Below are 56,975 nucleotides of genomic sequence, written 5' to 3'. Positions count from 1 at the left end.
TGGAGGGGTCGATTTCCGCATGGCCAAATGTAAAAAAAAATAAACTATTGCCGGTTTTTATGGCGGTTTTTTCATAGCGGTTGGCGGAGGCGGTTTGTGATTTTCGGTAACCGCCTAGGCGGTTACGGTTAGCGGTTTTGGCCAATAACCGCTAACCGCCACCGCCTTTTCACCCCTATTTTCAACAACCCATATTTAATTCTAATTTTTTTTACAACACCAAATCCATTCCACCCCTATGCTTATGATATTACTCAACAAAGTCCTTAGAAATATTCAACAACGAAAGCCCATTCTTTTTAGGAGAAGTGTCTAGAGCTTTTAGACACAATTATGTGCTTGAGAATCAAACTGCACTCATTCTAAAAGTTTTTCATATGAAAATCCTACAAATTATTCTGCAGTTTATTTGTTGTACATATCTTTATACAATTTTTTCACAAATTAACCATTAAATGTTAAAAAAATAGACTACATATAAACAACAGAATAATGTAAAACATATTTCTTCTCATTTATAGTACCATCCAAGAGATTGACACCCGGCCACCTCGATCTATTGGTCTAACCATGTCACAGAACTTATAAATAGCCATTGGAACTCTGGAAAAAGAGCTGGCATTATATATATAGCACTGACGACCACTGGCTTTCCAGCTGTTAGTTTGCCCGTCTTATCAAAGACCTCTGTGTTCACCTGCAGGATTAATAGAAAGATATTTAAAGGTAAAAGAAGAAAACGAATCTGCTAAAAAATCCAGTCACATGCAAGGAAAGTATTGTGGCATAAAGCAGATAGGACTACACCCATGTTATGAAAGCTGCAGCAATCACAACCTGATATATATGGAGCAAAAAAATTAATTCGAACAACTTGATTTTCCAACATTGAAATAGGATGATGGAAATGAAGAAACTCACGGCCGGTAGGAACAGAGAATTTGCAAACTGGGTCAGCTACTTTTTGAAGCTCAGCTGCTCGGGCAAGCTGAGCTAGCTAGTAGCTACGTCGATATGCATGATTGTTTTTGCGACAAACATTTTTGGTCTAGGACCACTTAATTTGTTGTTTCTGAAAGCCATGCATGTGCGGTGTACAACAGAAGAAGGGTAACATCACTTCTAATTTCCATTCACATGCATATCTAGTCTTTTATACTCCGTTTTTTTTTTTTTTTTTTTTTTTAGATATCTTTTATACTTCGTTTGATTTGGTGGAAACAAGTTTTCATTGTAAAATATTTTTGAGAAAATCATTTTTTCAGAAAAATATTTTCTGTTGAAATTATTTTCTTGTGTTTGGCGCGTACGGAAAATTACAAATATTTTTTATATTTTATTCAGTCATTAATTTATAAAAATCAAATTTTATTCACAACATAAAAAATATTAATGTAAAATAATATATATATATATATATTTTTATATTTGGTGCATACGGATTCCAGCAAAAGTGGCTGGGGATCCAGCCGTTCTAGCCAGATTCCGGCCAGTCTAACCGGAATTTGGCACAGTACTGCCGGAATCCAGCGACGGTAGCCAAACGTCACCGGATTCCGACATAATTTTTCAAATTCTGGCACCGATTGGTGCCGGAATCTGGCGATAGTTGACTGCTTGAACGTAAAGGTCGATATCGTCGTTTAAAAGAGGGTCGACTGCATTTGCTATCTAAGGAAAATGATTTACCCTTTTAAAAAGTGTAAATCATTTTCCAAAATTTATTAAGCATTTTTTATCAAACAAAAATCATTTTCCGGTTGACCATTATTTTTCGTCCCTACCGAACACCGGAAAATGCCGAAATCATTTTCTAACAACCATTTTACACTGAAACAAACGGAACATTAGTTGCAATTTTTTATTTGGGATTAAAGTATGAAATGAGGCCTAACCTAATTTTCAAGCCTATATGTAAATCATTTAGGAAAATGTTATTTAATAGACTGCTATATGTCTGCGATATAACTGGAATAACATAGCAGTGAAAATCTACTTCATTCCAAGAGTTTATTAAAGGGATAATTGCATCACTGGTCCCTGTGATTTGCCTAAATTACAAATCACTCCCTATGGTATCAACATGAATTCAAAGATCCATGTGATTGGCTTAATTTACAAATCGATTCCTGGAGTCAAATTCTGTTAAAATTTTTGAAAGATTCTGTTAAAACGCCACGTAAGCGACAAGTCAATACCAATAAGATGGCAACACGTGTCCATATTAATAAAAAATATAAATATATTAAAAAATAAATAAATAAAATTTATTTTTAAAAAAAAAAAAAATTAAAAAAAAAAAAAAAACACCCTGAAATGCATTTCGGGCAGGCCCAAAGGCCACCCCCAAGGGGTTGGCAGCCACCCCTTTGCTTTTTTTTTTTCGTTCTTTTTTTTTTTTTAAAAAAAAAAAAATGTTTTATATATATATATATATTATTAAAATGGACACGTGTCACAATCTTATTGGTTGACATGGCGTTTAACAGAATATGTCAAATTTTTTAACAGAATTTGACTGCAGTGATCGATTTGTAAATTAAGTCAACCACATGGATCTCTGAATTCATGTTGATACCATAGAGAGTGATTTGTAATGTAGGTCAACCACAATGACCAATAGTGCAATTATCATTTTATTAAATAGTATTGCTTTATAGTACTGCAATCCTCACTAGTTCTGCTGTCAATGATGGCACACCATGTTAGGGTTAATTTTAACCACATAACTAATTTCATAGACTGCGTGAAAAGCTTAGAAAAAAATTGTTATGTGCTGTGAAAAAAAAAAAACAGTTTTTGAAACTATTCGCACAATAAAAAAGTATCTAAAAAAATCTGATTTCCCTCTATATATCTACCTTTTAAAGTATTTTCAAAGCCCAATGATGTCAACAACTTCCGGATCCAGCCGAATCCGAATCAAGCCGGGTCGATTTCCCTTTGCTACCTTGTACTCTCTCAAACTCTCAGTGACAGTGCACCACTAGGGTTTATCTCCTTCTTCCAAAGCTCCATTCTCAAAACCTTAGACCCCAAAATTCCCCAAATCCAAATGCTCTTCTGCTTCGAATAAGGCTTTACAATTTGGAAAGGAAATTGAGGATAGTGCTTTGAGCGGGTGTTTGGTATAGTAGTATAAGTGGAAATCAAGAAAAATTTTGGGTCGGGAAGAATTTGTCTGAGATTGTGTGAGAATACGAGGACGATCATGCAAATGTTGATGTGAGTGAGATGTAGACTGGAGGGGTTGTTGGATTGTAGTAGGCGGATGGGGTGGCGGGTCTTGAGAAATTTGGCAAAGTTGTTGATCTGGAGAATGTTGCTGGAGTTGTATTTCTGGATGGCTGGAGTGGGTTTCTATGACGACCCTTTTTCTTTTTTAATTTTTTTATATACAAAATGGAATCATCACCGTGGCATGACTATTTGTCACTAAGCCAACACATAGACATGTCCCCATAACTTGTACCCGATATGTCAAAGATAAACGTCTATCCAGCGGAAATTAAATCTCATAAACGGACTAGTCTAGATTACAATAATATGGCCATTACATTGTCTATTTGTTTAAAACTTAATTAAAATATTAATTACACAAAAGAATGGCTGTACAAAATAAGTGTCACAAACGACACAAGCCATATATATAAAAATGTCTAAAAAAAATGCTGATCATCTCCGAGTCCAACACCTATAACTGTTGCGATGTGCTTCAAGTATCCCAAGTATTTTGTCATAGGGTCATCGTCGACTTATGCGGTATCTACAGTCATAACATTAACATCTACATGGCTGTGGAGTTAGCCACGTCCGAATAGGTAAAAGCATGAGTCCACCAACTCAGAAATATAGTACACACTGGTTTTCGTAATGAATCATAAGCATATAAACAATTCTAAGCATACTAACAATCATTATCAATTGAATCATCATGTACATATCATACATTATCACTTTGCTATTCATTCTCAACATCATTTTCATCACACTACCTCACATGCTTAACATTCATTTTCATCTCATTACACATCATCACTTGCTATACATTCTCAACTTACAATTTCATTTCATTTTAGTGCCAAAGGGGTCGCAGCTCAATGATATTTCTTTTCATCATTTTACATATCATCATTACACTTATCATTTTTTTCATTTACTTTCATTTTGTTGTGCCAAAGGGGACGCAGTCTAGTGATCTTTCTTTTCGTGGTGCCAAAGGGGACGCAGCTCAGTGGTTTTTCACATCACATTGCCGAAGGGGGTGCGGCCCTGTGGTTAATTTTACTTTCTTCCTCTTTCATTTCACAAAGCCTCTTTTCATTTTACATTTTCTCTTTTAAAATCACATTGCCAAAGGAAACGCAGCCCAATGGTTTGTCATTTCACTTTATCTCTTTTTATGTACATACTCATGTTATCACACATGTATCACTTCTCATGTTCTTTACACAACTTTCATCATCTCATCATCATATCTTAAACATCATATCAAATTTACAATTCAAACATCATTCTATTATCACAACTTAATCATCATCTCATCATTATATCTTAATCATCATATCAAATTTACATCTCAAACATCATTCTATTATCACGACTCAATCATCATCTCATCATTATATCTTAATTATCGAATCAAATTCACAACACAAACATCATTCTATATTCACAACTCAATCATCACTTTATGTTCTCATCTCATACACCATTTCATGTTCACATATCAAACATTATATTATTCTCACATTTCATATTCATACTCATTCACTATCTCATATTCACTTTACAAGCCTCGTATCAATTTCACATCACAGTTATTGCATTTCATCACCGTATGCATATAATCAGGGGCGGAACGACGTTCATCACATTAGTCCCCCAAAAAGTTTTGAAATTTGCTTAAAAATATGAAAATTTATAAATTTGTCCCCCCTAATTTTTTTTATATATATTTTGACCCCCAAAAATAACTTTTTTGTCCCCCCTAATTTTTTTTTTTTATATTTTGACCCCTCATTCATTTTGAAAGATCAAAAATATTCTTGTTTCTACTATTATTTTTTAACCAAATGCCCAAAATTAGCTTCTTCTTTTTTTCTCCTTGATACTTGAATCAATTACCAAGCCATATCACAAGCTAGCTAGACTGCAGCAGTGCAACACGTCTGCATTTAATACAAAGTTGAAAGGTTACTCTTCCAAAGTCCTTCATGGCGCCTTCATCCCTCTCTCTCTCTCTCTCTCTCTCTCTTTGACTCTCTGTGACTCTTAGTCTCTATGACTCTATTTGTTGTTTATTGGACTAATCACTAATGGTAAACTAATGGACTAACAGTAGCATGCAAAACACGTTCCTGTCATTCTGCACTTCCGAGTTCCGATCCGCCCCTATAAGAATCCTTCTTCTTCTTCATTTTTCTTCATTTTTTTTTTAGTACTCAGCTTTTCTTTTTCCTTTTTATTTTCTTGGTTTGAAGTTTGAACCCAGTCACCTAGAAAAGAGAGAAGCAGAGAGAAGCTTTTCTTTCTTCACTTTTTCCTTCTTTTTTTTTTTTTTTTTTTTTTTTTCTTTTTTCCTTTTTAGTTTTTATCTTTATTAAGTCGATGGATCATGGATGGTACTGGCTTTCAGTTAAAAATTAAAATTATCTGTATATACTACATATACTAAGTTATAATTTTAGAGCTCTTTACTCTTTTGAATTTTCTGTATGTAGAATGTAATTATGATTTATGTGGCCATGTGGGCCTTTCACCTTTGTATCTGTGTATATTGAATTACTAATCTCACTGTTGTGCAATGCGAGATGGTGGGCCTTGGTGGTGTGTATTGTTTGATGCTCAAGTCGTCCATTTGTTGCTTTGCTTTTTGAAGTCTCTGTACACATTACACATTAAGCAATGGTTCAAATAAATCTCTTTTCAAATATGTTTTGACTTTTAAATGGGTTTATCTTTTAAACTTTGGACGCTGCAATATTGTTATGACTTGACTCTCATCATTGTTGTTGTTAGGGGTTTTGAGAGATTTTGTAAAGAGAGAGAGAGTCTACGCTCAAAGAAACAATTTTTCTTGGACCCTATAAATTGTGCTTAGTTTATTTTAGGGAAAAGTACACATATCCCCCTCAAACTACCACTCAATTGTCAATGTACCTCCCAAACTACCAATTGTGTCAATTACCCCCCTCAAACTACCAAAAAATGTCAATGTCCCCCCTAATACCAACAAAAAGACAAAAATAACCCTAAATTTTTTTGAATAAGACAAAAATGTCCTTATAAATTCGAAAAAAAAAACTAAACTAAAATATTATTTTTTAAAAAACAAATTAATAAAAAACAAAATAAAAAATAAAAAAACGAAAAAGAAAGTTTTTTTTTTTTTTAAAAAAAAAACAAACGAAAAAGAAAAAGGAAAAACCGGCTTTTTTATTAAATTTTTTTTTTAAAAAAAAAAAATCATTTTTTTTTTAAAAAAAAAACAAAACAAAAAAAATAACTGAAACTTACAAAAATAATTTGTTTTAACAAAAAAAAAACGAAAAAAAAAAAACAGTTTTTAATTTTTTTTTTTGTATAAATTTTTGTTATTTTATATTTTTTAAAATATTTTTTTAGTTTTTATTTTATTTTAATAATTTTATGAAGGGTATTTTTGTCATTATGGAGAAATTGATAGTTTTTTGTAGTTTAGGGGGGGACATTGACACAATTGGTAGTTTTGGGGAGACATTGACAATGAGGTGGTAGTTTGAGAGGGTTATGTGTACTTTTTCCAAAACTAGTAGTTTATACTATTGTGTATTTTTGTGTTTTTTTTATTGTTAGTGGTAATAAAAACTATAGTAAGTATTACTTGTTAGTAGTAATAAGAACTATGATAAAATTCTAATAAAAATCTTAACGTCTAGAATTTTTCAGGTTAATTATTGATCCATAAATTTTTCTTAAAGTTAAGAAAAATATGGGCAAGCTAAAAACACTTGATTCGTTCTTTAAGAGAAAAGATGGTAATCACTCAAAAGTCAATACTGATACGTCTTTAGCAATGGAAATTGAAGCTTTAGTGACTGATGAGCGCCCCTCCAAATGTCCAAGTTTAATTCAGCCTGAAGAAATGGATGCTACCATTTTCCAACGTGATCCAAGATTACGTCCGCAAATATGAGAATTTCCCGTAAATTTACAAGATGAAATGCAACGTGCTTATATTAACGCCGGTTCATGTCAACCCATTCTTTCGAAATATCCATTTTCAAGAGAGGGTAATAATCGTCGCCGATTTCAAACTTATTGGTTCAACACATTCTCAACTTGTTTGGAGTACTCGGAATCAAAGAATGTCATATTTTGTCTTCAATGCTACGTTTTTGCTAAGAAATCAACAGGCTGTCCAGAATCAAATGCATTTGTTGTGAAATGCTTTAACAATTGGAAAAAGGCAAGCGACAAAATGAATAGTTCTTTAATGGGACACATGGGGAAAGATCCAAATTCACCACATAAAAATGCTGTGAAATGTTGTGAGGATCTGATGAATCGGCCACGGCATATTAACAAGTTAGTTGAAAAACAAACATCACAAGAAACAGAGAATAATTGGTTACGGCTCAAAGCCTCAATAGATAGTGTTCAATGGCTAGCATTCCAAGCATGTGCCTTTAGAGGTCATGATGAAAGGCTTGACTCAAAAAATCAAGGTAACTTCATTGAATTGATAAAGCTCCTAGCAACTAATAATGATGGTGTTTCTGGACTAGTCTTGGAAAATGCTCCAAGGAATGCGAAATATACATTACCCAAAATTCAAAAGGAAATTCTACATATCATTGCAAATAAAGTGCAGGATATGATTCGAAAAGAAATTGGGAATGCCAAATTTTACATTCTTGTTGATGAAGCTCGGGATGAGTAAAAAATGGAGCAAATGGCTATTAATCTGAGGTTTGTTGATAAAGATGGTTTTATAAGAGAGCGATCCATTCATGGTATGCATGTCAATGATACTACTGCAGCAACTTTGAAAAAGAATATATGTGTTGTTCTTTCTCGTTACAAACTTCAAATTGAGAATATTCGAGGTCAGTGATATGATGGAGGTAGTAATATGCGTGATGAATGGAATGGGTTACAAGCTTTATTTCTGAGGGATTGTCCCTCTGCATATTATGTGCATTGCATGGCTCATAAACTACAATTAGCTTTAGTTGCAGCATTTAAAGAAGCCAAGCATATTCATCAGTTCTTTATTCAGTTGGCTTCTATTATCAATATTGTTGGTGGTTCTTCAAAATGCCATGATGAATTACAAGCTGCTCAAGCTGTTGAAATTGAAAGTTTGATTGTTTCTAATAAAATTGAGACTGGAAAGGGGGCAAACCAAATTGGTACTTTGCAACGACCTGGAGATACTCGATGGTCATCTCATTGTCAATCTATTTGCAGCTTGATAAAAATGTTTGGTTCAACTTGTTCAGTTTTCAACAATATCTCCAAGGAATGAGCTAATTATTCTTAACACGGTGATGCTGAAGCGGCTTACATGGTATTAACATCATTTGAATTTATTTTGATATTGCATTTGATGAAAGATCTTATGGGACTCACTAATATGTTGTGTCAAACTTTGCAACAAAAATCTCTAGACATTTTAAATGCCATGACTCAAGTTTCAACTACACAATCACTCATTCAAGAGAGGAGAGAAGATGGGTGGGAACCTTTGCTTGCTACTGTTAAATCATTTTGTGAAGAAAATGATATTGATATTCCCGATATGAATGCTCATTACAGTAGAGCTCGAGGTCGATCTTGTTGTCAAGATGAAGGGTCTCCAACAACAATTGAGCATCATTTTAAAGTTGATATATTTACTACTGCAATAGACTTTCAATTATAAGAATTGAAAAGTAGATTTGGTGAGCAAGTTGTAGAACTCCTCACTCTTAGCTCTGCTTCAAGCCCTAAAGATGCATACAAATCATTTGAGATTGATGATATATGCAAATTAGCTGAGAAGTTTTATTCTAAAGATTTCAACGTGCAATAAAGATTCTATTTGAAGTTTCAATTGGAACATTATAAGCTTGATGTGCTAAAGCATTCAGATTTTCAAAATATGTCTACATTATCTCAGTTATGCATAGGATTGGCAAATTCGGGAAAGTCAAAGATCTATTATTTGATTGACAGGTTGATTCGTCTAGTGTTGACTCTCACTGTTTCTACTGCGACTACAGAACGAGCTTTTTCTACGATGAAACTTATAAAAACTAGATTGTGTAGTAGAATGGAAGATGAATTTCTTGCAGACCATATGGTAGTTTATATTGATAAAGAAATTGTTAAGAATTTCACTTTAGAGATGATAATTGATGAATTTTATTCTATCAGCGATCGTCGTCGAGCATAATTTGAAGGAGAAGCTATGTTCTTTTTTGGGATCTTTTTTTTGTACATGTTTATAGAAAAATAGGAAACTTGTGTATTCCAAAGGAAAGTTCTCTTGATGTTTTCTAAGATGATTTTGAAATAGACATGTAACTTTTGCATGACTTACAATTTAATATGGAATTAAATTTAAGGCTTTTATATTTTTTATTTTACATAAACAAGTACAAACACACACAGAGCGAAAAACTACATGTATCTATATACTTATGTACGTAGTTACATATTTATATAAATTCGTTCCCCCTTACCAAAAATCTTGGTTCCACCCTGCATATAATCAACATAAATAACAATAGTTCAATTATAAATACATAACATAAAACTCCTTAAGTTCTCAGTGAGTAAAATATTCACTTTGGCTGCTTGGTTTATGGCTTAAAGAAGAATCATCCACCAAATGAGACTCAAGGCTTGGAAATTACTTAGGAAGCTCCAAAACACTCAAAACCTCAAATCGATTGGTGAAAACGTAAATCTCACTTCGTAGATTACGTTTTTGGATTCGGATTTGAGTTTGGAGGCCTAGATCTTCAAGAATCAATGGTTTTAGATGAAACCCTAAGGAAATGGCGCAAGGGGGTGAAGAAATTCGGGAAAACAAAAATGGCTCAAAAATCGCCAATTAGCGTTTTAAATTGAAGCCTGTCCGAACACGAAAGTGGCCTATCCAGACACAGTGTGTGCCTTGTCCGGACACAACCCACGAAGAGTCATTATCGACTCTCTGATCAACCCGTCCGGACACGGGTTCTAGCTTGTCCGGACCCAACACCCATAAACTCAATTTTAAAAGTTGGATGACTTAGTTAAAAATAAAAATAAATAAATAAATAATGGATGACTTGAGTTTGGAAGTGGATGAAAGCTGGCGCACGTTTGGTTAGATGAAGTGAATAATTGAGAAATAAGTAGCTCCTGTAGCCTTAGCCTAGGTTTTGCAACTTCTAACCAGTGCCCAGCACGTCACCTGCATGTTATTAGCCTATGCTACCTATCAAAGTAGTCTTGAGTACTCTTTACTAACTTGAGTCTTCACAAATCACAAGGGATTGAAGTCGTGGCTTTATGTGAAAAAAGTCAAATGAATTTAATGAACTGCTTACCAAACTTCAAGCCTACAACTCTACAGCTACAGCCTACAAGGCACATGACATCTTGTGGCTCAGGAAAAAAAAAAAAAAAAAAAATCCCAGTTAGTTTGCGACGTGTGTGTGTGTGTGTGATGTTGTGTCATCTCGGGTCAGTGTGCGACATGCGTCTTGACTTGAGCCAGTTGAGTGAGTTTAGAGCCGCTTGCGAGTCATTTAATCAAAATGTCAAATCTCAGTCAGAATTTTTTAGACTTTGAGGCTTTGAGCGTAAGAGCTTTGGGTTAAACTTAACACACACGAGTGTTATTTTTACAAATCATGGAAAAGCATGAAATCAGATAGTAGAAAAATTTGCTCTGTAGAATTTGTTAGGTATTTCTTTCAAGTTCCAACTCAAACATTCAACCATTCAACTAAACCTTCAAAGTTCAACCATTCAAATCAATTTCTAAACAAAATCCAGCCTTTCAGTATCAGCCTATCAGGTATGTAATAAACTTTTATTTTGCTTAAGATTTAAGCTTTTATATTTGAATTGTTTTTTCAATTTATTGTTCTTTTATATTTAGATTGCTTTTTTTTTTTTATATAATTTTTTTTATATTTAATTGTTTACGAATATATATAGTTTTTGTTTCATATATTAATTGTATAAAATATATAATTGTAGTTACCTAAGATTATGGAGAACAATGATTCAACTGAGCTACAATCAAATATTAAACGAGCTCGTATTGAGGTAGTTTTAGCAAATTTGCCGACCGATCCTGGCTTGAGAAAAACAAATTCTTGACCCTCCACCCAAAATCCTGGCTCCGCCACTATTTGCAGTAGTGCAAAGTTAGTAGCAAGAATAGAAGAATCAGGTGGAAATAGAGAGAGACATGGTGATGTTGAAGAAACAAAACCAACTGAATCATCCCTTGTTGGCCAAGTGTCAGGGGAAAATGTTGTTGTTGGAAAGGCTGTTTCATAAAAAATAACATGTCTTGATATACACAAACAATTGGTTTGGGGATCTAAGCACCTATTACCCTTTTTAATTAGAACTATAGCTTAAGAAAATGTTTTTTTTGCTTCTATAGGCAAATTTATGATAATTATAGGCCTAAACAAAGGGAAACAAGCACATCCGAAGGTTTTGAGAAAAGCATAATTAGGATGATGTTGAAATAATTTGAAGAAAGGAGATTGACGTTATAATACAAGAGTAGGCATACGATTGATTAAGTAAACAGCTGTGAGGAAAGCATCAACACAATAAATAGATGGAAGTTTTGGTTGTGCTAAGAGAGTGATCAAGGCCAGTTTCAGTAATGCGGCGGTATTTTCTTTCAGAAATTCCGTTTTGCTCAAACGTATAAGGACATGTAAATTTATGATGAATGCCATGCTAGTTAGTGAATTGTTTAAATGCAGCAGAAACATATTCTCCGTCATTGTCAGTTTGAAGTTGTTTGATTTTATAGGAGAATAAATTTTCTACGAGACATTTGAATTTAATAAAGCATACAAGCACGTCTGACTTTTGTTTTAATGGGAACAACCAAACAAATCTTGAAAAATCATCAATAAAAAACAATGTAAAACTTACAACCACCAACTGATACGACTGGTGAAGTCCATACATCCGAATGAATTAATTCAAGAGGATATGTAGATCTTCCTATGGAATCAGAAAAAGGCAATTTCCTACTCTTAGCAACATGACATGCTTCACACACCTTATTAAACTTAATCGAACCAGACATAGGTAACAAAGACTCCTTAATTAGTTTCTGAATGATGGACTCTGACGGGTGACCAAGCCTAGAATGTCAGACATGAACAGGTGTTGTGACATCTAGGAAAGCAATAAAGGATGAACTGAAAGCAGCCTTAGCCGAATGTTTTCTCTGTAGAGGTTGTTTGAGGTAGATGGGGTATAACCCCTCTTCACTCGACCCTTGCAGGATGATTTTCGTGGTCAGCAAATCCTTAAATCACAAAGCAGGTAGAAGTAAGAATAAAATAACAATTATCATCCTTACAAAACTTTTGAATTGAAAGTAAATTTCAAGAGGCATTAGGACAATGTAATATATTATGCAAATGGAATAGAGTTTTAGGAGTAGAAATAAGAGTAGAATTAGTGTTGGCAATCTGCAATCCTCCTCCATTTCCCACTGTTACACTGTCAGTTCTCTGGTAAGGCTGCTACAAAGTCAGATTCTCAAGTTCTGCAGTTACGTGAATGTTTGCACCACTATCCAAGTACCATGGTTGTTCATTGTCTTGAATATCATGTGTACGTGCTGCCATGGTTGCTAGTTGGGAAGGTGGATGCCTACCTTGGTATGAGAAATTCATACGAAGGTAGTAATCAAGTGCCTGTTGATCTGACAGGGAGTCCGATTAGTAGTAAAAAATTGAGAACTTGAGAAGCATTTACCATTATGCTGCATGGGTCCTACAGTTTTGGAGATTGGCAGAGACCGATTTGGCTGATTTGGATACTGTTGAGAAGGTTGATATCGCTGATTGAAAGCTTTCGGTGGCTGAAACTTGTGCTTCCTATTGTAGTGTTGCTGTTTTGGCTTTTGTGTGAAGAAAGCCACCTGATTAGCTTCAGGTGGGACTGTCTTCACATGAGCATTCAATAAGTGCTCAAAATTGAGCAATTGCATTGAAAAATTGTCGAATTAAATTGAGGCTTCTCTTGTAGCAAAGCTCAAGGAGGTGATAAATGAGGTGATATGAAGGGTTGAGACCTCCTACAACGTAAGATATCAGGTCCTCATCATCTACAGTCTTACCAACTGCAGCAAGTTGGTCAGCCCAACTCTTTGCAACAAAGCATGTAATTTGAGCAATTTTTGGATCCCTAATTTTAACGTATGGAGTTGATGCTTGAGCCTTGAGGTGTGAGATTCTTGAATGAGAATTAGAAGCAAATTTCTTAGCCAAGTGAGTCCAAACTTGGCATGCAGTATTCTGTCTATAAATAGTCTCTGCATATTCTTTGCTTCGTAACTGCGCGCTCTTTACTTTATTGTATGCCATGAGTCTCTTCATCTTCAGCAGATGGGCAACAACTCTTCTGTGAGTCTCTTGCTCTCCTTTAATTACTCTACATGTGTTATCAGTGTTGATTCTGGACATACTTCTAACACGCATCCGAATTCTTTTTCAATCCGGCAATCGCTCTTGTGTCAATAACGATGCCGCAAAACGATGACGTACGGTTCACTTCGTCCTCTCTCAAAGTCCCTCTCCCTCCACAACCCTCACCCTTCAAATTCCCGTTCTGTTCCCAAACCTTAGCTTCGCAAATGGCGAAGACTAGGAACTCGCTTGCTCAGCTCATCGACTCTGTCAAGACTCGCTCGGATTTCAAGCGATTCCGCCCGGGATTCTCTCATTTCTGGAATCGGTCCACTGAGACGAGAAAATCTTCTCTTCTTTGTTCGGCGTCGTTGTCTCTGATTCGGTCGGACGAGTCGACTCAAGCAGAGTCGTTTGGAACTCAGAAATCGGGCTCGAGAAGTCGATACGGGAAGGAGGAGGAGCAGAGGCTGTTGGTACCGAAATCTTCGCTTCTCTGTTCGGCTTCGTTGGCGCTGAATCGGCCCGACGAGCCGGCGACTCAGGGAGACTCTTCGGGGAGGGAGGCTCAGCCAAAGGGACACTCCACGAGTCGAGTGTACGACGAGGAGAGGGTGCTGATCAGCGAAGTGCTGGTGAGGAACAGGGACGGCGAGGAGCTCGAGAGGAAAGACCTGGAAATGGAGGCCTTGCAGGCGCTTAAGGCGTGCCGAGCCAACTCCGCGCTCACGGTGCTCGAGGTTCAGGAGGATGTGCATCGAATCATCCACAGCGGGTACTTCTCCTCGTGCATACCCGTCGCGGTCGACACGCGGGACGGCATCAGATTGGTGTTTCAGGTATAATTGTTGGTTGAGCATTGTGTAAATTGATACGCATTTGCAAGGTGTTGGTTTTTAAGATTGTAAATTAGTAGTTGTTTCCCATGGACATTCTGAACTTTCCTCCGAATCTATATCTTGTTAACTACAAAGTGGTTAAGAATAGTATGGCATTTTGTGGGTAATCTTTTGTGCAAAATGCACACTCGTGTCCTAAGAATTTTTGGGAACATGTTTCTTATTTGGTTTGGCATGGAATAGAACTTAATATTGGTTTTATTGTGGCATAAGGTAGAACCAAACCAGGAGTTCCAAGGGTTGGTTTGTGAAGGAGCTAATGTTCTTCCAGCAAAATTTCTAGAGGATTCTTTCCGTGATGGATATGGTAGGTCTTTTTATACCTTCTTATATGTGTACTCCTGTGTATATGCATGCATTTATATGATACTATTTGGTTTTTAGCCTGCCAGTTTTGGAATGTGCTCATAAGAGACCTTTATTGTTTTTGAATTTTGGTGTCAAGCTGTGCAGGAAAAGTGATTAATCTCAGGCGTTTAAATGAAGCTATATCTTCTATCAATGGATGGTACATGGAGCGGGGGTTTGTTGCCATGGTTAGTGCTTGATCTCTGAAAATTAATTATGTTTACTGTGCAGAAATGCAGATTTTTTTTTTTGGTCTGGTAGGAATGCTGAGATGATTTATTATATACTCAAGGTTTGTGAAGACAACTGTTCATATTAATGGATAATTGATTTTTATAATTCTCAAAGGTTTCAGCTGTTGAGATTCTCTCTGGGGGTATTCTTAGGTTACAAGTTTCTGAAGCCGTGGTCAATAAGATATCCATAAGTTTCCTGGACAGAAAAACGTAAGAGTTGCCTATTTGATTCACATGCATAGGATTTCATGACTAATTTATGCTTTATTGTTATATCTTCAGCGGTGAGCCCACTACAGGGAAGACAAAGCCAGAAACAATACTTCGACAACTTACAACCAAGAAGGGTCAGGTATATCATCTGCCTAGCTTTTAGCACTTAAATACACAATGGTACTCAAGACAATCTCTTTAGGAACAGGTGTTCTACTTTATAAAGAACCAGTGATGGAAAGAGTTTCAGCTAAAAAAAAAAAAATAGTATTTCTATATTTATGCATACAAAAGTTGCTCTTGCTTGTGTCTTTCTTGTTTTGTTTGCCATCATAATTTATTGGGAGGAAAATATATTCTTGTTTGTTATTCATTATCACAATGATGTATTCAGAGATGCTAGTTGTTAACATTGATTGAATTGGAACCTGAAGAGTAATGATTTCCTTTTTCTGTGCCATAAATGGGTCTTCCTTATGGAAATGCACAGTATTTAGTTGTTAAATACTGACTGTAAGGATATTTTCACTTTGGATGATCCTTGTTCAGGTGTACAGTATGCTTCAAGGAAAAAGAGATGAGGAGACCGTATCAACCATGGGAATCATGGAAAATGTTAGCATTATTGCCCAGCATGCAGGTGGTGAGTAAAATCTTTTCCTTCTGAATCATTCCCTGTTGAGATTTATTTGCTTTGCAATAATATTTTATAAGACACGCTAAGCTAACTAGAAATTATTCTTTGAAATGCTAAGCTAGTTATTAAAAAAGTTATGGAGCTCTTGAAAAATGTTGCTGATGTGGAAAATCCTTCTGTACATTTGAAGAGTAGTTTTTAATAAGAAACTGATCTGATTTGAATTAGAGGCAGAATGTAATTTCAGGAAACCGCTTCAAATCCTACTCAGAATTGCAAATATGATGATCATTATAATAAACTCCTACGGCAAATCTATTGTATGATACTCCCAATGTACTAAGGGGTACCTTACGCTTATAATGAGTTTGGCTTATCAAAATGAGATTGACTTATTACCTATGAAAAAATAAAATCTATTGTATGGCATTCACATAAAGTGGATCAGAGAGCTCATGGGTGACTTGGAACAGAGAATTGGCATGAGGATCCCGTGAAAGATCATCGTCTCCCAATAATTCTGATCCATTATTGGAATATGATTGTTCTTGGTTACTGGCCTTTTATGTTGATGTTTGCATAATAAAATCTAGAATTAGTTTCCAACTGCTGGTCACTAGTTGAAAACCGTGAGAATAATTCTGTGGATTTGGACTGTTGAGGTTCAAGCATGGCTTGTCTTTCTCCTCCATGAGGTTGGTTTATTGACAATTTTTTGTTGATTGCACTCTTGTTTCTTTTGGGGTATATTTTTCATTGTAATGATCTTATGTGTATTATTGAGTGGAGATGCTTCTACGCATGTTTATGAGCTTCTACATGTTTTCCTTAATCTTTGATTTTCCCCATCCTATTTTTTTATTTGTTGTCACATTTTATTTGCAACATGGTAGATACTGGTAAGGTTGATATGGTAATGAATGTTGTTGAGCGTCCAAGTGGAGGTTTTTCTGCTGGTGGTGGAATATCAAGTGGGTAAGTCATAAGTGTGTTTGTTTGAAGGGCACTATCATGCAAGCAATCTTACCTAAAAAATTTACTTTTGTTTCAAAGCTTAAGTTTAGATTAACTTGCGCTGTATAATATTTACTCGGTGATATTTCAATTTATAGGATTACAAGTGGCCCAGCAGGACTCATTGGAAGGTAAGCTTATGAACTACATTATTTGGTTGGTGCCTTTTTTCAATTCTAATTCTTCCTTTTTCATTACATGATATCCATGCACGGTAATGAAAATTTTATCTCAAGGAACCTTTCTATGTACAATGGAGCAATGAGGCATTTTTTATGATGCAGTTGGTTGTTTTGATGCATCCATAACTCAGGACAGAAATGACCAGTTTAGTTTATCTATTCTTTTTTTTAAAAATAAAAATAAAAAAATCCAGAAGTGATTCAGAGGCTACAAATTGATTTGAGTCAAAGCATGTTACCTTGCTTGTGCTTTTGTCTCATTCTGAAGTGCTTATCTTGAGACAATATTACATGTTGGATTCAATTTTTTTAACTTGTACACACAATGAGACCTGTATGTGAGTTCATATAACATAGGAGTCGACACAATTTGAAGTTCGCTGGGTTATGCCTCCTCTTCATTTAAGAGCTTATACCCAACTCATCAACTTGTTCATCTTGGTTTTATTATACGGTAATGACATATCCATACAAACCATAGCATTTTGGCTTTGGGAATTTATTATCGCAAATTGCTATTGCAATTTTTGAGAAGGGCGTGTAATGACTTAAATATGTGCTATCACTCCAAAAGGACTAATCAAGTTGCAATTGGAGCTACTTAGAATCAATTATAAAGCCCAATCTCACATAGTAATCAACAAATATGTAACTTAGCACCCATGAGCTCCTTTATAATTCACACACTCTATGTGAGCTAATCATCTTTCCAATGTAGGACTCAGGGGTCACAATCTTCCATCTTTAAATACCTGACGTCCTCCTTATGGCCACATTATTTAGTGCTTCAATATCACATGACGTTACTAGGTTGCTTTGATATCATTTGTAACGACTCAAAGAAAGTGTTAGCCATATCTGAGCTATCAATCTAAAAAGACTAGTCGAGTTGCAATTGGAACTGTCTATAATCGCTTATAAAGTCCAGTCTTACCTAGTAAGGAACTAATGTGGGACTTTATAATTCACCCACTTTATGTGGGCTAATAATCTTTCTAATGTACGATTGGGGTGTTACAGGGCATGGGTTTCATTTTTCTGTAGAAGCTATCTTCTGCCTTTCTACCACACATTGTAACATTAAATATTCTTTTTCTTATTTGATATAATTTTCGTTGTTTAGTTACATATTATCTTATCTTATGAAGAACTCCATCGTTTGATTATTTCCTTAATGAAAACTGTTACATTAGTTTTACAAGTATTATTACAGAATAGAACCTCTCTGACCTACTTCCCAGTTGTAAGTAAAAAGTTTTGATGTATCCAAATGTTATTGTGATGTGAAGGAATACTTGTTTGGGAAGTAACACAATTTGTGCCCATAGCATCTAGTGTTGCACTAGATTCTTGTTACTTCGCATGATTTTGCTGTTTAGCTTATTTATATTTTTATTTCAATTGCAGCTTTGCATACTCTCATAGGAATGTTTTTGGAAGAAACCAGAAACTCAATATCTCTCTAGAGAGGGGCCAGATTGACTCAATATTCCGCATAAATTATACCGACCCATGGATTGAAGGAGATGACAAGCGGACATCCAGAACAATAATGGTTCAGGTAATCTAATTTGTTGCTCTTTTTTTTTCCTTGTACTATGTTTCTCTTGATGACGACAAGCTGATTATTGCGTAATTTATTTTAAAAATTTTTTACTTTAGAATTCAAGAACCCCTGGAACACTTGTTCATGGTGACCAATCGGATGGAAGTTGCCTGACCATTGGCCGTTTCACAGCTGGTATAGAATTCAGCCAACCAATCAGGCCTAAGTGGAGTGGAACAGCGGGTCTTTTTTTTCAGGTACTTAGACTAAAATTGCCATCTCCAATGCCTGGTTTTGATGCCAAATAGGATGACTTTTTACACTGGTGATACTGGCAAGCTTTTGAAAACCTTTATGGTGCTCATAAATTACAGATTTTCTCCCCTTACCTGTGGTGGTTCATTATTTATAAATCGGGAGAAATGTATTAGTGGGTTCCATTTCCTTTGGCCAGTGCTCCATATATTATGGAGAAATTATATATCTTGATATTGTGCTGGGATTGCAGTCCTTATGCTGTCTCCTGGAATCAGTAGTGTAAAGGTTGTAGATTATATTGCATAATTGTCTGTATGCATCACCAGTGAAAAGATTGTAGTTTATATTAAATATTTGCCTGTATATTTATATTCCTGGTGTTGCTTCCATTAATTAATCTGCATTGTTCTAGCATGCTGGCGTTCGTGATGAAAAAGGAGATCCTGTTATCAAGGATTTTTTCAGCAGTCCGCTTACTGCAAGGTATACATGTTTACCAGTGGATATTACCAACTTTTTTTTTGATAAGTAGATATTACCAGTTTTTGTAAGTTTGATTGCCAAGTGTGAGCTGTTAATTATACATGAGAGGTCCAGTATACTTGCTTCTGATCTTATGTTCTCAATTTTCTCTTTGTCTGTGCAGTGGCAAAGTCCATGATGATATGCTACTTGCTAAATTTGAGAGTGTCTACACTGGATCTGGTGACCAGGGCTCTTCAATGGTTAGACATTTACAGTCGTTGTAAAGTTATAATTTTTCACTCTATCCATAACACTCCTTTCTGTTTATCTTGCAGTTTGTAGTCAATATGGAACAGGGACTTCCTGTTTTGCCTGAGTGGTTGTCTTTCAACAGAGTGAATGCTCGTGCCAGGAAGGGTATAGAAATTGGTCCTTCTCGCTTTCTTTTAAGGTATGGTGCCTAAATGGTAACTTGGAGGGCTTTATTGTGAGAACATTCGGCTGGGTGACATCTTTTTTCTCTTAGTTCCCTGTTATTGTTGTTATTCATTGCCAGTGAAGCAAATGATGATCTGATTTATTTTTTATTGGTAGTTTGTCTGGTGGCCATGTCGTGGGTAATTTCCCTCCACATGAAGCATTTGCTATTGGTGGAACCAACAGTGTGAGAGGTTACGAAGAAGGTGCTGTTGCCTCTGGTCGATCTTATGCTGTTGGTTCTGGAGAAATCTCTTTCCCCATGGTAAGTGGTACTTCCTTTTTTTTATTATTAATTTTTTTTTTTTTTTTTGGAGGGGTGGGGGGGAGTGTTCTTTTAAGCATCTTGTGATTTGCATATTGCTGTTCCAAGTTGAGAGCATAAAAGGGATAGTGGATATGGAAGTGTAGGAGCATATGCAAAAGTGATCGTCTTCATTGTCTTAGATAAGTTATCTTTGAGGAGAAATTGAAGAGTAAGACCCGTCAGGGTGCAGCCTAGTGGTTAAAGAGTGGGCTTGAGATGAGCCGTAGACTCAGACAGGGTTCCATTGCACACTAGAAATTCCCGTGGATTACATGATACACGATTCTGGCGGGTGGGGTTTACTCCCCAGGTGTGGGTCCGAAGGCTAATGATCGCTAAGGATATGGCCCTTGATAGAGCTGAATGGTAAAAAAGGAATTTGCTCATTTGATTTTCAGTTGTTGGAATATGTTAGTGAGCATTAACTTGGGAAAAAAATTTATATGATAATGTAAAGCTTATGATAGCATGAAAATGAGATTTTAGAAGGGGTTGATATACTAGAAGATTTTCAGAATGTCAATGAGACGAGCAACTTATGACCATTTGGTCATTCCTGTAGGCTGTAAGGAAGGATTAAAACCAAGATTTTGAAAATGGCCAAATTACTTAACTTCAAGAAATAAATTATGAAACAAACTAGCAAATTTTCCAGAGAGATTAATGACTTAATAATCAAACTTCTTTTAATCTCAAAAGATAATAATTTGGTCAATTTCTTTTAATCAAACTTCTTTTAATTTCAATTCTATGGCCATCGCATTTGTCATTATGCACTGCATAAAGTTCAACAAGAAGGCAACGCCTCTTCACTTTGACCAGCACCTCTCTGCTAACGCCATATCATCTTGTAAATCCACCATTTTGACTTCCCCACTTTTTTTGCAGTTGGGCCCGGTAGGGGGAGTTATTTTCGCTGACTATGGAACTGATCTTGGATCAGGCCACACTGTGCTTGGTAGGTATCTTTTTGGTTGTTTCATTTACACTTGTAGTTTCTTTTTTTCTTTTTTGCCTGTTTGTTTCTTTTTGTTTTTGTTATGTATAGTCATTATTTGGGTTATATTTGCTAACATGACGGCAATGATCATGAGATGACCTGACTGACTGGGTTTGAAAAGGACAGTATCTATGAAAATTTGTTGGCGTCTACTGTCTCTGCTTGACTAGAAAGCTTGGTCTGTAAAGCTGAATTATTATCTTTGATGGGGAGAACTTTGAAAATATGTTGGCAATGGAACCCTGACTTTCAGGCAGGTCGTTTTCTCACCTTTTATCCAGAAAAGGAATATTGGCAGCAATTTAGAACCAGCATCAGTTGCTGGATCGGTTAAAATCAAATATTCGTGCTTTGTTTATTCTTTCTTCTTTGTTAGGTGATCCCGCCGGAGCAAGGCTGAAGCCTGGAAGTGGATATGGATATGGGTTTGGCATCCGAGTTGAGTCACCACTGGGTCCCCTGCGGCTCGAATACGCATTCAGTGACAGGCATGACAAGAGGTTTCACTTCGGGGTTGGTTATCGGACCTGAGGTCCTCTTTAGACTCTGGTTTCTTCTCCTTTGGATGCTAGTCGCCACTGTGCTTTTTTGTAACTAATTTTTGTTCTTGATGTAGAGTCCTACTATTGCTAGAGTTTTTTTGTTTTTTGGTTATATTACCTTTGTCATTACTTGATTCATTGATGCAGACTGGATTGAGTCCCATCTCGGCAATTATATCAACCCATACTCAATCACCTTTTTTCTCCTTACTTAAGTCAAAATTTAAAATAATGATTTTCGTCACACCCATTTATCACTTTTATGTCATGCTGTCTGACATGATGTCTTTTAGGTGGTTTACAATGCTAACCACTTGAAAAGAAAAAAATTGTAAACTGCTAAATGACTTGTTGTTTAGAGGCCTTACCTGGCGTTTCAAAACTGTAGCCCATCAAAATTAATTCTCAAGAAGTAGATCGTATTTATATGAGTCTCTCTCTCTCTTCTTCCTTTTTTTTTTTTTTTTTTTTTTTTTTTTTTTTTAAAAAAATTTATTTTATAAAGTAAATTTCAGAAATGACATTAACAATTATAGAGAAGCAAATATCGGCTTGAGAAACCCAATATCCAAATATATTTTCAGCTTCAAAGAGCTAGCATTTTTTCAACAGCACTATTGGAAAGCATTTAACTAAATTCAAAGCATAATGAGTTAAGATCACCTATGCTATGAAAAACGAAAACACTCTTGTTCTCTCTCATACCTAGATATTTTTCTCCCTAACTTTTCAGCCGCGGGAGGGAAACCCCCTTTTTGGCGGTTTTTTTTTTTTTTTTTTTTTTTTGTTTTTTTTTTGTTTTTTTTTTCTTCGCTTATATACTGTTTTGCTAGAGGTTTCTCTAGCTCTCATCATTTCTCATGAGGTTTTATTCGTTGTCCCGTACAACTTATCCCGCCTGGAACTGCTACCTTGGTGTCTTGGCTTCTCCACCGAGCCGGTGGCTTTCTCCTTTTTTTTTTTTTTTTTTTTTTTTTTTTTTTTAAAAAAATTATGTTATTTTATGTTGCTTGGGTTATAGTAGAGGGAAATGAATCTTATTTATTTATTTTTAGGCAATATAAAAGAAAACCTATAGACAAAGTACTTGTTTTTAGTAGTTTTGTTTCTTAAACCAAAGGTGGAAAACAATTTGAGAAATTTTTTTCTTCATATTTTTGAAAAATAGTTCATTTTCTTTTATTATTGTTTTTTTTGTATAGGATAGATGCATGTATCTGAAATGCAAATCGCTCTCGAGAATGAATATGATAGAAGTATACAGGCGGACATGGTGAAATTACTCTCAAACAACAAACAAATACAAGTTTTTGAAAGAAACTTTGAGGGTTCACATTTGATGAATAAGCAGCAGTAAGAAAATGACAAACCCTTTAGATCTGAGAAAACCCTGAGAAAGAGAGAGAATGAGAGAGTTAAAAAATTTGTGAAGTGACATCAAGACCTTACGTGATTAGTGAATATAAATTTAATCATTATACTAAACTGCAGTTATAGCACTGCTTTTACCATGCATTTTTCCTCTTAAATTCCACTACATGCCGATCTCAGATGTGCCCACAAAAAGTCCCGCATGTTTCGTCATGCATGCAAATTATGGTCCTCTATGGGTTCACATTAACTTATCCTGCTTTAATTAATATTTTAACGCTGCTCAAAAAATAAGATCCAGCACGTAAAATGTCTGATTATAATAAAAATAAACTAGTCACTATTTTTCCCGGTTGCTAAATCTTATTGCAAGGGATTGCCCATAAACTAGATTCATAGATTTGCTCTCCTAATTAATTTGGAGATTGACCACATTAGTTCATAAGAAAAAGAGTGGGTGGAGTTGAAAGCAAAAGATATATATATATATACCAACTTGCTTTGCCTGATTTAAACGTCTAGCCCAGAAATAAGGGATTTTACCGGTTACGGGCCGGTTATACACCCGTACTTCCGGATCCAGCCGAATCCGATTCAAACCGGGTCGATTTCCCTTTGCTACCCCGTACTCTCTCAAACTCTCAGTCACAGTGCACCACTGGGGTTTATCTCCTCCTTCCAAAGCTCCCTTCTCAAAACCCTAGACCCCAAAATTCCCCAAATCCAAATGCTCTTCTGCTTCGAATAGGCCTTTACAATTTCGCATCCGAATTCTTTTTCAATCCGGCAATCCCTCTTGTGTCAATCACGATGCCGCAAAACGATGACGTACGGTTCACTTCGTCCTCTCTCAAAGTCCCTCTCCCTCCACAACCCTCACCCTTCAAATTCCCGTTCTGTTCCCAAACCTTCGTTTCGCAAATGGTGAAGACTAGAAACTCGCTTGCTCAGCTCATCGACTCGGCCAAGACTCGCTCGGATTTCAAGCGATTCCGCCCGGGATTCTCTCATTTCTGGAATCGGTCCACTGAGTTGAGTCATTTTGAGTCGAGAAAATCTTCTCTTCTTTGTTCAGCGTCGTTGTCTCTGATTCGGTCGGACGAGTCGACTCAAGCAGAGTCGTTTGGAACTCAGAAATCGGGCTCGAGAAGTCGATACGGGAAGGAGGAGGAGCAGAGGCTGTTGGTACCGAAATCTTCGCTTCTCTGTTCGGCTTCGATGGCGCTGACTCGGCCCGACGAGCCGGCGACTCAGGGAGACTCTTCGGGGAGGGAGGCTCAGCCAAAGGGACACTCCACGAGTCGAGTGCACGACGAGGAGAGGGTGCTGATCAGCGAAGTGCTGGTGAGGAACAAGGACGGCGAGGAGCTCGAGAGGAAGGACCTGGAAATGGAGGCCTTGCAGGCGCTGAAGGCGTGCCGAGCCAACTCTGCGCACACAGTGCTCGAGATTCAGGAGGATGTGCATCGAATCATCCACAGTGGGTACTTCTCCTCGTGCATGCCCGTCGCGGTCGACACACGGGACGGCATCAAATTGGTGTTTCAGGTATAATTGTTGGTTGAGCATTGTGTAAATTGATGCGCATTTGCAAGGTGTTGGTTTTGAAGATTGTAAATTAATAGTTGTTTCCCATGGACATTCTGAACATTCCTCCGAATCTCTATCTTGTTAACTACAAAGTGGTTAAGAATATTATGACATTTTGTGGGTAATCTTTTGCGCAAAATGCTCACTAGTGTCCTAAGAATTTTTGGGAACATGTTTCTTATTTGGTTTGGCATAGAATAGAACTTAATATTGGTTTTATTGTGGCATAAGGTAGAACCAAACCAGGAGTTCCAAGGGTTGGTTTGTGAAGGAGCTAATGTTCTTCCAGCAAAATTTCTAGAGGATTCTCTCCGTGATGGATATGGTAGGTCCTTTTATACCTTCTTATATGTGTATGCCTGTGTATATGCATGCATTTATATGATACTATTTGGTTCTTAGTCTGCCAGTTTTGGAATGTGCTCATAAGAGACCTTTATTGTTTTTGAATTTTGGTGTCAAGCTGTGCAGGAAAAGTGATTAATCTCAGGCGTTTAGATGAAGCTATATCTTCTATCAATGGATGGTACATGGAGCGGGGTCTTTTTGCCTTGGTTAGTGCTTGATCTCTGAAAATTAATTATGTTTACTGTGTAGAAATGCAGATTTTTTTTTTGGTCTGGTAGGAATGCTTAGTTGATTTATTATATACTCAAGATTTGTGAAGACAACTGTTCATATTAATGAATAATTGATTTGTATAATTCTCAAAGGTTTCAGCTGTTGAGATTCTCTCTGGGGGTATTCTTAGGTTACAAGTTTCTGAAGCTGAGGTCAATAAGATATCCATACATTTCCTGGACAGAAAGACGTAAGAGTTGCCTATTTGATTCACATGCATCAATACATACATGCATAGGTACCACACACACAAATATACAAAAGTTTTGTATTAACAGATGTAGTGGTAGGATTTCATGACTAATTTATGCTTTATTGTTATATCTTCAGCGGTGAGCCCACTACAGGGAAGACAAAGCCAGAAACAATACTTCGACAACTTACAACCAAGAAGGGTCAGGTACTTCATCTGCCTAGCTTTTAGCAATTAAGTACACAATGGTACTCAAGACTAGTGATGGAACAGGTTTTTTACTTCATAAAGAACCAGTGATGGAAGGAGTTTCAGCTAAAAAAAATAGTATTTCTATATTTATGCATATAAAAGTTTCTCTTGCTTCTGTCTTTCTTGTTTTGTTTACCATCATAATTTATTGGGAGGAAAAGATATTCTTGTTTGTTATTCATTATCACAATGATGTTTTAAGAGATGCTAGTTGTTAACATTGACTGAATTGGAAAATACAATGTGGTGGAAGAAAGGAGGAGGAGCTTTTCAAGGTTAGTTTTTTTCTTAGCTGTAAGACTTTACTCCGAGGTTTAAGGAATTAAGGTTTTAAACTATGGAGCGTTGGTGCTGCGTGGAGGCCAAGACTTTCGTCTTCACGGTAGTAGAAGGAGCTTCGGTAGTGAGATTGGTAGAAAGGAGGAAGTCTTACTCTGGGCTGGTTATTCTTAGTTATCAAAGCTTAGGGTGGTTGGCGTCGACAATGGAGAGTTTGCAGTGGTGTCAGGCGGAGAAGGAATTTATCAAGTCATTCAGGGAGGGGTTGAAGGTTCTTATAGCCAGACGAGGTGGCAACGCAGCAGGAAGGTTCCTTGAAGTGGCAGTCTATGGTGTGGGTGGTCGGAGAGGAATTATATACATCCCAGAAGGTCGTGACGGGAGGGGTTGGAGGACTTTTGTCTCTGTTTTGGACAAGATCAGTGCTTTTCTAAAAGAACAGACTAGGCTTGGAGTAGCTCTTCCTGTTACAGTTCTAGAGAAGCCAAGGAGAAATGGTGAAGGCGCCATTGGAGGACATGACATGGCTGGTTCTTCTAGAGCTCTCAGCAATGATGTTACGCCCTCCTTCGCAGATGTTCTACGCTCAGGCCCCGGTAGCATGGAGGTGGAGAGGGTGTTGTCTCAACCAGCGAGACCCTTGGCTAAGGATTGTGGTGAACGCCCGGAGGAGCAGAAGCTACCGGCTCCGAACGGGTCAGCAAATCCTCTGGGTATGGACCAATGTTACCGGTGCGGTTCTGAACTTGCGAAGGTCAAGGCGGCTCCTGCTGTTCGTGACAAGACAGAGTATGCCGTTGGTGCTACTTCTGCAGGAATTCAGCTGACAGGAGAGTTGAACACGTTTTCCTCTCTTTTGAATTGGAAGTGCCACCTGGAGAAGCTGAAGGCTGAGGTGGACAAGGCCTTTAGTAGGGTTTGTGAAGGGCTCCTTGAGTTTGGGCCTGGTGTAAAGCCCAGCGTTAATGGGCGGAAGAGAAAGAACAAGCTGAAGAAGAAAAGAAGGTTACGGTGGGTTCGGAAAGAACCGAAGCCCAACGTCTTAGTCCAGAAAGTGCGCGATGTGTGTCCTGGGGAGGGCTCGCCGCCGGTGAAGGACTTAACGGGTTCAGATAAGTCTCCAGAAGTTTTAGTGTTCCCCGGTTTTGTTTCGGGGGATCTGATTGTCGGGAGCTCGGCAGTTTCAGAGATCTCCTTTAGTTCTGAACGGGGTCCTCAACCAGAAGACAACGAAGATTCCTTGAAGGGTGATATGGGTCCGATTGTGGAGATGGGTTGGTCTTCTAAGCTCCCAGAGGTCGCCGGAGGTCCTTCTTCCTCCCTGGAAATACGGGTGCCAGTAAGTGCTTCTGCTCCTTCGGTTTTGGGTACTGGGACGTTAGTGCCTATTGCTATTTCGGGGGATTCTCACATTGAACCGGCTGTTGGTGCCAATGTTTTAAGGGCTTCAGATGATGTGCTGTCTCTATGGGTTGAGTCGGGTCCTCCAGACCCCCTGTTCTCTTCCGGATTTACCTCTTCTGTCCCTATGCTGACCCACAGTTCAGGCTTGGGAGAAAGGAATGGGCTGGAAGTGGCTTTACTCCCAGTGGAAGAGCTTGTACCTTTGTCTTTTATTGACAAGGTCAGGGAGTGCTCTGGTGAGAAGACCCCAGAGGGCTTTTTGAAAGCAATTCTAGCATATAGCCATCGGGTGGGGATTACTTGCGATGGCTTTGAAAGTAAGCTTTCGGCTGTGTTTGAGGCTATAATCGATAGTAATGTTAAGAAGGCAGCGGGTCCTAGCTCGAGTTTGAGCATCAAAGGTACGAGGAAATTAAACAGATTATCTTGTTCGGTTAATTATGATGCACATAGTGGAAGCACCTCTCGTGGTAGGTGTAAAGGCAGGGCTTTTGGTAGTTTTTAATGAAGCCAAAAATTCTTTCTTGGAATGTTAGAGGGTTAAACGAGGGTTATAAGAGGTTGAAAGTCAGAAACTTATTAAGGCAGTGGAAGGCTGATATTATTTGCTTGCAAGAAACTAAATTGGATTTTGTTTCCAATAGTCTAGTGAGAAGTCTATGGGGTTGTCACTTTGTTGATTGGTGTTATTTAGCTTCTCGCGGAGCCTCCAGTGGTATTTTGATCATGTGGGATAGAAGGATCGTAGAGAAGATTGATGTGTATGTGGGCGAGTTCGTTGTTGCTTGTTCTTTCAGAAGTGTTGCTGACAACTTCTCTTGGGCGTTTGTTGGGGTCTACGGCCCTAATTTGGACTCTCTTAGAAGTTCTCTCTGGGATGAGTTGGCTGGCCTTTCTTCTTGGTGGGAGCTACCTTGGTGCATCGGGGGTGACTTCAATGTCACTCGCTTTCCTGCCGAAAGATCTAGAGACGTTCGGATTAATGCGGCTATGATGGAGTTTTCAGATTTTATTTTTGAGCTGGATCTTATGGATTTACCTCTTTCAGGAGGGCCATTTACGTGGTCTAATAATCAGGAGACTCCCTCTTGGTCTCGCCTCGATAGATTTCTTGTTTCTCCAGAATGGGAAGTCAAGTTTCCAAGTTCTCTCCAGAAAAGGCTTCCTAGATTGTGCTCTGATCATTTCCCTATTCTTCTCGATTGTGGTGGGGTTCATTGGGGTCCCAGACCATTCAGGTTTGAGAATATGTGGTTGAAGGTAGAAGGGTTTGTGGATAGGGTGCGCCTTTGGTGGGAGTCTTATAGCTTCCAAGGCTCGCCCAGTTTCATCTTCTCTCAAAAGCTTAAGGCTTTGAAGATTGATCTCAAAAGATGGAATGATCAGGAGTTTGGTAATGTGGAGTTCCGAAAGAAAATGCATTTGGATGAATTGTGTGCTCTTGATAGATTGGAGGAACAACGGGGTTTAACTCCTGATGAAAAGGCGAGGAAATGCGGGGTTATCAGAAATTTGGAGAACTCTATTTTACAGGAGGAGATTAGCTGGAGACAGAAGTCTAGGGCTCTTTGGCTTAAAGAGGGTGATAAATGCACTAAATTCTTTCATCGGATATCCAATTCGAACAGGAGATCCAATTCCATTGAGTCTCTCTCTATCAATGGCTCTATTTCTTCAGATCAGCAGGTTATTAAGGATCATGTTGCTCAATTTTACAAATCCCTTTTTACAGAATCTTGCTGTTGGAGGCCTAGGATGGATAACATGATTTTTGACAATTTGGATGCGGGTGAAGCCGATTCCTTAGAACTTCCTTTTGAGGAAAGGGAGGTCTTTGAGGTGGTTAAAGGTATGAATCGTGATAAGGCTCCAGGTCCGGATGGGTTCACTCTTGCGTTTTTTCAAGATTGTTGGGAGGTGATCAAGACAGACCTTATGGGAGTTTTCCAGGACTTTTACACTCATAGTAAGTTTGTTAAAAGCATTAATGCCACTTTCTTAGCCTTAATCCCAAAGAAGTGCGGGGCTGTGGATCTTAAAGATTTTCGGCCTATTAGTCTTGTTAGTGGTGTATACAAGATCATTGCCAAAGTTCTTGCTAATAGGCTCAAAAAGGTTGTGGAGAAGATTATTTTGAATCCCCAAAATGCTTTTGTGAAAGGAAGGCAAATTCTTGATTCTGTCCTTATAGCTAATGAGTGCTTGGATAGTCGCATCAAATCAGGTGAACCAGGGTTGCTCTGCAAACTGGATATTGAGAAGGCTTATGATCATGTTAATTGGGATTTCTTATTGTATATGTTGAGAAGATGTGGTTTCGGGGAGAGATGGTGTTCTTGGATAGCGCATTGTATTTCTTCGGTGCGCTTCTCGGTTTTGGTGAATGGTTCCCCTACTGGTTTTTTTGGCAGCTCTCGTGGTCTTAGACAGGGTGATCCTCTGTCGCCTCTTTTGTTTGTCATTGTGATGGAGGCCTTCAGCAAGTTGTTCTCTATTACTGTTCAAAGGGGATTTCTCTCTGGGTTCTCTGTGGGCTCTAGTAGCAATGGTGTGATTAATGTTTCTCATTTGCTTTTTGCAGATGATACTTTAGTTTTTTGCGAGGCTAGTCCTGAACACCTTCTCTATCTTCGTATGTTATTACTGTCTTTTGAAGCTGTTTCAGGATTGAAGATTAATTTGGATAAGTGTTTTGATTCCTGTGGGTTTTGTGGATAACATGGATGATCTTGCTGGCATTTTGGGCTGTGGTGTTTCTTCTCTTCCGTTAAAGTACCTTGGTCTTCCGTTGGGGGCTCCTTTTAAGAATAAGTCTAGTTGGGATGAGGTAGTTGGCAAGATTGAGAGGCGGTTGGCTAGCTGGAAGCGGTTGTATTTGTCGAAGGGTGGAAGAGTAACCCTTATTAAAAGCACTCTCTCTAATCTTCCTACTTATTTTCTATCCCTTTTCCCTATTCCTTCAAGTGTTGCTAATCGTATTGAGAAGTTGCAACGGGATTTCTTGTGGGGTGGCATAGGCGAAGAATTTAAGTTTCATTTGGTTAATTGGGCCAAGGTCTGCTCTCCTATTTCTAGTGGTGGCCTGGGCATCAGAAACTTGAGGATTTTCAATATGGCTTTGTTAGGGAAGTGGCTATGGCGCTATGCCTTTGAGAGAGAGGCTTGGTGGAAATCTGTTGTGGATGCAAAGTTCGGATCTACTTGGGATGGTTGGTGTTCTTTAGACCTCCCTGGGTCTCATGGAGTGGGGTTATGGAAGAATATTAGGAAGGGGTGGAGGTTGTTTTGCAGCTATACTAGACTTATTCTGGGAAATGGATCTAGGGTCCGTTTTTGGGATGATGTATGGTGTGGTGAGGTACCTCTCAAGGAAGCTTTCCCAGTTTTGTATGACATTGCGTGTGACAAGGACGCACATGTTGCAGACCATTTGGTTGTGGTAAGTGGGTCCTATCAGTGGGATATTAGCTTCTGAGCGGCCCACGATTGGGAGGTGGATGTTTTGGCTTCTTTTTTCTCTTTGCTGTATTCAACTAGAGTGAATTGTGATGGGGAAGATCAGCTCCGGTGGTATCCTTCTCACAAAGGGAAATTTGATGTTAGATCTTTCTACAAGGCTCTTGTTTGCAAAGAGGCTATCCATTTTCCTTGGAAAAGTATTTGGCGGACCAAGGTTCCCTTGAAAGTGGCTTTCTTTGCTTGGACGGCAGCGCAAGGGAAGATCCTCACCTTGGACAACCTCAGGAAGAAGCGTGTCATAGTGATTGATAGATGTTGCATGTGCAAAACGAATGGGGAATCGGTGGATCACCTTCTTCTCCATTGCGAGGTTGCACGCGCTCTCTGGAATGCCTTTTTTAGTCGCTTCAGTTTGTCTTGGGTTATGTCTCTGCGAGTGGTAGATTTATTCGCTTGTTGGTGGACAGGCGGTCGTTCTCAGAGTGCAGCTGCGTGGAAGATGGTCCCTTGTTGCATTCTGTGGTGCTTGTGGAGGGATCGCAATGACAGGCAGTTTGAGGACAAAGAAAGATCTATTGAGGAACTCATTTCCTTTTTCTTTCATTCCTTGTATTCTTGGGTGGCGGCGTTCCTCGCACCTTTACCTCTTAGTTTTAATGATTTCCTTGTTCTGTTTTCTTTTTCTTCCTAGTTGCTTTTCTTGTATACTTCCTGTGTACTTGATTGCGCTTTGCGCTTTTTAATGATATCTCTCGTACTTATCAAAAAAAAAAAATTGACTGAATTGGAACATGAAGTGTAATGATTTCCTTTTTCTTTGCCATAAATGGGTCTTCCTTATGGAAATGCACAAGCTTTAGTTGTTAAATACTGACTGTAAGGATATTTTCACTTTGGATGATCCTTGTTCAGGTTTACAGTATGCTTCAAGGAAAAAGAGATGTGGATACTGTATTAACCATGGGAATCATGGAAGATGTTAGCATTATTCCCCAGCCTGCAGGTGGTGAGTGAAATCTTTTCCTTCTGAATCATCCCTTGTTGAGATTTATTTGTTTTGCAATAATATTTTATAAGACATGCTAAGCTAACAAGAAATTATTCTTTGAAATGCTAAGCTAGTTAATAAAATAGTTATGGAGCTCTTGAAAAATGTTGCTGATGTGGAAAATCCTTCTGTGCATTTGAAGAGTAGTTTTTTAAGAAGAAACTGATCTGATTTGAATTAGAGGCAAAATGTAATTTCTGGAAACCGCTTGAAATCCTACTCAGGATTGCAAATATGATGATCATTATAATAAACTCCTACGACAAATCTATTGTATGATACTCCCAATGTACTAAGGGTTGCCTTACGCTTTTAATGAGATTGGCTTATCAAAATGAGATTGGCTTATTACCTATAAAAAAAAATCTATTGTATGGCATTCACATAAAGTGGATCAGAGAGTTTATGGGTAACTTGGAACAGAGAATTGGCATGAGGATCCCGTGAAAGATCATCATCTCCCAATAATTCTGATCCATTGCATGAATATGATTGTTCTCGGTTACTGGCCTTCTATGTTGATGTGCTCATAATACAATCTAGAATTAGATTCCAACTGTTAGTCACTAGTTGAAAATCATTCTGTGGATTTGGACTGTTGAGGTTTAAGCATGGCTTGTCTTTCACCTCCATGAGGTTGGTTATTGACAATTTTTTGTTGTTTGCACTCTTGTTTCTTTTGGGGTATATTTTTCATTGTAATGATCTAATGTGTGTTATTGAGTGGAGATGCTTCTACGCATGCTTATGAGCTTCTACATTTTTTTTTCTTAATCTTTGATTTTCTGCATCCTATTTATTTATTTGATGTCACATTTTTTTTGCAACATGGTAGATACTGGTAAGGTTGATATGGTAATGAATGTTGTTGAGCGTCCAAATGGAGGTTTTTCTGCTGGTGGTGGAATATCTAGTGGGTAAGTCATAAGTGTGTTAGTTTGAAGGGCACTATCATGCAAGCAATCTTACCTAAAAAATTTGCTTTTGTTTCAAAGCTTTAGTTTGGATTAACTTGCGCTGTATAATATTTACTCGGTGATATTTTAATTTATAGGATTACAAGTGGCCCTCTATCAGGACTCATTGGAAGGTAAGCTGATGAACTACATTATTTGGTTGGTGTCTTCCTTTCTTTCTTTCTTTCTTTCTTTCTTTTTTTTTTTTTTTTTTTTTTTTTTTTTTTTCTTTTTTTTTTGTTGTTAAAAATAAAATAAAATTCAGAAGTGATTCAGAGGCTACAAATTGATTTGAGTCAAAGCATGTTACCTTTCTTGTGTTTTTGCTTCATTCTGAATGCTTATCTCGAGACAATATTACATGTTGGATTCAATTTTTTTAACTTGTACACACCCAATGAGACTTGTATGTGAGTTCATATAACATAGGAGTCGGCACAAGTTGAAGTTTGCTGGGTTATGCCTCCTCTTCATTTAAGAGCTTATAGCCAACTCATCAACTTGTTCATTTTGGTTTTATTATACGGTAATCACATATCCGTACAAACCGTAGCATTTTGGCTTTGGGAATTTAGTGTCGCAAATTGATATTGCAATTTTTGAGAAGAGCATTTAATAACTTACATCTGCGCTATCACTCCAAAAGGACTAATCAAGTTGCAATTGGAGCTACCTAGAATCGCTTATAAAGCCCAATCTCACCTAGTAATCAACCAATATGTGACGTAACACCCATGAGCTCCTTTATAATTTACACACTCTATGTAGGCTAATCATCTTCCCAATGTAGGACTGAGGTGATACAATCTTCCCCCTTTAAATATCTGACATCCTCGTCAATGCCACGTTATTTAGTACTTCATTATCACATAACGTTAATAGGTTTTGATATCATTTGTAACGACTCAAAGAAAGTGTTAGCCAGCTATCAATTCCAAATGACTAGTTGCAGTTGGAACTGTCTAGAATCGCTTATAAAGCTCAATCTTACCTAGTAAGGAACTAATGTGGAATTTTAATTCACCCACTTTATGTGGGCTAATCATCTTTCTAATGTACGATTGGGGTGTTACAAGGCATGGGTTTCATTTTTCTGTAGAAGCTATAGAAGCCTTTCTACCACACATTGTAACATTAAATATTCTTTTTCTTATATAGTGAAATTTTCGTTCTTTAGTTACATATTATCTTATCTTATGAAGAACTCCATTGTTTGATTATTTCTCTAATGAAAACTGTTGCATTAGTTTTACAAATATTATTACAGAATAAAACCTCTCTGACCTACTTCCCAGTTGTAGGTAAAAGGTTCTGAATTGTCATGTGAAGGAATACTTGTTTGGGGAGTAACACAATTTGTGCCTGTAGCATCTAGTGTTGCACTAGATTCTTGTTACTTCGCATGATTTTGCTGTTTCGCTTATTTATATTTTTATTTTGATTGCAGCTTTGCATACTCTCATAGGAATGTTTTTGGAAGAAACCAGAAACTCAATATCTCTCTAGAGAGGGGCCAGATTGACTCAATATTCCGCATAAATTATACTGACCCATGGATTGAAGGAGATGACAAGCGGACGTCCAGAACAATAATGGTTCAGGTAATCTAATTTGTTGCTTCTTTTTTTTTTCCTTGTACTATGTCTCTCTTGATGTTAACAAGCTGATTATTGCGTAATTTATTTTAAATATTTTTACTTTAGAATTCAAGAACCCCTGGAACACTTGTTCATGGTGACCAATCGGATGGAAGTTGCCTGACCATTGGCCGTGTCACAGCTGGTATAGAATTCAGCCAACCAATCAGGCCTAAGTGGAGTGGAACAGCGGGTCTTTTTTTTCAGGTACTTAGACTAAAATTGCCATCTCCAATGCCTGGTTTTGATGCCAAATAGGATGAATTTTTACACTGGTGATACTGGCAAGCTTTTGAAAACCTTTATGGTGCTCATAAATTGCAGATTTTCTCCCCTTACCTGTGGTGGTTCATTATTTATAAATCGGGAGAAATGTATTAGTGGGTTCCATTTCCTTTGGCCAGTGCTCAATATATTTTGGAGAAATTATATATCTTGCCATTGTGCTGGGATTGCAGTCCTTATGCTGTCTCCTGGAATCAGTAGTGTAAAGATTGTAGATTATAGTGCATAATTGTCTGTATGTATCACCAGTGAAAAGATTGTAGTTTATATTAGATATTTGTCTGTATATTTATATTCTTGGTGTTGCTTCCATTAATTAATCTGCATTGTTCTAGCATGCTGGTGTTCGTAATGAAAAAGGAGATCCTGTTATCAAGGATTTTTTCAGCAGTCCGCTTACTGCAAGGTATACATGTTTAGCAGTAGATATTACCAACTTTTTTTTTTTTGTAAGTAGATATTACCAGCTTTTGTAAGTTTGATTGCCAAGTGTGAGCTGTTAATTATACATGAGAGGTCCAGTATACTTGCTTCTGATCTTATGTTGTCAATTTCCTCTTTGTCTGTGCAGTGGCAAAGTCCATGATGATATGCTACTTGCTAAATTTGAGAGTGTCTACACTGGATCTGGTGACCAGGGCTCTTCAATGGTTAGACTTTACAGTCGTTGTGAAGTTATAGTTTTCACTCTATCCATAACACTCCTTTCTGTTTATTTTGCAGTTTGTAGTCAATATGGAACAGGGACTTCCTGTTTTGCCTGAGTGGTTGTCTTTCAACAGAGTGAATGCTCGTGCCAGGAAGGGTGTAGAAATTGGTCCCTCTCGCTTTCTTTTGAGGTATGGTGCCTAAATGGTAACTTGGAGGGCTTTATTGTGAGAACATTCGGCTGGGTGACATCTTTTTTCTCTTAGTTCCCTGTTGTTATTCATTGCCAGTGAAGCAAATGATAATCTGGTTTATTTTGCTGGCTGACTTTGTTTTTTATTGGTAGTTTGTCTGGTGGTCATGTCGTGGGTAATTTCCCTCCACATGAAGCATTTGCTATTGGTGGAACCAACAGTGTGAGAGGTTACGAAGAAGGTGCTGTTGCCACTGGTCGATCTTATGCTGTTGGTTCTGGAGAAATCTCTTTCCCCATGGTAAGCAGTACTTCCTTTTCTTTTCTTCTTTTCTTTTTTTCCTTCTTTTTTTTTTTTGGGGGGGGGGGGGGGGGGGGGGGGGTGGGGTTAAGTATCTTGTGATTTGCATATTGCTGTTCCAAGTTAAGAGCATAAAAGGGATAGTGGATATGGAAGTGTACGGGCATATGCAAAAGTGATCGTCTTCATTGTCTTAGATAAGTTATCTTTGAGGAGAAATTGAAGTGTAAGACCAGTCAGGGTGCAGCCTAGTGGTTAATAGGTGGGCTTGGGATGTGCCGTAGACTCGGAGAAGGTTCCATTGCGCACTAGAAATTCCCGTGGATTACATGATACGCGATTCTGGCGGGTGGGGTCGTGTATACGGGGGTTGTAAGAGTACATGCATAACTATCAAGTTTTGAGAACATTTTCACGAGTTGTCTATAAGACTACCCATAATTTGTGGATTGAGGTGTGGTGAGGTCAACAATTACGTTTGCAATGCGAGTGTGAGTGTTTTTGAGATGAGGACACTGAGATAACATGAAGCATCTGCCTGTGTGTTTGTTTGTGTCAAACACATTTTATGAGGTGACATAATTTGAAAACACGGTGAGAAAAAGATATTGTTTTATTTTGTGCAATGACTGTCATGATTCAATGGGCAAGTAGTGATTTATATAAATTAGAGGCACTCCTTACGATGGAAGGTGAATAAGGGTTATCTTGGCTGTGAGTATTAAGTTGAAGGCTAATAATCGCTAAGGATATGGCCCTTGATAGAGCTGAATGGTAAAAAAGGAATTTGTTCATTTGATTTTCAGTTGTTGGAATATGTTAGTGAGCATTAACTTGGGAAAAAAATTATATGATAATGTAAAGTTTATGATAGCATGAAAATGAGATTTTAGAAGGGGTTGATATACTAGAAGATTTTCAGAATGTCAATGAGACGAGCAACTTATGACCATTTGGTCATTCCTGTAGGCTGTAAGGAAGGATTAAAACCAAGATTTTGAAAATGGCCAAATTACTAACTTCAAGAAATAAATTATGAAACAAACTAGCAAATTTTCCAGAGAGATTAATGACTTAATATCAAACTTCTTTTAATCTCAAAAGATAATAATTTGGTCAATTTCTTTTAATCAAACTTCTTTTAATTTCAATTCTATGGCCATTGCATTTGTCATTATGCACTGCATAAAGTTCAACAAGAAGGCAACGCCTCTTCACTTTGACCAGCACCTCTCTGCTAACGCCATATCATCTTGTAAATCCACCATTTTGACTTCCCCACTTTTTTTGCAGTTGGGCCCGGTAGGGGGAGTTATTTTCGCTGACTATGGAACTGATCTTGGATCAGGCCCCACTGTGCTTGGTAGGTATCTTTTTGGTTGTTTCATTTTCACTTGTAGTTTCTTTTTTTCTTTTTTGCCTGTTTGTTTCTTTTTGTTTTTGTTATGTATAGTCATTATTTGGGTTATATTTGCTAACATGACGGCAATGATTATGAGATGACCTGACTGACTGGGTTGGAAAAGGACAGTATGTATGAAAATTTGTTGGCGTCTACTGTCTGCTTGACTAGAAAGCTTGGTCGGTAAAGCTGAATTATTATCTTTGATGTGGAGAACTTTGAAAATATGTTGGCAATGGAATTCTGACTTTCAGGCTGGTGGTTTTCTCACCTTTTATCCAGAAAGGAATATTGGCAGCAATTTAGAACCAGCATCAGTTGCTGGATCGGTTAAAATCAAATATTCGTGCTTTGTTTATTCTTTCTTCTTTGTTAGGTGATCCCGCCGGAGCAAGGCTGAAGCCTGGAAGTGGATATGGATATGGGTTTGGCATCCGAGTCGAGTCACCACTGGGTCCTCTGCGGCTCGAATACGCATTCAGTGACAGGCATGACAAGAGGTTTCACTTCGGGGTTGGTTATCGGACCTGAGGTCCTCTTTAGACTCTGGTTTCTTCTCCTTTGGATGCTAGTTGCCACTCTGCTTTTTTGTAACTAATTTTTGCTCTTGATGTAGAGTCCTACTGTTGCTAGAGTGTTTTTTTTGGTTATATTACCTTTGTCATTGCTAGATTCATTGAGGCAGACTGGATTGAGTTCCCATCTCGGCAATTACATGGATTACATTTGCTTCTTATAGAATTCTAATTGTTTCCTTTTCAATTTATATCACCCCACACTCTTATCACCTTTTTTTCTCTTTGCCCAAGTGAAAATTTAGAATAATGTTATTCATCCAAAAAAAAAAAAAAAAAATAAAAATTTAGAGTAATGTTACTCTTTACACTTATGTCACATCGACTTATATGATGTGTTTTAGTGGTTTACAACGCCAATTACCTCAAAAAAAAAAAAAGTGTAAACTAATTAATACTCTTGGTTAGCTAGTGTGACATGGGTGCGAAGTATTACTCAGAAAAGTTATCTCCAGTTGGTCAGGTTTTTTTTTGTTTTAATTTTTTTTTTTTAAAAAAAAGGTCATTCTTCTTAGCTGTTCCATGAAGCTTGGGTCAAACGATACTTTTAGCCACCGAAAAATAGGGTGATGGGTGAGTCAATGCAGTTATACAGGGCTGAAGTGTTTCTTCGAACATTTGACCGAGTTGGGCTTAACTCAACCTTGAAGGAATTCCAGTTCGATCATTTCGGTTGGTTCATGTTTTAAAAAGCTCCATTATTATTGTAACTAGCATTTTATTTATTATAATGTAATTTCAAAAATAAAAAGGATCACACTTGAATACCGAGCATCATTTTTTTTTTTTTTTTTTTTTAATCTTTTAAATTTATTTATCTGCTGCTAAATGACTTGTCGTTTAGAGGCCTTACCTGAAGTTTCAAAACTGTAGCCCATCAAAACTAATTCTCAGAAAGCAGATCGTATTTCCGGGAATATTGTTGAATGATTAAAAATACTATGTTATACTTTAAATGACAAACACTGTTTCCAAATTTGAAATTAGAACTACCACATTTTATAGAGAATACAGAACTTTCAGAGCAAATAGCGATTTCAGGGACCCAATACCCAAATATATTTTCAGCATCAAAGAGCTAGTATTTTTTCAATAGCACTATTGGAAAGCATTTAAGTACCCTTTTTATTTATTTATTTATTTTTTTAAATACTTGCTACTTTCAAAGCAAATAGCGCCAGGTCTCTTGCTGTCCTCCGCTCCACCAGATACTAAATTTTTATTTATTTATTTTTTAGCTTTTTTGTTGTTTATTTGTTTATGTTATTTTATGTTGCTTGGGTTATAATAGAGGGGAAATAATCTTATTTATTTAATTTTAGGCAATATAAAAGAAAACCTATAGACAAAGTACTTATTTTTAGTAGTTTTATTTCTTAAACCGAAAGTAGAAAACAATTTGAGGAATTTTTTTTCTTCATATGTTTGAAAAATAGTTCGTTTTCTTTTATCAATTATTATTATTATTATTATTTTTTTAAAAAGAATAGATGCATGTATCTGAAATGCAAATCCCTATGAGGGATGCATACGATCGACATAGACAGACAGACATGGTTGAATTACTCTCAAGCAACATACAAACACAAGTTTCAGAAAGAAACTCTAAGGGTTCACATTTGATAAAGAAGCAGCAGCGAAAAAATGACAAACCCTTCAGAATTGAGAAAACCTTGACAAAGAGAGAGCTACAAAATTTGTGAAGTGATGCCAAGACTTTATGTGAATAATGAATATAAATTTAATCATCGCACTGAACTGTAGTTATAGCACTGTTTTTACCATACCTTTTTTCTCTTAAATTCCCCTTAAGTGTCGATTTCAAATGTGCCCATAAAGCATTCCACATGTTTCATCATGCATGCAAATTATGCTCTTCTATGGGTGTACATTAATTTTTTCTACTTTAATTAATATTTTATCGCTCAACATGTGAAATATTTAATTAAAATAAAATAAACAAGTCTCCATTTTTCCCGGTTGCTAAATCTTATAGCAAGGGATTGCCCGTAAATAAGCTCATTGCAATTAGCATTAATCCCAAAGCAAATGAAAGTACGTACAAATATGGAAGGTAAAGAAAATTTGTAGTAATAATATAATATATTATTATGGTGTACGGAAATAGAGGCATATGTTTGAAAATCTCAGAACAGAACATGGACAGGGAGACAGACTCGAAGATCTCACAGAAGACACGTACACTCGTGCTCTCTCGGAAACATCGATCTAATTAATTAACAAGGAATAATTGCATGAGTGGTGATCAAGTTCATATTTTTTATATTTAAATTAATATATAGACTTTTATGTAGGACATATATATACCGTCTACATTAAGTATATATTCTTACACGTTTTGTTTTTTATATATATATATATATATATATATATACCGAATTATTAGAAGAAATACCAGATACCTTTAAAATAAAAAAATCAAGAGATTAAAAATCATGTGTCTACATCAAATCATAATGAATAAATTTTGAAAAAATCACAAGAAGAATCAGAAACAAAAGTAGATACAAAATCAGACATAAATAAGTTACAATCTCAATTCAAAAATCTAGATCTAAATAGAATGACTTTAGGAAATGGAAATGATAGTGGAAGAATACCTAGGAATAATTATAAGGGAAAAAATGCAACGCATACTTCTATAATCCGTAATTGGTATCCTAAACCCATACCTCCAGATATACAATTTGAAGAAAGAGAATTAGGAATAAGAGCTGCTTACACAGCTGATGCTTTGTATGAATGGAATATAGATGGTTTATCAGAATATAAAATTTTGAATGTCTTATATGAAATGATGATGATAGCAAATGTTTATAAAAATATTAAAAGATCAGATCATCAAGTTGTAAATAGTTTAATAACAGATTTTAAGGATGTCTTTCTTTCAAGATTATTAATCAAAATGGATAATAGAGCCCCCTATTGGAAAGAAAAATTTATAGATTATTTGCCCATAAGGTTAAAGAAAAATTTAATAATGGTCACAATGATTATACGAGTCTTACATATGAAAAATTATTAATGCATTAAAACATATAGGATTAAATTTGCGTAATAATTTAAGACTAACAAATCAATTAAAAAATGATAAGAAATATGCTAAACATGAATTAAGATCTTTTTATGAACAATATAGTTTTCCCCCTTTGATAGCACCATATAAGAAATCATACAAATCTACAAAAAATTCTAATAAATTTAAACATAATAGGGAAACAACCTGTTTATGGTCAAACTAGTCATTATATTGATGAATCTCAACTCTCAAATATATTATCTGAATCTGATACAGAATCTGAAGAATTATTACAAATTGATAATAATATTATTACATCTCAAAAAGAATATTCTGATTTGAATAAAGAAAATGAGATAGGATTTTGTTTCTGCAAAGATAAGAATATGCATACCTGTAGAAAAGAAATAAATACTTTAACAAGAGAAGAAAGAATAATATTAGAACTAATAGATCAAATTGAAGATCCAGAAATAAAAATAAAGTATTTATCACAAATTAGTCAAAATGAGAAAATAATTACTAATGGCATAAATTATAATTTTACTAATGTTTCTAATAGATTTAAAAAAGAAAAACGTCATACTACAGTTCAAGATTTAAAATTTGAAATAAATAATATAAAACAAGAATTAAAAAATAATTTTAAAATTTCTAATGAACAATTAGTATAAGAAATTATAACATTACAATCAGAAAAACAACAAACAAAGGAAAATTTACAAGATGATAAAATCAAAGAGATTCAAGATCATGACAATACAAAACAAAATTCTGTAAATAATAAATTATTCATTAATCTTATAGATAGAATAATCTTTCAAAAATGGTAGTTGAAGTTACTTTAATAATTAATGCTGAATTTCAAATTACAACTGTAGCATTATTAGATTCAAGTGCAGATATGAATTGTATCCAAGAAGGAATCATACCTACAAAATATTATGAAAAAACAACTAAAAAATTGCATCAGGCTAGTGGAGCAAGATTAAATATAGAATATAAAATACCTAATGCCCATATATGTAATGATGGAGTATGTTTTAAGACTACGTTTATTTTAGTAAAAAATATCACTTCTAGAATAATATTAGGAAATCCATTTTTAGCTTTACTTGATCCTTTTATAAAAACAGAAGAAGGAATTAGTACTGAAATTATGGGAAAGAAAATCTTATTCAGATTTATTTTACCACCGATGACTAAAGATATTAATATACTAAAAGATACTCCCATATTTCAAGATATTAATGTTATTTCTAAACAAATAAGAAACAGAAAAGAAAAACAAATAATGTTCTTAAAACAAGACTTAAAACACAAAAGAATAGAAGAGCAATTAAATGATCCATTACTACAACAAAAAATTAAAAATTTTCAAGAAAAAATAGAATCAGAAATTTGTGCTAACATTCCAAATGCTTTTTGGCATAGAAAGAATCATGTTGTCCAATTACCTTATGAATCAAACTTTGATGAGAAAACAATACTAACAAAAGCTAAACTTATTCAAATGAATCAAGAATTATTAGAATATTGCAAAAAAGAAATCCAAGATTTATTACAAAAAGGTCTAATAAGAAAAAGTAAATCACCTTGGAGTTGTTCAGCTTTTTATGTTCAAAAGAATGCTGAATTAGAAAGAGGAGCCCCTAGACTAGTTATAAATTCTAAACCACTAAATGAAGCTTTAAAATGGATAAGATATCCAATTCCCAATAAAAAAGATTTACTTTCAAGATTATATGATGCTACTATATTTTCAAAATTTGATATGAAAAGTGGATTTTGGCAAATTCAAATAGATGAAAATGATAGATATAAAACTGCTTTTACAGTTCCTTTTGGACATTATGAATGAAATGTCATGCTATTTGGATTAAAAAATGCTCACAGGGAATTTCAGAATATTATGAATGATATTTTCACCCCTTTTAACAACTTCTCCATTGTATACATAGATGATGTCTTAGTCTTCTCCAAATCAATAGAACAACATTGGAAACATTTATATACTTTTGTCCAAATCATAAAAAATAATGGATTAGTAGTTTCACCAACTAAAATTAGTTTATTTCAGAATAATATTCGTTTTCTTGGTCAAAATATTGTTCAAAATACTATTACCCCCATAAATAGATCATTACAATTTGCAGATAAATTTCCTGATAAAATAAAAGACAAAAATCAGTTACAAAGATTTCTAGGAAGCTTAAATTATATTTCTGATTATTATGAAAATCTTAGAATCATTTGTAAACCTCTTTATTAGTGATTACAAAAAGATCCCCCTCCTTAGTTTACTCAACATACAGAAATTGTTAAGCAAGTTAAAAAAACATGTCAAAGTCCTTCCTTGTCTAGGTCTTCTTTCTCCCAATACTTTCAAAATTGTTGAAATAGATGCCTTAGGAATAGGATATGGAGGTATCCTTAAGCAAATAACTTCTAATTCAAAAGAACAATTAGTTCGTTATCATTATGGCATATGGAATACTGCACAACAAAATTATAGTACTATTAAAAAAGAAATTTTAGCTATTGTATTATGCATTCATAAATTACAAGATGATATTTTAAATCAATAATTTCTTGTTCGTGTTGATTGTAAAAGTGCAAAAGATGTTTTACAAAAAGATGTTAATTAAAAATATTGCTTCCAAACAAATATTTGCCAGATGGCAATCAATTTTAAGTTCTTTTGATTTCAAAATTGAATATATAAAAGGAGAATCAAATAGTGTTCATGATTTCTTAACCCGTGAATTTTTACAGGAAAAATAAATGAGCCAGATAAATCAAAAATTCAAAACTCCGGTGATTATGCCATGAATAAGGAATCATCTTCGACTAATCCTTCCTTCACTTCTCCTTCTATGAATAATATTCCTACTCAGAATAAATTTACTGTTCTAGGAAATTTTCCCCCCTTACCTACTAAATTAACCACCTTTGCTTAAGCTGCATCCTCCTCCTCAAAGAATCAGTCAAAAGAACATTCTTCAGAAATCATGAATTCTATTTCCCTTTCTAATCCAATTTCCCAACCCTCACAAATTTTGCATAAGTATAAATCATATAAGCCAAAATTATTTCCTATTGAGCCTGAATACCAACATATGAAAAATGCTAGGGAATTAGCTACAAAAGTTTTCCCACCAGGATGGGATTTTCTACCAGAGGATCAAAATAAAAATAAAAAATTTTATGAATTTATACTTGTTGACTTTGGATCAGTCCTTTTGTCTCATACCCCTTGCAAATATGATCCAAAACATAAAATGATTGCTTTCTCCAAATGCACAATTAAAAATGTTCTTTCTCCTGCCCATTGGAGGCATAACCCTTGGCAAGGAAGAAGATTTACTCAACCTTTTGTTCCTCAAACTTACAATTATTTTGATTATCAAAAAGCCTGGTATAACACATTTTTCTTTCAGAATAACCGCTATCAACATTCTTGGTTTTTTACCTTTGATAAGATTCATGAAATCAAAAATTTGCCTTTATGGTTTGATGAATGGTGAAAGCTTTTTGGAGCTGAAACTAGTATTCTACCTTCTCTCCTTTGCAACAAATTATTAGAATATTCAAAGAATTTTCCTTTGCCTTCTCCATTTAATCTCTTTCCCCCATAATTATATTTATTCCTTCATTTTAATATCCCTTGGATCTTGTCCTGGGATTACAACTTTGTCTCTCCAGATGAAAATATTTATAATCCCCAGTGTCCTGATCATAGCATTAAATATATTGTTCGTACTATCTCAATCAAGTGGTGGGACAAGTATGATTATGATGATATTATTACAAAAATTATAGGATTATCTACGAATCAATCTTCAGTATCAAATCAGAATCAGTTTTTTCTAAAGAAAAGTATCAATTAGACAAAATTGGCATCCTCCAGTTCAAAGCAAGAATTCAGAAAACATTTGTTAGAAACTTTATCTCAATTATCAGGTGATGAAGATGAAGATGAACCAGTACTAGCAGGATATTCCCAAGATCCTTATGCAGATTATGTAGATTTAGAATTATGAAGACTTTATGAATCAGCTGCAAATGAAGACTTTTTTGAAGAATCATTTATGAATACTTTATGAATCAATTTCACATCCGCCGATGCAAATGAAGATTTTTTGAAGAATCATTTATGATATGAAGACTATTTATGATAAGAATCATTATCAGTTTCACATCCGTCGAAGCAAAAGACAAAATATTCAATGTTCAAGAATTATTACTGCATCCGTCGACGCAAAAAGACAAAAAAAATCAATAATGCTCAGAAGACTCAAGAATTATTACTGTCGAATTATTGTTGTTTCTACTGTTCAGAACGCCTACAAAATATTGAATTATTGCTACATTTACTGTTCAAAAGAGATGCAGAATATTTACTACTGTTCATATTTGTAGTTTTCCTTTTCTTTTAACCTATAGAAGGCATGTAAGATATGTTAGAAGGCAAAGGCCATTTGAGAGGTAATTTGAGAGATAACTTGAGTGCCTATCGTCCTTAGCCTTTCAACCTTTTATCCTTTGTATCTTGTACTATCTTTTCTTTTCTTTTCTTTCCTTCTTTCCTTTCCTTGTATCTTGAATCTTCCCACCTCTGCATCGAGGCTTTGAAGCTTGTATCTATTTCCTCTTTGAATTCATATACCAAGTAAGAATGTTTATTACTCCGTCTTTATCTTGACTTAACGATTCTCCTTTATATTATGTTTTTGAATTATTTTGCTAAATCATTATCTTAAGTTATCTTTCATTACTTTCGTTATCTTCATTATTTACTTGCATACATCATTATATATATATATATATATATATATATATATATATATATATATTTTCCTTCTTCCTTATGTGTACGTGTTTTTATTTTTATATTTTTTGGGGTTAAAATGGAATTATGGATGGTAATATAATCTGAGTCGACTTAATTCAAATAATCTGCTAATTACTTGGCTATGGTATGCGAGGTAAAGCAATGTTACATAGAACATGCCGTATATGTCATGCATATAATTAAAAAATAGAGGAAAGACAAATGATTCTCTTACATCTTTCATATACATTTTCCATATCTCATGCATCCTACGTGGATTTTATTTATTTATTTATTTTTGTGGGAGATAGAATGAACCAAAAAAAAAAAATGTGTATGGAAGATGTATGGAAAATACTTTAGACCCCGAACTATGTACCATCACATTTGCACTTACACCTTCCAACTTTAAAAAGGGACATCGAGACCTCCTATACTACCACTATATATCATATTAGACACTTGGAAATTGGCCGGTGTTAAAATGAACAGAAAATTGCATGTGACAACTTTTTAATTCTTCTTACCTAAATGACCTTAAAATGATTTAAAAATAAAAAATAAAAACAAGAAATAGAAAATAATGAAAATTGAATTAAAAAAACAAAACCTAAGGAGTGGCCAAAAACCAAAATGGGGGTGGCCTAAGGATGGTAGTATTTTCAAATGAAAGTTTATATTTCTAAGGGTATTTTGGGGAGAAAACACATTTTTTTCGTCTGTTTTGACGACAAATACTAACGGAGAGTCTAATTTGACACACAATGGTAGTATAGGGAGCCATGTCACTTTCTAAAGTTTGGAGACATAAATTTAAAAGTGGTGGTAGTTCAAAAGAATAAATTGTATGACATAAGATGTGGGATGGTTCAGCCACCTTCTGAAATGTGTGAAAATATAACAAATTTTTAAGATTTTTTATTTTTAAAAATAAACATCGCACATGAAGTGACCCATGGCCTAGCCATTATTTCGCTCCTTTTTATTTATTTATTTATTTTTATCTAAATGGGTATTATTATCATTTTGGGGTCGGATTTAACATAAAACCCTATTGGACGGGTTAACTGCAACGGCTTGGTAGATTGATAGGGGATGTTACAAACTTTTGAAGTTTGAGGCCAGGGGTATATTGCAAATTAAGAGGTCGTTGTTTGAGAGGAATAAGTGTAATTTTCTTGAAAAACAAAAATAATTTCTTGAAGGAAACTGAGAGGCGCCATCCAAGTCCAACTTTTTGTAAGTAGCTAATTAGGTGGTAAACCTTGGTCACAAGGGTGGTATATGTTAAAGTGTCCTATATCGCCAAGAGATACAAGAGCTGGACACTTTATAAGTTATGGTGTCCTCTTCTCTCTCAATGCATCTTTTGAGAGTGAGTAAGGCCCATAGACTTTCACAGTATATATAGGTCTAGCTAGATAGGTGGTAACATTATAAGTAACATTTTTTGATATTTTGATTTTGATTTTGATTTTTTTGACATTTTTTTTGTGTTAGGATACATTTTTTTTTGGACGTACATATAATGGTTTCTTAGGGACAACACAAAATGTATTAATTAAAAATATATCCCTACTTTGAGTAATGCATATGTAGCGTTCGTTACAAAATGTATTAATTAATCAAGGGGACAACACAAGGTGTAAAGGTCAAATTGTGACCACCTTAAAAGCCTATAAAAGTTTTAACCCCATAACTTTAAAAAGTATTAATAATTTTATACTCAAATTTCAATTTATATATATATATATATATATATATATATATAACTTTTAAACAATTTCACGATAGAAAACCACTAATTAAAAGCGGTTTACTCTTGGTCAAGCATTGGAATTTATAATTCTTACATATCCAAAACATATATGTCTTAATTTGTTTTTATAGGTTAGAGAAAAAGATATAACTTTGAGTACATGTATATACTTACAATTAATGGTATTTATCTATCATTGAGGAATTTAGGGTTTAAGATTTTTAGGATATAGGGTTGGTTTTCAAAATCTTGGGATATATATGAAAAAAGAAAGAAAGAAGTAGCCCAAAACCCTAACAAAACAATTTACTAATGTCTATTTCTAAACTTATAATACCTGTCACGTATTTAAGTCGCATGCAAAGGATGGTGATATTGAGGCTTATTAGTGTTGAAACTTGTCTCAAATCCTAATTAGCTTGAAATAGTTTCATAACTTGATATTCTATATACAACAATGAATAGAATTTGAAACATAAATAATTTGATATATATTCCTTCCAGGAATAATAAAAATAAAGCCTATACATAAAATAAGTTTTAATTTTTAAGATTGGTGGCTTAATTAGTTAATTAGTATAAGCTCAAAATTGATCGAGATGTTGAGTATCTTGAGACTTGAAAATTTCATTGAATGAAGCTATATATCTACATGCAATTGGAGGTGATCACACTTTATAAAGTGGTGGTACAAATATTGTTCCATTCGCAGCACTATCTTAAAGTATGCAAATCCTCCAAATTGTCCCCAACCTAATGCCCCTTCAAATAAATGAATTCCCACAGCCGACACTGCCATGCACGATCATCATGAATCTGCTCACTATTTATATAATTGAAGGTCCCACTCAATTGTACTCTTTGAATTAATCCCATCCATCCAATTCTTTACTCTCTCCTTATTAATTTGTTTATATATATATATATATATATATAGGATTAGAAAAAACGTACTCATTGCAGTACCTGATCCCATCCGGCACAACGATGATGATTAGTTCTAACTCCTTATTTAGTTATATGTTGGAATATTAATTAAATGATTAAATTAATTATTTTTTATTAGCTTAAAATTTTAAGATAAGTGATAACTATGGTATCAAAATAAAGGTTTTGAATTCGAATTTTGTCTATGTCGTTCAACAATTATTTTAATTAATTATTAAAAGAAAATTTAAGATCATGCACGTACGCATGCAATGATTTGTTAGAATATTAATTAAATGATTAAATCAATCATTTTTTGCCGACTTAAAATTTTAAAATAAGTGGTAAGTAATGATTTAACCATCCATCTGTACGTTTTTGCCTTTAGCAATTGAATTCATTCATATAAATGCTTCCTTTCGATAAAGATCTTCAGATCCTTAAAAAGACCCATTTAATGAAAAGCAAGCATTATATTAATCACGAAAACTTTCTTCTTTATTTTTGTTGTTTTACTTCTTTGTTTTATTGATGATTCTAGCTAGGGGATAGCAGCACAATCATTAACGAAGTCCCAAGAAACAAGGATTACTAGTTCATTTCTACTCTTGGGGCCATCTGTTGGCTCATTTCTACTCTTAGAGTCATTTGTTGTCAACTGTTGGTTCGTTAAGGATGTCTTAGATTATGAAGAAAAATAAAATGTCTAGTTGCTACGTACAATATTAATTACTTCGCAAATTTGTTGAGCACCCTACCTTAACAATGCATAAGTAAAATTAATGAAAAAATCAATGTGATTTTCTCTCCTCTTTACAAAGAAATAAAGCAATAATATTTTAAATGGATAAAGAAATAATATATATTTTGAATGGAATATATAGTGAAGTTGGCCGGATAGTTAAAATAGATCGAGAGTGTAAGTGATGTAGGTGTTTTAAAAAAATTGATAGTTAAAATAGAAAAAATGTAATTTTTTCGCTCACAACAATTTTTATGTTATCGATCGACTAATTCGACTTGATAACAATTTTCATGAAATAATAATACAAAGAGTTACTTGTCACTTTCTGAAACTCCGTAGAATTATATGTCACAACAAGGACCATTATATTATAACAATTTTTCAATAAAATTCGGGTGACAAGTATTAGTCATATATTCTGAGCTCCAATATATTCCCCATCACTCAATCCAAATATATATAAACAAAGACTGGATGACTTGATCTAAGATTTTTGTGTTATCGAGTAATTCGACTTAATAATTTACTGTTCAACTAAGGATTACGGTAATATTTGTTCTCCTTAATTACTGTCTGATCATACTGGTGTAATTAATTAAGCTAGAGTTTAGACATGTCATTTGGACATTACATTAGCCAGATGAGGCTCCGGTATTGAAGACTTGAAGCATTGATCAGCCAATCTACAGCACAGAGAGAGAGAGAGAGAGAGAGAGAGAGAGAGAGAGAGAGAGAGAGAGAGATCAGAAAGAGAGAGAGATGGGGGGTTAATTAATTGGGACAGTACTCTCTCTGCTCGTAAGGAGGTAAGCCGACCAGGGCGCGCCCACCAAAGCAAATGCTGTGTGGGATTGGAACTATTTGTTTCCCAAGGAGGAGAAAACCGCAAGGCAAGAGGATAAACTACAAGCCATGCTGCTTTCTACGTCTATATGGTTCTTGTTGTACAAAGTATATTCTCTTTGAATCAATGGTTTTGGGAGACAACCTCCAAACCTAATTACACTATATTCTCGGTGAGGTAATTTTCTGTTTTTTCTTTTACTTTGTTTATTTTTTTATTTTTACACTCTTTTCACACACTGTCCCATAAAAATAGCTGGGTTCTTATTTCTTTCCAAGTCCCAAGATTTTCTTATTTTCTCCCCTCCCACAGTTCCCCTTTTCACCTCTCTCTCTCTCTCTCTCTCTCTCTCTCTCTCTCTCTCTCTCTCTCTCTCTCTCTCCCCTTTACATAATTTGTACCCATTGTTTAGTCATACCTCACAAGTGATTTCTTGTCTCTCCTTTTTTTTACTCAATTGGGTTCACTTTATCAACCTTGATTTTGTACATTTTTTTTTTTCTTTTAGCCATTCACCCTTAGATTTCCTTTAATTTGGTGATTTTGTTCAATCTCTCCCTTATAAAGTTTTGATGATCACCTTTATCTCTCTCTCTCTCTCTCTCTATAATAACAGACCCATCTACCCAAACTATTCTCTCGTCTCCCACCTCTCATCATGAATGATCCCTACTCCAATTACTTCACTGGCTGGTTCAACTTCAATTCTGTCCACCACTTGATCTCTTCCTCCACATCTTCTTCCAATCAATCTTTTTATTCTCCTTACAACACTATCAACACAAACTCTTTCACTTGCTTCGAATCCTCTCCCCCCTCTCCTCCTCTAAAAGAAGCTCTTCCCCTCCTCAGTTTAAGCCCCACAAGGCACGATCGACATGAAGAATCCTCCTGCTATACTACTCATGCCATGGAAGTGGACAAGAACAAGAGTAAAGAAGACAGCTTGTTCTCTAGCCCTACATCTGCTGATGATGACACCGTGGCAGTTTCTCTTCATCTAGGGTTGCCAAGCCCTAGCTCTGCTGATTTGACCTCACGCCTCTCCTCCACGGCCATCTCGGATGATAAAGATGATGTCACTGTTGCTTCAAACAGGCTCAACAAGGGACAGTATTGGATCCCTACTCCGGCTCAGATTCTGATTGGTCCAACTCAGTTCTCATGCCCCCTTTGCTCCAAGACCTTCAATAGATACAACAACATGCAGGTTTGTAACTTTCAGGATATGAAGAAAAAAAAAAATAGAAAAAAAGGGTTCCCTTTTCCTTTTAATTTTGAGGAAAAAGAGGATAGGCATACCCATCTTTGCATGTACACTTCTTTTCTAGCTTGATTTCAACCTTTCACTTTTATTTTAAGCGGACTGATGATGATGGGAGAAAAGAGTATCTGGGTCCTTAGGGTTTTCCTTTAATTTCTCTCTTGCTGCTTTAGATTTTTAATATACACACACATTTGGCCTGACAATTTGGAGTCTTTTTTTCTTTTTTTTTTCTTCGATTCTTAAAGTTTTTTCCATCCCCCATCCCCCATCCCCCATCCCCCACTCTCCTCTTTTTATCTTTTTGGATGATTTTTGGGTTTTGGAATTTTTTTAAAAAAAACAAAAGAATAAATCTACCTGGTCCAACTGAGAATAAGATCAGTACCCCTCTTTATGTGATTGAACAACACAGCCTTATGCTTTTTGCACCTTGAAGTTTGTGTATTGCAGTTGCTGTAAAACTGAAGATATCCTAGTTATTCCAGGGCTCAGATGATCTTCGCCAAAGCCTAAAAACAATCTAGTACACATGCATGAAAGCCCCCGTACATAGTATTGCTTCATAGTAAGCTCAAAAGCTGAAGATATCCGTTTGCCTTAATTTCTTTTATTGTAGATCGAGACTAGCTCAAAAACCTGTGTATTAACCTCTCAAGTGTTATTAAATTGCATTCTAGTACTTGGTTTGAGAAATATGAAAGCAAAAACAATTCAAATTCGGTAGCAAAATTGCAAAGCAACACACATGCAGAGAAAACCCCTATTAAACTCTTTGACCCATGAGTGCTTTAGAAAACCAGAATATTTGAATGTTCTTTGCCTAAGTGAACTCAGCCGAAAGACATCTGAATCTTGTGGCATCCTATATTCAACGGAATGCTTCCACTCTTTTTTTTTTTTTTTGGTTCCCTTTCAACTTTATTTTTTTACCAAAATTTAATTTTAGGACTAAACCCATCTTGATCCACCCTTTTACTGCACCTGCAGACATGGCTAGATAGACATAATATTTATTAAAGTACTACTTATTTTAAAAGTTTAAGCTGATAAAGTATGAGACTAAAAAATGTTAGAACTCATGACTTTTATTCTCATATCATATTAAATTATTAATCATTCTAAAATTAAAGCTTAAGTATATAAGAAATGATTAATATAGTTTAATTTATATTCTAACGTACCATTGATTATATTGATGCATACTTAATTATATTTTGTAGATGCATATGTGGGGGCATGGATCTCAATATAGAAAAGGGCCGGAGTCTCTAAGGGGAACACAACCAACAGCCATGCTTAGGCTTCCTTGCTATTGTTGTTCAGCAGGGTGTAGGAACAACATTGACCACCCAAGGGCAAAACCACTCAAAGACTTCAGAACCCTCCAAACCCATTACAAGAGAAAGCATGGGATCAAGCCTTTCATGTGCAGAAAATGTGGCAAGGCCTTCGCCGTGAGAGGTGATTGGAGAACCCATGAGAAGAACTGTGGGAAGCTCTGGTATTGCACTTGTGGTTCAGATTTCAAACACAAAAGATCTCTCAAAGATCATATCAAGGCATTTGGAAATGGCCATGCAGCTTATGGAGTAGACTGTTTCGAGGAGGAAGATGAAGCAGCCTCTGAAATCGAGCAAGATAATGAATCCTCTCAGTAAGACAGATGGAACCAATTAAAGGGATCTCGAGCTAAAAAGATTGTTGAATTTCCCATATTCTGAGCTGATGCTTTACACATTAATCTTGGCTTATGCAAGAACATATTTTATATTAGCATTATTTTGAGTCCCCTTGCCTTTATTCCATTTCTTATTATTGTCCCTTTTCTCTTTTTTCATTTTCTATTTATTAAATTCCTGGTACTTCTTTTTTTTCCTGAGATTCTCATTCCTAGAACTTACACTTCGTATTGTAGACTCCTTATATAGGTTAGGTTAAGGTCCGTTTGAGTTTGCGATTTAACAATAGTGATTATAAAATGTACGATTTGAAAAAGTAATTTTTAAAAACATTGTTAAGCGTTTGGTAAAATCGTAATTTGACTTTTAAAATTGCAATTTAGCATTTAAAATTGTACGTTTTCAAAAAAAAAAAAATTACTTGCTTGCAATTTGAAAAAAAGATTTATTAATTTTTTAAAAACATGATTCCAAATGATTCATTTTCTGCGTTTTAGTTTAAAATCGTACTTTTGGTCTACAAAAATTACAATGCCAAACGCATCATAGCTGTTAGACCAATTAAGTTGGCTTTGGCATTTTGATTCTCTCTCTCTCTCTCTCTCTCTCTCTCTCTCTCTCTCTATATATATATATATATATATATATATATATATATATATATATATATACATTTACCTTTGCTACTACTTTTCTCGCTATATATGCTCAGTCCAAGTATAGCTCAACCATATATACACTGCTTCGTAATTGCAAAACAAGTTAAAGGTCAATGGAGTAGAGTAACATTTAACAGTGCTAAAAAAGGAGAGTCATGTCTGGGTCAAACTCATACTCGTATATGATTTAAAGTTAGTCAGCTGTCTTATATATATATATCCAGTGGTCCAATGAATAAAATATAAACAAAAATACGAATGTAAATGTTTTTTACATATATATCATTATTGCAATTAATTACCAAGTTGTTCGTACGTATATATATATATATATATATATATATATATATATATAAATACCAGGTTGTTCCTCAAAAGAAGTTTGAGGCTTGGGATATGAAATTTGATTTAGTTCATCAGTTAAACTTCTTCTAAGGTATCTCTCTTTTTCCTAACAACAACAAGAATATTAACAACATAGACAGTGAGATCTAGAAGAAGATATTCCTACTTTTAGAGGGATCGATAGTCAATGCAAGGCAGTTTATAACCCATGTGGCTTTTTGTCCTTGATAATTCTTTTCGTAAGATCTATCTACACCAGTTATTAATATTAATGGGGGCAGAAGCATGTAGCTGATATAAGATCCACCTTATGTAGATAAAGGCTTGATTTCGACACGCAATATATAGAGATTACAATTTTTGATACACCTATAAACCTGACGTAAATCCAACAAAAAATTAATTGGGTTAAAATTGAAAAGTTTAATCCATTTAATTAAATTAATCAAATAATAATTAATTTATATAATTTTATATTATATCTTGATATGAATGGAAGTCCAAATTACCACTTAATGCAAATAGATGAGCTTTTCGAATGCATGCATTTGATGCTGTTTCCCTTTGGTTAGTGGTAGCTACAATATATACATATGTATATATATATATATATACACGGGTTGAATATTCAGTATGAACAAAAACTCAAATCAAATGATTGTCAAAGTAAGAAAGATGGGATCGGAGTGCAATTTTAACAGAAGGTATTTTGTATTATTGTCATAGTAAAGAGGTTTGAATGGATAGATTGGATCTTGGTGGCAGCTTTGTGAGTCGAGAGAGAGAGGGAGAGAGAGAGAGAGAGAGAGAGATGAGTCAAAGGGTTTCTTGAAACGTCATTTCAAACAACTAGACATTCAGAGTGTGTACTGTTGGTGCCTTCTGAACGTGTCCCACATGAACCCAACCAACAGAAGCCAGGCTTCAGACTCTCTCTCTCTCTCCCTGTCTTTTTCTCTCACTGTGATTTCTTCTTCCCACTTCATGATCATGATGAGGTAAGTTTTGGCAGTCTTAACTTGACAGTTATTGGGGTTTCATTGTACGTAGTCAAGATTTAACAGAACAGTGAAAATCTGTGATGAATACGATGATTAATTATGTGATTCCTTCGCTTGTCAATTGTCACGTACCCCAGCAACCAGTGTTCTGTCACACATGCAACGTACTAATCACCCTCTAATGCGTCTGCTACGCGTTAAGACACGATGGATCACTATTGCCTCTGCTTTTAACATGATGGATCTTTGTTATCTGTATCAGGCACACCTGTCACCACCTCCTCCTCCTTCTTCTTCTTCTTCTTCTTCTCCATCTTCTTCTTTTTTATTTATTTATTTATTTTTAAACAAATAACATTTTATATATATATACCAGTTGATCTGATTTGGACATTAATAACACTTGACCTATTCATATCAGGATATATATATATATACTAAAGAAATTCTATTTGATTTAGATTTCTAATATACTTTATTTGATTTTACGCTTATATTTTATATATTACATAAGCATTCTAGGGATATATATATATTACAATGTCCCTCCAAAGAAATAACTGAGTTACCCTTAACGTACGTAAATGACGACATAAAATAATTCCACTTGACATATATATATGTCCTCTCAAGATCGATCAGTCTCAACTAACAAATTCATAAAATCTAATTCTATTTTTTTTTCAATTAATTAAATCTAATAAAAACATTCTCTCTCTCATACATGGGTCCGTTTTCCATTGTGAATATAGCAAAAGTTGATAGGTATTGGCCGGTGAATGTTGAGTTGATAAAGACTCTCAAACAAATCAAAGTAATGAAGACAAAATACAAGTAGCTTACGAGTTGCAGTATATTTTTATTAAGAGTGCATGATCACCTTGTCTTTTGGTATTTCATTTCCCACTACCCAAAAAAAAAAAAAAAATCACGTTTGGCGTAACAGTGGAAAAGAAGACGTCAATCAGTAGTTGACGTCGTTTTTTATCGGTCGCAAATCTTGGGTTTGAGAAATTTTTTTAACGTCCTTTGTTACAAGAAATGACGAAAATTTTGCACATATTAATTATGTTGAAAATGGTGTTTGCATCCTTTATTTTATTTTTATTTTTTAACTTTTTTTTTTTAAAAAAAAAAAAAAATTACTTTGATTATTAGTTGATTTTGTTTCTCCAAATTCCCGTTTATTCTTTAAACCCTCTTGACTTAAATTTAGGCATAAGTGTATTTTGAGATCAATAATTTATATAAAAAAAAGGAAGAAAAAAGAAAAAATTCATGTCCAATATACACTACTTAATAGTCTCATAAATCAAGTCAAGATAATTAATTTAAGAGTAATTCTAAATACTCAACTTCCAACTTTCTTCTTAATACTGGGCTGATGCGGCAATGCCCACATGCTCTCGATTTATTATTATTATTATTATTTTTAATAAAAATTGATCTAAGAACTGATCATGACAGTGTCACATCAATTTAATAAGATATAAATAGAATGAGAATTGAGGATGTAACATTACTTAATTTTAGAAATTAATGAACAAGGTCATTAATGGACAGCTACGTATATCTATGTATAATTATTATTGTCATTATTATGATGGTGATATTGATAATGACAACTTCGAAGAGGGGACGGAGAATCCCATGAATACGTACATTTGTACGCTCCTTCCAATTCACTTCCCAACACAAAGGAGATACCCTCTCCGTTTCAAGTAAAATAGATAAAAGTCATTTTCATGGTCAATATTTAATGTTATAGATCGATAATACCACATGATAAATATGTTGGCACGTCGTTTAGAGCATTTAAATGATGCCACACTATTTATACCCGTTAGATGCAATAACATTAAATATTTCTGATCATGAACTTCAAGCGTAGTGGAGAGGA

General features: G+C 35.3%; 3 protein-coding genes across 7 annotated transcripts; all 3 read left to right on the top strand.

Moving 5' to 3' along the window:
* The first annotated feature begins 13,308 nt into the window (after positions 1–13,308).
* On the top strand, positions 13,309–21,895 carry LOC133878240 (outer envelope protein 80, chloroplastic-like). Of its 4 annotated transcripts, none has more exons than XR_009901858.1 (17): positions 13,309–14,476; positions 14,750–14,843; positions 14,990–15,072; positions 15,233–15,330; positions 15,403–15,472; positions 15,883–15,976; positions 16,864–16,945; positions 17,083–17,115; positions 18,574–18,727; positions 18,829–18,969; positions 19,383–19,453; positions 19,617–19,695; positions 19,771–19,886; positions 20,030–20,177; positions 21,108–21,177; positions 21,346–21,472; positions 21,596–21,734. XR_009901858.1 is itself a non-coding variant. In XM_062316771.1 (16 exons), exons 1-16 carry the CDS (start codon positions 13,754–13,756, stop codon positions 21,748–21,750), a joined length of 2,211 nt encoding a protein of 736 aa, XP_062172755.1. In that variant the 5' UTR covers positions 13,315–13,753; the 3' UTR covers positions 21,751–21,895. The 4 variants fall into 4 exon arrangements, 2 of the variants coding, with proteins under 2 accessions (XP_062172755.1, XP_062172756.1); XR_009901859.1 differs by having other exon boundaries at positions 21,346–21,476; positions 21,596–21,731; XM_062316771.1 differs by lacking the exon at positions 21,346–21,472 and having other exon boundaries at positions 13,315–14,476; positions 21,596–21,895.
* A 1,870-nt stretch (positions 21,896–23,765) lies between these two features.
* LOC133877391 (outer envelope protein 80, chloroplastic-like) lies at positions 23,766–38,141 on the top strand. Of its 2 annotated transcripts, none has more exons than XM_062315671.1 (16): positions 23,766–24,680; positions 24,954–25,047; positions 25,194–25,276; positions 25,436–25,533; positions 25,674–25,743; positions 31,843–31,933; positions 32,814–32,895; positions 33,033–33,068; positions 34,382–34,535; positions 34,638–34,778; positions 35,192–35,262; positions 35,428–35,506; positions 35,580–35,695; positions 35,851–35,998; positions 37,292–37,361; positions 37,777–38,141. In XM_062315671.1, exons 1-16 carry the CDS (start codon positions 23,943–23,945, stop codon positions 37,929–37,931), a joined length of 2,226 nt encoding a protein of 741 aa, XP_062171655.1. In that variant the 5' UTR covers positions 23,766–23,942; the 3' UTR covers positions 37,932–38,141. The 2 variants fall into 2 exon arrangements, with proteins under 2 accessions (XP_062171655.1, XP_062171653.1); XM_062315669.1 differs by having other exon boundaries at positions 31,843–31,936.
* Positions 38,142–50,656: 12,515 nt separating this feature from the next.
* LOC133877878 (zinc finger protein WIP2-like) lies at positions 50,657–53,180 on the top strand. Its single transcript, XM_062316328.1, has 2 exons — positions 50,657–51,334; positions 52,612–53,180. Exons 1-2 carry the CDS (start codon positions 50,783–50,785, stop codon positions 53,047–53,049), a joined length of 990 nt encoding a protein of 329 aa, XP_062172312.1. The 5' UTR covers positions 50,657–50,782; the 3' UTR covers positions 53,050–53,180.
* Positions 53,181–56,975: the final 3,795 nt, after the last annotated feature.

Source organism: Alnus glutinosa, chromosome 9, assembly GCF_958979055.1.
Source record: "Alnus glutinosa chromosome 9, dhAlnGlut1.1, whole genome shotgun sequence".
Lineage (NCBI taxonomy): Eukaryota > Viridiplantae > Streptophyta > Magnoliopsida > Fagales > Betulaceae > Alnus > Alnus glutinosa.
The sequence above is the reverse complement of the archived record's forward strand: the minus strand, read 5'-3'. Positions and strand labels throughout refer to the sequence as shown.

Excerpts from the sequence above, each read along its gene's own strand:
- LOC133878240 (XM_062316771.1), top strand. The coding sequence starts at position 13,754 with ATGCCGCAAAACGATGACGTACGGTTCACTTCGTCCTCTCTCAAAGTC. Across the intron at positions 14,477-14,749 it reads GCATCAGATTGGTGTTTCAG|GTAGAACCAAACCAGGAGTT; the intron begins GTATAATTGTTG and ends TTGTGGCATAAG. Across the intron at positions 21,178-21,595 it reads ATCAGGCCACACTGTGCTTG|GTGATCCCGCCGGAGCAAGG; the intron begins GTAGGTATCTTT and ends CTTCTTTGTTAG.
- LOC133877391 (XM_062315669.1), top strand. The coding sequence starts at position 23,943 with ATGCCGCAAAACGATGACGTACGGTTCACTTCGTCCTCTCTCAAAGTC. Across the intron at positions 25,048-25,193 it reads TTCTCTCCGTGATGGATATG|GAAAAGTGATTAATCTCAGG; the intron begins GTAGGTCCTTTT and ends CAAGCTGTGCAG. Across the intron at positions 37,362-37,776 it reads ATCAGGCCCCACTGTGCTTG|GTGATCCCGCCGGAGCAAGG; the intron begins GTAGGTATCTTT and ends CTTCTTTGTTAG.
- LOC133877878 (XM_062316328.1), top strand. The coding sequence starts at position 50,783 with ATGAATGATCCCTACTCCAATTACTTCACTGGCTGGTTCAACTTCAAT. Across the intron at positions 51,335-52,611 it reads ATAGATACAACAACATGCAG|ATGCATATGTGGGGGCATGG; the intron begins GTTTGTAACTTT and ends TATATTTTGTAG.